This window comes from Mirounga angustirostris, unplaced genomic scaffold, assembly GCF_029215605.1.
Source record: "Mirounga angustirostris isolate CCGP_5_RB_7025 unplaced genomic scaffold, mMirAng1.0.hap1 SCAF_7, whole genome shotgun sequence".
Taxonomy (NCBI): domain Eukaryota; kingdom Metazoa; phylum Chordata; class Mammalia; order Carnivora; family Phocidae; genus Mirounga; species Mirounga angustirostris.
The window spans coordinates 87,795,706-87,867,794 of record NW_026991715.1 but is presented as its reverse complement, the minus strand read 5'-3'; the positions used below and the strand labels follow the sequence as shown (position 1 = coordinate 87,867,794).

The window sequence follows — 72,089 nt, the reverse complement described above, 5'->3', positions numbered from 1 at the left end:
AGAGAAACAAGTAGTTTCTTGACACCTTGGTCTAAAGTAAATTATTTATGTAATAATAACAATTCAGCCTCTCTCTCTCTCTCACACACATACACACACACACACACACACTATTGGGCACTGGAGCGGATATGTATGTGTAGTTTCAGAATGTTTTCTATTAAGATCACTGATGAATACCAGTGTCAGATGAAGAGTGGTTGTGAGGACCTTGAGCAGAGGATACTACTGGTTGGGACTTTGGAAGAAGCACGGTGAGGATGTATCTAGCAGGGCTGAGAATGTAAGACAGAGACATTTCCTAAGCTGACAGATCTAAGGGCTGCTGCTGGCTCCATGTGATCTACTCCAATATGCAAAATTCTGATCATTTCCCCCTGCTAGGGAGATTAACATTGTCAAATCTTAAAAGATCCTAGTTCCCTGAAAGTGCTACCGTTAGATGAAGCAGTATTAGTTATGTTTTGTACATTGATTGTATTTACTTCATATTGAATTTTTAAGAAGGGTGTTGAATATTTGATACGTATCCAGAGGACAGTGACAAGAATGGAGAAGGTTTCTCAAGTCATTGTACCTGAGGAACCTGTGGCAGACTTGGTGATATTTGGAGGACAAGAAAATACTTAGTAAGGTCATGCCAGGGATCTTTAAATATTTAAGACAATCATGTTAAAAAAGTTAAAGACTTTTCTCCATTAGTTAGGAGGCCAGGAGGGGAGCAGAACTAGAACCAATAAATGGAAGTAAGCACAGAGGATGGATGTTTTGACAAATAAGAAAGTACCCTCCAGCGCAATTAAAATTGTTCAAAATCAAAGGAGCTGCTTTGGGAACAGCATAACCACCCTGTCATTAGAAGCAAATGATCAGAAGCTGAATGAACATTAGTGAAAGATAGAGGCTCTAATAGAGGAAATTGGACAAGGTGGCCTCTAAGGCCTTTTCTGGGTCCTAGACAACTCGATGAAAAACAGTGATCTCTCTTCATTTTTCTCTCTAGCTCTTGCCCTCATCTTCTCTCTCTGCATCTCCTTCCCTCTACGTATCCAACTCCTTCTTACAGTTTATATATGAACTATGAGAACTCACGAAGACATAGGAGTGCCTCAGACCTCACTCCTGCCCCAGGGGTGACTCTCTCATCCCCCTAAACTCCCATTCATTGCTATTGATAATTCATGGTTTCCCCTAATAAAATGTGTGAGGCAGACACAGCTTCAAGACCTCTTTCTTCTCCCACCAACTCGCCACCCCAAGCCACTTCTTATGTATAAATTCTGAAGTCACCACGGCATGCGCCTATTTTTATCAACAGTAGCTTCCAAAACTTGGAGTAGTGATTAGTCACTTTGAGAAAGAAATGAGTCGTGTCTGAGATCAGCGTCTCTATGTTTAACAAAGCTATACTTCCTGTTAATAAAGAAAATCATGATGGATATTTTGTAGTCCAAATAATCTATATTAAAGGAAGAAACAGAACAAGATGCCAGTGATGGATTACTGCTGAGAACCCTTCCTCCTCTTTCTTTCCAGGAAGATGGGATATAGATTCTGGTTGTAGTTCATACACATACTTGATGTTCTCTCTAGGCAAGACACTCCATGACTCTGTAACTCCAAACCCGATGATGGCACCAGACAAGCCCTGGGAACACAAGCCTTCTCTTGGCTGGAACAGTTTCTCCCTTTCCCAGACACACCCAGCCTGACTTTGTGGAAAGCTAATTTTGTTCCAGATACCATTGTATTTCCCTTATAAAAATAAGTGGAATGAGTGATGGCTAGGAACACTGAAAAATATAACTTTTTATTTAATTGCTGTCATTGACTATCCATTGCCTTAACAATTCTCAAGCCAAGTCCTGTTGTCTTCATAAATAATTTACAACCAAATAAGGTATGGAAATGCCTTACATTCTACGCGTTTTTGGAGAATCAAAATGTGTATCAATATGTTAAATGTCCTGAGAAGTCTTGCAGGAAAGACACTTGTTTAAATACGTTTAGACTTAACATTCCCTCATTTGACCACATGAAACCTTTTCTTCAGAGACCATCCATGGTGCTGGACTTCCTTGGTCTGCTGGACCTAGCCTGAGAAATGTTACATTATAACAAACCAAAGGTACTGTAGCATACGGTATGTAGCCTGGTACCTGACCTTCAAGGAATGCTTCCTAAGTTCACCTTTATTTTTGGCTTCTCAAGGCAGATATAACTAACAGTTCACCAAAAACTCACGCTCCTCTTCTTTACTGTAATTTTGCAGGGAAACAGCTACAGGGAAACAGACTACCTTCCCAACCTCCCTTGCATCTATGTGGGTTCATGTACCGAGTTCTGGCTAGTGAAATATGAATAAAAATTAAACCTAGCACTTTTAGGCCTAGCCTGTAAAAAAAGATAATATGACATCCTCTACTATTTCCCCCCAGCCCACTGGCTGGCTATATTGCTTAGGATAGCACTGAGAGCCATGTGTTAAAGATGGCAAACCCTCTGTTAGCTTGAGTTCCTGAATTATATGTGGAGCAGAGCCCTCTCTTCTGTCATCCATCCCCCACTGTACATACATATCAACTGGATTTTATAGGAGAAATAAAAATAGTGCCTTATCCCAAATCTATATTTGCCATGCAGATTACTGAGCTCACCACTATTTGTATAGGAAGATTTTATCATTACTAAACAGAAATATAAGCCAACACATACTTGATATGTCTGGTGTCATGAATTCATTTATTCAATCATTCAACAAACATTTATTAGTCATGCACAAGGTGCTATGTTTAAGAATATAAATACATTAGAATCTCCATCTAAACATTCAGATATTTGTATGTCACAAAATTTGGAATGTGACAGTCACAAAATGAAGTCACAAAATTTGGAAATTCCTGAAGTGGTTATATTCATAGAATAAAGGAGAAAAGCCATATATCAATTTAATAGATGTTTGTATACTTGACAAAATTCAATACCCAGTCAATATAAAAAATGTTCAGACTAGGAATAGTAAGGAATTTCCTCAAATGGATAAAGAACATCTCTGAAAAAACAAACAGATTACAGCTAATGTCATACTTGAATGTTGAAAGACTGATGGTTTCCCCCTTAAGATCAGAAAAAATGCAAGGGTGCCCACTTTCATCATTTCTCTAAAGCATAATTCTGGATGACTTATCCAGTGAATGAAGGCAAGAAAAATACATAAAATGCATAAGAGACAGAAGGGAAGATTTAAAACTATCTCAATTTGTAGATATGACAGTTATAGAAAATCCTAGGGAACCTGATAACTGGCTGGAATTAGAACTAATTAATTCATCAAGATCCCAGGATACAAGGCTGTATATACAAAAAATCAATTGTATTCTTATGTACTATCTGCAAACAATTAAGAAAACAAACTTTTCAACAGAAATTTATTTTTAGGAATTGACAAAAAAGTCTTATATTTAAATACTGAAAACTAGAAAACATCACTGAAAGAAATTAAAGACGACCTAAATGTGTGGAAAGGTATACCATCAGAAGACTCAATTTGCAATTCTAACCAAATTGATGTACGGATTTAATGTAGTCAAGTCAAAATTCCAGCAGCTTAATTTTGTAGAAATAGACAAACTGATTCTAAAATTCATATGGAAATGCAAAGGACCAGAATAATGAAAGCAATTTTTTAAAGATAGAGACAGAAGACTTACCGTACCAGATTTAAGGACTTATTATAAAGCTATAGCATTAAAGACATTTTTGTATCAGTGGAAGTATTGACATAGACTTCAATAAAATAGACCTACGCATATATTGTCACTGATATTTGACAAAGAAACCAAGGAAATTTGATGGAGAAACAAATGTCCATTCAACAAATTGTGCTTGTTAACGTTATGGGGGAAGAAAATGAACATTGATCTTTACCTTAGTCTATACACAAAAATTAAATCAAATCTATTGTAGACCTAAATGTAAAACCTCAAACTATAAAACTTCTAGAAGAAAATGTAGGAGAACATCTTTGTGACCTTGGAGTAGGTAAAGTTTTCTTATATTGCATCCAAAATTTATAAACCATAAATAAAAAAATAAATTGGACTTCACCAAAATAAAAACATTTTTGATCTTCATAAGTTGAAAAGGAAATACTGGGAGAAAATGTTTGCAACAGATACATTAGACAAGAGACTTGCTCTACACATATAAAGAATATTAACAAATCCAAAATAAGAAAAACCTAGTAAGAAAATGGATCAAAAGATTTGAATAGACACTTCACAAAAGAAGATATAGGAATAGCCAATTAGCATACAAAAAGATGCTGAACATAATTAGTCATCAGTGAAATGCAAATACAATGGGATACCACTACACACCCATTAGAATGGGTAAAATTTTTAAAAATCTGATAACACAAAATAAATAAATAAATAAAAATCTAATAATACCAAGTGTTGACAAGGATGTGGAGCAACTGGAGCTTTCCAACACTCCATGGCAATTTTTTAAAGAGTTAAACTTACATCTACCATATGACCCAGCATGTCCAATCCCTGGTATCTACCCAAGAAAAACACAATGTATGTCCACACAAAGACTTGTATACAGATATTCATAGCAGCTCTATTTTTAATTGCCCCAAACTGGAAGCAACCCTAGTGTCTATCAACATGTAAATGAATGCTCTAATTGTGTTTTATTTACATAATGGAATATTTATTACTCAGTAATAAAAAGGAAAGAACTATTGATGTATCTAACAATATGATGAATCTCAAAATCATGCTGAGTGAAAGAAGGCAGGTGGAAAAGAGCACCGACTCGAGGATTTTATTTAAGTATAATTCTAAAAAGTGCAAAATAATCCGTAGTGACAGAAAAGAGATCTGTGGTTATCCATGGATAGGGATAGAGGGAGGGAAGCCTTAGAAAGGGTCACAAGTTAACTTATAGGGATGATGTAAATGATTGTTATCCCGATTCTGGTGATGATTTCGTGAGTATATCCATATGTCAAAGTTGTTCGAATTGTACACTTTAAATATGTGCACTTTAATGTTCTTCAGTTATCCCAGGGTGAGGTGAAAAAATTTTAAAAATGAAAAAGATTGGCTTGAAAGTTTTCCACCTTATTCAACATCATGCGTTTCAAAATTGATTTGTTAGCCTTTGTGAAAAATCTGTTGGAATTTGTACATACTGAGACATCTTTTGGGCAAAATTGATTTCACCTCCAACAGACATCTTAACTAATTCTTTTATTTTGTTGTATTGACATGGCTGGTAAAGTTAAGGTGAACAATGACAAACTGGTTTGAATATTTGAGCCAAGTAATCTCCTATTGTATATTTTCCCCAACGTGAAGAATATGTGAGGTAATCTTGGGAAGATTTTTAACCTTTTCAGGAAATTGAAATTTCAAATTACAAAACAATAAAATAGAAATTTACACAGTACACCTGAGTTGCTTCAGGGAGTCAGCATGTTTTCTCTGCTCCATCTCTTAGGGGAACAATAGGGATGAAGATTTCAGGTGGAGAAATTATGACCAATGATGTAGTTGGTGAGTCTATTGAAGTGTCACCTATAGTTTGGGGGTTGTTTCCTGCTGATATTGTAGAACAATGAGGCCTTCCTACTGTGAGTTCATCCAAAGCCTGAAAAAGGTCTCTATTTAAAAAATTCCATGTGGTTCTTTGTTTTCCTACACCCACTTAATTGAGTTTCCCAATTATTGTGTATATTATGGAAAATTTCTGGTTTTTCTCTGCTTTACTCATCAAAATGTTATTTATGGAGTTAATTTAGAACTATCAGATGCCCAGAGAAGCTATTTTCAGCTCTATTTTACAGAAGAGTCAGAAGTTTCATATAGTTAAGTGTAAATGGAATTAACTACTCAAAATGTAAGAGTCTAATTTGAAACACAGATCCTCCAAGTTATGAATATGTTCCAAGGTTGGCACAATGTATGATCACATCTCTAAGGATTGCCATTTATACTCCAACACATGTAGAGATGACTCAATGCCTTTTGGGGCTGGTTGCTAACAAACAAATGGCTTTAGGTTAGGACATTTTGAATGAGTTCGGTTTTATTGTGAGCTTACTCGTCACACTGGGATGATACATTCGATAATACTACAGAACTTTCTGTCCTCTTTGTATGGAAACTCCAGGGACATAGCCATGGAGCTGGGAAGGCAGAATTTAATGATACAGATTAGCAGGTTAGAATAAATATGTGGAGCACTACAATAATTGCAGCTCCCATTTATTTAGCCATTACCTAGTGTTAGGTGCTACACTAAGCATATTATTAATAACTACCTAGTATTTATAGACTGCTTATTCTGGACCAGACACTATGCCAAACACTTTACAGGCATTTTCTCTATTAAGATTTACGATTATAAACATGGATTAGCTGGATTTACAGGTGAAGAAACTGAGACCAAAAAAAATAAAGTAATTTTCCAGTAACATGGTTAGAAAATAGCTGAAACTGGAGGAATTAATTCTTTAGTGTGTCAAGCCACTTGTTTTCTCCTTGACCATCTCTGGAGTGTGTTTTTTATTCCTGAAAGATGAAACAGCTCCCTTCCGGTCTAAGTAAGGTCCGGCCACTGGAACAAAATACCACAGGCACTTATACACAACAAGAATTTCTTTCTCATGGTCCTGGGGGCTGGAAGTCTGAACTCAGGATGCCAGCATGGTTGGGTGAGGGCTCTCTTGTGGCTGTCAGACTTCTTGTTGCCATATGGTGGAAGTGGCCAGGCATCCCTCCGGAGCCTGTTGTGTGAGGCCCTGGGTCATCTGTGATGACCCCACCCTCACGACTTAAGCTCTTCCCAAAGGCCCCACCTCCTCATAACATTAGCTTTAGGGGTTAGGATTGCAACACATGAATTTTGAGGAGAGTCAGACATTCATACCATCCCTTTTATGCCCTGATTGCCTTTATCTTTCAGGCTACAAAACTTTTTTTTTTTTTTAAGATTTTATTTATTTACTTGAGAGAGAGACCCGTATGTGCACAGGCACGAACAGGGGGAGCAGTGGGGAGGGGTGGAAGGGGAGGGAGAAGCAGACTCCCCGCTGAGCAGGGTGCCCAATGTGTGACTTAATCCCAGGACCCTGAGATCAGATGCTTAACTGACTGAGCCACCCAGGCACCCCAGGCTACAAAACTCTTGAAGTGCAAAGACTAGTACTTGAAATCTAGCAAGTGCCATGAAAACAGATATGACCCAATTCTTTAAGCTTCTAGTAGAATTAGTCCAAATTTCATCACAAAGTTCTCAGTTTTTTCTGGGGATTCTGGAAGTGAGGATTTATTATTTATCTAATATAGCATAACAAATTTCCCTAAAACTTTGTGACTTAAAACAATAACAATTATTATTTCTTATAGCTTCTTTAAGTCAGGATAGAGCGGAGATGGCTTGCCTCTGCCACACAATGTATGGGCTTTAAGCTGGAAAACTTGAGGCACAAGAATGGGAATCATCAAAGGCTTGTTTGTCCACATTTTTAGGAGTTGAAGCTGAGGCTGTTGGTTAGCATATATACACATGGCCTTTGCACACTGCGTGGGCTTCCTCACATACGGAGGTGTGGTTTTAAGGGCAGGCATCCTGAGAGAAAGCAAGAGCCAGGTCGAAGCCACATTGCCTTCTTTGACCTAGCCTCCGAAGTCCTGCAGCATGCCTTCCACCCATTTATTGGTTGAGGCACTTATGAGGCACCAGGATCAGGGAGAAGGGTCATAGACTCTATCCTTGATGGAGATGCGTCAGTGTCACATTGTAAAAAAAAAAACCAAAGACACAAGGGTTGGGGGATACACTGGTGTGGCCTTCTTGGCAAAGAAAAGGTTCCTACAGGAAGCGATAGTGAGGAAGTGAAAAGCTTTCCACCACTGATGCCCCTTAGCTCCTGCTTTTCCCGAGTGAGTTCCATGAATGATCTGTCTGTTTTATATGCTGTCTCCCTAGTCTCTACCTTTAGGAAGACTTGAAATCCAGCCTCCTTCCATGATTTACACACACAAAGATGTACACTCCCCACCAAACAAACACTCACAAAGAAAAACACTCATTAAAGTCTTTTCTGTGTAGCTGACTTGACTGAGGTTTGCAGCAATGGATAGGATTTACACGGTGGCCAAACAAATCACTTAAAAATAGAATATTGGAAACCCCTAATTTGAAAAGCTCTATGGACCCTTTCCTGTGTTCCAGGGCTTTCCTCTCTCCCTGTTTCCCTGTGTTCTTGTCTGCCTCTTCTCTCTGTTGGGAGTAAAAACTTCAAATACCTTCCATTTTCTTAAAAAAGTAATTCACCTTGGCTGCACTGAATCTCCATACCCCGCACTCAGCAGATGGACTCTCTTTGTCCGAGCCAAGCCCCACTAATGTATTCTGCTCAATCACACAGGCCGCCTAAATCTCAGCCTCACCCTGTCTCCCTCCTCCACTTCTTGCTGCAAGGGGAAGGATTAGTGAAGAGATGCAGGCTTCCGGCGATATGAATTATCCCCTCTTCCCACCCCTGTCTTCTCCATGGAAAAGGCGGAAGTGGCTACATTCAGTTGTGGTTTTAAATACCATTCCCCGCCCCCCCCTTGCACTAGCATGCACTGAACTTCAGCTAGCACCATCTACTGAAGTTTTCCATCTCTGATTTCCAAAACATTCAGGGAAAGTTTCAGCCTCAGACGTTATAAATATGCCTAAGAACAGAGCTTCCGAGGCAAAATCACCATCCAATCGAGAGAGCCTCCAAGTCTCCATTAAAATCTAAATAAACCAAGTAGGTAAACCCCACTTTTGTCCTCTCTCCTGTAGCCCAATTCCAAAGCCCATCCTTAAATCCTATGAGTTTTCAGAACTAGATTGACTCAGGAGAGGCCTTTATGGAAACATCTAAGTATGATAGAGATGCTCTCTGTATAGTCCTTGAACAGGCAGATTCAGGAAGAATATTGCTTCCCACATGGCAGCTATAATACAAATTGTAACTATTTTCACCACAGTCCTGTCCTCGCGGCTTCCCCAGTCCTCTCAGCAAGTCTGCCCTGGCTCACTCCTCTCCATTCCCATGACCCTACTGAGGGGAGGACACCCTGGGATCCCACACACCTGACCGCAGCTGAATGGATTATGGTGGCCACCATCCAATCTGATGGTTTCTATAGGACAATGGGACAGGACTAAAAGACAGTAGCTAGAGTAGTCTGAGCAAAGCAGAACAAACCTCTCAGCTGAGGCAGAAGCACAAAGTAGGTGCTGAGAGATTCGACATGGATGCAATCTATTTGGCTTCCAGAACTGGAGAAAGAAATCTAGTTCCCCAAAGCCAACTAGTTCCTGCTTCCAGGCCCTTGAGAGGCCCTCTTGCCCCCAGGCTGGCTGAGAGAACCCCAATGATGAAACAAGCTGACTCCATTTCTTCAACCACTTTGCAACCAAGCTAACAGAGATGATTCTACATCGAATGTAAGAAAGAAAATGGAAAGATATTTCTTTTTTCATTAATTTACTTACCTACTATTTTCTGGGCATATATGCTGTAAGCAGTGAAGAATTTTAAATCAAGGAGTTTCTATACAGTGTAATTGATGTTCCTCCCTGATATTCTAGGACCATTAAAAGGATAAAACATACTTTAATACTGAATGAGATATTGCCATTGTGAACTTATCCTAGATAATCAAAGACTTTTCTCAAGAAATAATATGCCATTGAAGTATCTGTGAAGGTATTTTGCATTTATTAACACTTGAATAGTGAGCTTTATTTGAGGGGGCTTCATCACAGGGCTTTGCAAAATGCTAAAGAATATGCTACTTCTCAGGTTTTTTTCAAGAGATCTCTATCTGCTCCTTAGGATGAGCGTCACAGCAAAACAGGCAAACAAATAAAAACATAACTTGTAAGGCATTTCTAAGAAATGTGTGCCCATTTCGAGAAAAGGGTCAAATGCACTAACAAATTAAGAAATGTAATGGATTGTGGAAAAAGCCTAAATCACGATGAAATAAGTAAGGAGTTGGACTCTGCATGCGTAATTCTTTACATAAGGCATTCATAGCACTGACTGATGATGAGCCATGTAATACACAAACAGGATATGGTTCAGAGGAAAGGAAGTACGCTCCACACTCAACTATTAAGCAAGCTACTTAAACTCATTGAGCTTGTTTCCTCATTTGTAGTATGAGGATAACAGCATCATTTACTGCAATAGGATGTTGTGAGGCTTTAACAATATAGTGTACCTGAAGCACTTGGCCTGTGTTTTGACGTGCTCGGTAAATCTCCTCCGACTCGTTCCATAGTACTTACTGTTTTCTTCATTATTACAAACGTATCTGGAAATGCTGGTGCAATTTTCCTGGTATATGAAGAGCCTGATGTGCTGGCTGGAGACTAGAACACAACTTGCTTTTGCTCACCAAGACCACTCTAATTCCGTGTGTGTGTGTGAGTGTGTGTGTGTGTGTGTGAGAGAGTGTGTGTGAGAGAGAGAAAGTGTGTGTGTGAGAGAGAGTGTGTGTGTGTGTGTGTGTGTGAGAGAGAGAGAGAGAGAGAGAGAGAGAGAGAGAGAAATGGGTCTGTACTAAATCCTCTGGTTTCTGTCATCAGGCTTCAGTTTCTTTGGCTTTCTTTGGCTTTACTTACTTTGACTCGCCAGCAAAACAAAAAAGCTATTTTGATATTTTGCTGTTTAACCTGTAAAATTACCAGCCAAACAGTCAGATTCATGGGCCTCCTCTACCTACCCTATTTATCTCAATCATCAACTATTTCACATGAGCCATCACACAGGCAATCAGATGACAATTGGGCTAGATGGGAAAAAGTGACCCAACCTGCTGAAAGAATATTATAGGAACCTTGCCATACTTTAACGATGCTCCTGACAAATTTCTCTTTTTTTTCTCCACACCTACAACTCTGGAACTTTGGCAGTTTTAAATCATATACTTTGCCATCAAAGTTTTTATTTTTTCTTTCTTAGAGAAACTCAAAATAATATAAAGATTTATTTATTTATTTATTTGACAGCTAGCGAGCGAGCGAGAGAGAGAGAACGCAAGCATAAGCAGGGGGAGTGGCAGGCAGAGGGAAAGGGAGAAGCAGGCTCCCTGTGGAGCAAGGATCCTAGGACCCTGAGATCATGACCTGAGCCAAAGGCAGACACTTAACCAACTGAGCCACCCGAACACCCCATTTCTTAGTTAACATATAACCATACTGAAGCATCACTGCATTTATTCCTCAGTGTCCCAGCTCTCTCACGTTCTCACTGTTCCATCTAGAAATTTATGTGTTTCCATGCACATAGTACACAATTCAAGTTGTACAATTGGTCATACAGTTAGAAGTGAGCTACCCAGTTCCCTCTCCAATCATTTTTTTTTTGTGATAAATATATATTTTAAAAAACAACACAAAATGTAGCATATGTAAACATTCTCATCTAGGATTCCTTGAGAAAGTTAAGCTCTTGTACCTGCAGGTATCCATGGCATGTAATAAAGTAATGTTTCTCCTAGGCATCAGGAACAGTATTATGTTCTGTACTCGGGAGAATTGAGGAAATAGTTATAAGTAATTCTCTGTGTGCTGTGGTTCAGGTGAGGAACTCTAGTTGAGAAATGCCTTCACTTAATACTCCAGCCTAGATGTTATACACAGGGATAGTATAGTCCACTCTCCTCCTCTTAGTCATCCTTATCTTTTTCCTTGTTCTTCCTCTTTTACTTTTGTATCAAGGTTAAACATAAATCAAAGTGTGTAGAGTGCATCAATCTTAAGTGTACAGTGGGAAGAATTTTATATATTTGTACAGTCATGTAACCACCACGCAGATCAATGTATAGAACATTTCCATTACTTTAGAAGGCTCCCCCATGCCACCAGAGACGACCTTTAGTCTAACTTCTATCATTACGCTTAGTTTTGCCTGTTTTGAAACTTCATATACATGAAACCATATCTGTATCTCCCTTCTTTCCTTCAACAAGTCGGAAAGATTTTCCATGTTGTTGTATTTCTGTTTATTTTTATCGCTGAATATTATATTAATATATCACTGTTCATTTACTCATTCTGCTGTTGATGGACATCTGAATTGTTTTTAACTTGGGGTTATTTTGATTAAAGCTGCCATAGATAGACTTAGGCACACCTTTTAGTGGATATAGGTATTCATTTCTCTTGGGTATCTATCTGTGTGCCGACTGGGTCATGAGGTCATCTTTTGTTTAGCTTTGGGAAACACTGCCAAACAGTTTTCCCAAATGGTTATTCCAATTTTGCTCATTCTTTTTAACAGCTGCATAGTATTAAGTGGATTTTTCCATGATTTGTTTAACTAGCCCACTAATAATAGACATGTAAGTTGTTTCCAAACATTTGCTATCACAAAATATGTCCCAAATATTATCTTTTACAGAGATCACTTTGTACATATACAAGTTTATCTTTAGGAAAAAGTATAAGAAGTAAAATTGCTGGACCGAGAGATACGTGCATTTTTAACTTTAGTAGATATGAATAAATGGTCTCCAAAGCGTTTCAACTAGCATGTGCACCTCCTGGCAAAATTTAACACTGTTTCACCTCATACCCATGGCCACAGTAAATCAGCATATATTTTGAACTTGTCTGTCCAATAGGTATAAATCATGTTTCCTTGTAGTTTTAATTTGAAAGCCTCTTATTACAAGTGATACTGAGTATCTTCCCCCAAATTTAAAAGCATTCATATTTACTTTTCTGAAATTTCTCTTTTAACATTACCTAATCCATTATTCTATTGAGTTGTTGGTCCTTTATTGATTTAGGGGAGCTCTTTTGATAATAAAAAAGTTAGAACTTCGTCTGTGATATGAGAATATTTTCCCTCAGATTGTTGCTTGTTTTCTATCTCTGTTAATAACTGAGAGAACAATTTGGGATATTTCCTTGATGCATATTTTACAAAGCCCTGGTCTTCTCTTTCTTCCACAACCCACATGATGTGTCTTGATCATTATTAATCAATAAAAATAATTTATGCTGTAAATTTACTCTCTGGTTTATTAAAAATAATCTTGCCCTAAGGCACGCTCCAGAGAATTAAAAGGAACCCTCCATATAAAAAAGTGATTGACAGATACACAGAACGTAAGTATGGTTGCCATCTTAGTTTTTTCAAGAAAGCAAAAGGCAAGTTGCATTCTTAGTAATATTCTGTGTTAGAGTCGTTTGTTCATCTTTGAAAAGTTTTATATGTGATAATCAGATGGCTCACACTACCCTAGGGCAGCCAGCAAGTCACAGAGAGATGGGCAGGCACTTCACACTGCTCCTAACTTAGAGTATCCCATAAAATGCCCTCAAAATGAGGATTGGTATAGAGAGGGACCTAAGGTGATATCACTGAGATGCTTAAAGCTATTGATCTCATTCTTCAGGAAGATTTCTCCTCATCCACTGACCTCTTATAAAAACCATCTTAACAATAGAGAACAAACTGAGGGTTGATGGAAGGAGGTAGGTGGGGAATGGGCTAGTTGGATGATGGGCATTAAGGAGGGCACTTCTTATGATGAGCACTGGGTGTTGTATGTAACTGATGAACCCCTGAATTCTCCTGAAACCAATATTGCACTGTATGTTAACTAAGTAGAATTTAAATAAAACTTTGGAGAAAATTTTTTTTAAAAAGATCATAATGGTATAGCCTGACATTTACTCACTTTCTCCTTTATCAGATTCTTTGCAGCCAGGGACCATTTATTATTTGTATCAGTTTCCATTGGTGCCATAACAAATTATCATAAATTTTGCAGTTAAAATGACACCCTTTTTTTTTTTTATCTCAAAGTTCTGCAGGTCAGAAGTCCAGGTATCACAGCTCAGCTGAATCCTCTGTTTAGAGTCTTGCATGACAGAAATCGAGGTGTCAGCAGCGTGGTTTCCTTTCTGGAAGCTCTGGGAGTGAATCCATCTCTCAGCTGTTCAGGTGGTTGGCAGATTAACTTCTTTGAGATCATAGAGTTGAGGTCCCTGTTTCCTTGCTGGCTGTTAGCCAGGAGCTTCTCTCAGTTCCTTGAGGCTGCCTGCACTCCTGACTTATTGCCCCTCCAGCTTCAAGCCCACCACAGTGCATTGACTTGTCACATTTTGAATCTCTCAGAATGCCCCCTTCTGTGGCTGCTCTTTTGCTGCAGCTGGAAGAGATCCTCTGCTTTTACAGGCCCGTGTGATTAGGTGGGCACAACTGAGAAATCCAGGGTAATCTTCCTCTTTTAGGGTCTATAACTTTAATTACATCTGCCAAGTCCCTTTTACCATGTAAGGTCATATATTCAGAGATGGTGGGGATAGGACAGAGACATCTTTGGAAGACAATCTGTCTATCGGTTTATTCTTTTCCTCCCTCTCTCTCTTCTTCCCTTTCTCTTTCTCTTTCTCTCTCTCTCTCTCATCCACAGCTCTAGCACAGTACTGGACATGGAACATAAGGAAAACTAAAACTAGTCTTTAGTTGAATGATGTTTTTAGAGCTCTTCATCTTGAGGCTTCAATCTAAATTCTGGGAATATATATTGAATCAAGAATTTTTCAAGTGCTTATAAACTCCCGGAAGAACAAAGTAGAAAAAAACGCAAGGGGCTTTTCGTCACCTTTTCCCTAAAACCTGGGGTGAAGGACCTGCCTGGTCCAGGAGTGTGGTTCTGTGTCTTTTGGTCTAAGCTCATCTTCAGGATTGCCCTAAGCACTTGGAAGTTGTGCCATGCAAGGCTCTGTGATGACAGAAGCCAAATTTGGACTCACCAGAGTTTTTAGAAAAACAGAAAAGAATATTAAGCACTCTGTAGAAAGCAACATATTTTTGAACAAAGAAATATCCCATTGTGGTAGAGGAAGAATGTTAGATCATTTGAACCCTTATCTTTGCTTCTGGGTCTTGTTGGTACAGAAGGAAAGAGACATCTTGGCATGAGAACTTTGATCACAACCTACCCAGAGGCAAATTCTTACTGATCTTGGTTGGACAACTGAAAAAGACGGATTCTCACCCTTCCCCAACAAATTTCACTGAAGATCTTCTCAGTGTTAAATATTCTTATTGGAATAAATAGTCATTTCCTAATTTCTTGAGCAAAGAGCTTTTGACTGATACATCAGCTCCCACTTCTTGATTTGAATGAAATAATAATGTATCATTACTATTTTTTTTGCATCGCTCAAGGACTAATGAATAACCTCCAAATACCATTTATTACATTTGTTTTAGAGAATTAGATATTTACTAGAGTCTTAATGTATATTTATCATTCTGTCTCCCCTACTAGGCTGCACCTTCCTTGAACAAAGGATTAATCTTTAATCCAAGAACGTAGTACAGTGCTGGGCATATGGTAACTGTCTAAATTTTTTTAAGTAAATAAAGGCTCAGAGAATCGAGTGAAAGTTATTATGTATACTGTAACTTGCCCACTTTACTGTCTATTGTAACCTGCAACTGAGGACATATAGATGATGTATGAACATAATAGTTAAAGTGTGATTATATATAATAAAATTCTGGAGTTATCAATACCATGTTGACTTTAGTTGAATACAGATGAACATGGAACCTAAAATAGATCATTTGAATATCATCATTCTGATATTTAAGAGAAACTAAGCAGCAGTAACCATTAGTAACAAGGTAACATTACCTAATCTAGACTGTCACGCTATGAAATTCAGCATCATTTATGTTAAATCTCTAGAATAATAATATGTAACAAGGAAAATTCATGAAAAGGGACATTTCAGGAAAATAACATCTTTCAGGTGCTGGATCTAAGGGGATTCCAGTTATGTTCTTTAGGGGAAACGTACCGCCCCCTGGTCAAAGGCTGCCATTACAGTTCCCATAAAGAACCAGAGGCATCCGTGTTCTCGTGTTTGGTGAGAAGCTGGAAGAGATGACTTGATTGCATAATACTGAGGCTTTTCACCTTTTCCTTGATGTGGGGCCAGACTAAGTAGGCTCGCCCTTTATCCATCACCTCTGATTGTTTGTCAGGAGTGCAAAAGAGAGACCCTTGACCAAACAGAGTGTGATCGAGATGATAATTTTCTAAATCATCACAGTTTGAGGGCAACTAAAGAAATGCATTTAAGCAGGAGAGTCAATTTGTCAATTTTCACATAATAATTCCGTTCCAAGCTTTAAAGTCATAGGATTTTTACAACATTAGAACCAGAAAGGATTTGGAGAATGTTCTAGTCCAATCTCCTTGTCTTATAGATCTTGGAATACCTTATAATTCCCCTTCCTCTGAAACTTTTCCTGATGATGGCATTTTACAGTGGCATTCATAACTAAGCTATTGTAACAGCAGATAGACATTTTTATTTATTTTATTTATTTTTTATTTTTTTAAAGATTTTGTTTATTTGACCGAGAGAGACACAGCGAGAGAGGGAATACAAGCAGGGGGAGTGGGAGAGGGAGAAGCAGGCCTCCTGCGGAGCAGGGAGCCCGATGCGGGGCTTGATCCCAGGACCCTGGGATCATGACCTGAGCTGAAGGCAGACGCTTAACGACTGAGCCACCCAGGCGCCCCGCAGATAGACATTTTTAAATCATTCTGTAATCACAGTTCTTTTGCTTCTTTTGCTAATTATTTAAGTAAAACTGAAGTCATACATCATGTTCTTAGGGACTTTGGTGTAATTTTTGGTTTACGTTAGCAGGATAGGGAAATAAATTTCGATGGCACAACAAAACCCTGCCTTTAAATTTTCCATTGGCAGATAGACATATATAAAGAACATATGTATTCAGTTGTGTGTGTGTGTGTGTGTATAAAACATATATGTGTAAGAGTATGAAGCTTCTGATCAGTCAGTCCTGCTTTCAGATCCCGTCTCTGTCATTTAGTAACTGTGTGTGAGCATGTGTGAGCTCAGGCAAATTATTTACTCAGTAATCCCATATCTGTTAAAATGTATTAAAATCTGTTCAAATGAGCTAAAGAATGTCTAACTCAAAGAATTTTGTGAAGTTTAAGGGAGATTATGCAGGCGAATGCACTTAACACGCGCCCCTAAGAACACAGCTTTGTAGCTGCTCCTCTCTTGACTTGCATCCACCCCTCATGTATCTTTACCTACCGCTTAAATGCAGTCTGCATCGTTTCCTTGTTTCTAAATGAAGTATCAGTGCTATCCTCCTAACAGCTAAAGGAAAAGAAAAGGAAAAAAAAAAAAAAAGGACATTAACATGGATGAGAGATTCAAATTTGAAGACTTTTTGTTCTTCAGGTGAAACCAAAATTTTCTCTGTTGAAATTCCTTTCCTAGGACAAAAATGGTTCTGTGCATGAGCTCTGGAAAATACTTTGAAAGAACTCATTCAAGTCAAGCTATAGCACTTGGTTGTCTTGCTTGCCCAGGGAGGGGGATTGGGAATAATTCATTATCTTTTCTTCCTGACATCCAGTCAGGTTAGCATCAACTCTGTTTCAACCCTGACACCAAAGCAAACTTGAGTTTTGGTGTGGTTAAGGATTAAAAAAATCATTTTAATGCCTCAAATAAATTCTAAAGTTAAGAACTGCCGTTATAAACTAAAGAGAGAAACCATAGTTTGCTTATAAAACTCTCCATAGATTCTGTGCGTCTTAGAAATTGATTATTGCCGATTTATTAAACATTTAGTAAAACTTCACTATGTTGAACAGACTAGCCACTTTAAACACTATTTTGAAGAAAAACATGTATTCTTTCATATTTATACATTAAACGGATGTTTTACCCATTTAGTGCCAGGTGCTGTGTCAAACATCAGGGGTCTGAAAATCAAAAGTAATGGACCCCAAAGTCTGGTGATATGACAAACACAATGAAAGGTTTACAATACAATGGGACATGTGCTAAACTGGAATTCCTGCCTTTCTGATCTCATCCTCATTACTCTTTTCTGTTGCTCATTACTCTCCAGCCATATTATCTCAATCACTCTTTTTATGCCTTCTTTTTTAATCTTTATCTTTTGGTTTGTTTGCTCAAGTTTTTATTTAAGTTCTAGTTAGTTAACATAGTGTGATATTGGTTTCAAGAGTAGAATTTAGTGATTCATCACTTCATGTAACACCCAGTGCTCATCACAACAAGCACCCTCCTTAATACCCACCACCCGTTTAGCCCATCCCCTTGCCCACCTCCCCTCCAGCAACCCTCAGTTTGTTCTTTATAGTTAAGAGTCTCTTATGGTTTGCCTCTCCTTTTTTTTTTTTTAATCCCTTCCCCTGTGTTCATCTGTTTTGTTTCTTAATTTCCACATATGAGTGAAATCATATGGTATTTGTCTTTCTCTGACTTATTCCACTTAACATAATACACTCTAGCTCCAACCACATTGTTGCAAATGGCAAGATTTCATTCGTTTTGATGGCTGAGTAATATTCCCGTGTGTGTGTGTGTGTGTGTGTGTGTGTGTGTGTGTGAGACATCTTTATCCATTCATCTGTCAATGGACATCTGGGCTCTTTCCATAATTTGGCTTTTGTAGATAATGCTGCTATAAACATCAGGGTGAATGTGTCCCTTCAAATCAGTATTTTTGTATCCTCTGGGTAAATATCTCGTAATGCAATTGTTGGATCATAGGGTAGTTCTATTTTTGACTTTTTGAGGAACCTCCATACTGTTTTCCAGAGTGGCTGCACCAGTTTACATTCCCACCAACAGTGTAAGAGGGTTCTCCTTCCTCCACATTCTCACTAACATCTGTCATTTCCTGCATTGTTAATTTTAGCCATTCTGACAAGTGTGAGGTGATATCTCATTGTAGTTTGATTTGCATTTCCCTGATGTGATGTTGAGCATCTTTTCATGTGTCTGTTGGCCATCTCTATGTCTTCTTTGGAAAAATGTCTATTCATGTCTTATGCCCATTTCTTAACTGGATTATTTGGTTTTTGGGTGCTAAGTTTGATGAGCTCTTTATAGATTTTGCATAGTAACCCTTTATCAGAACGTCATTTGTAAATATCTTCTATTCCTTTGCTTCTCCTGTGCCTTTAATTTTGTTGATTGTTTCCTTTGCTGTACAGAAGCTTTTTATCTTGATGAAGTCCCAGTAGTTCACCTTTGCTTTTGTTTCTCTTGCATCCAGAGATGTGTCTTCTTATGCCTTCAACACTCCAGAGATTCATGCCACGGTATCTTTGCACTTGCTTTCCTCCCCTCTGATAGAACACTTACCCCCCATATTTTTCAGCTGCTGGCTCCATCTCATTTTGCAGGTCTTACCTCAAGTGTCAGTTCAAAGAGGCTTTCCCTGAATACCCTTTCCCCTATCCCCAAGCCATTCTTTGCCACATCATTTAAAACATTTTTTTCTTTATCTTAAAATGCCTTGCTTGCTAATTTATTTGTATTGTGAATTGTGATTGTAGAATTAAGTTCCATCAGGACAGTGCCAGTGTCTGTCTTGTTCACTGTTCTATTTCCAGTGCTTAGCTTTTTCCTGTGTGCATAATAAGTAGATTCTCAACAAATACTTAGTCAAATGAATGGTGCCACGAGGAGTAACAGGTCATCAGGGAAGCTTCACAAAAGTGGTAACGTTTGACTTGAGGCTTTAAGGATGCTGTTTAAGATATAGGATTAATACCAACCAGAGATGATCAGAAGAGTGAGTTGAGGAGGGTTTCCACCTGATGTGAGTGAGCACATGGAAGTGTGACCATCTGTATAAACAGAGAACAGGAGATATTCCCAGACTTCCAAGAAAATGATAACTTCACTTTGGGGTAACATGAGTTTATCATGCCTGTGGGACACGCAGGCAGGGATGTGCCTGGGACACTTAGTCAAAGGAGATACATCTGGGTTGAAGACAGAGATTTCTGCTCCTTTTTACATTGCAAAGTCACCAGGAGAGTTGCCAGTGAACTACTCATAAGCTTGGGTCCTTCAGGGACTATGTTAATAAATAAGTTCTTTTTTTTTTTTTTTTTTGTAATTTACAGCACATTTTGTGAAAATTACCTAAAATGTGCAGAAGCTAGACTCTAAAACATAAAGCTAGGCTTTTAAAAGCTTAAATCTTGTTTATCTCATTAATTTGTCTCTTAAAATCTTCCTTTCCATATATGTTGCAAAAATACAGTTCCATCTCATCTCAGGTTAGCCTAACTCAGGTTGAAGCATCAAAATTCTTGATTGCTTGGATTCCTAAGGACGTGTTTATATATTGCCAGTTGAGGCTTTGTTCATGTGTATCCTTAAATCCCTAGGGTAGGGGAGATGTTCAAGTAAATTGCAATTTATGAAAAGCGGACAAAACGAATTCAGGACATGTAAGACTGCAAAACTGTAAATTTGTTGGCAGAAGGAATGAAAAAGTTTCTGAACTTAGCAACCAGTGAAGAATTACCACCCAGAGGATTTATGACAGAAAGAAATGTTTTCCCCTTGTCATACTCTTCCAGGAAAAAGCACTTACCCATCCCTTTCCTGGGCCTTTGGTCCCTGTCTACCATCTGAACTGGAAGGACACCCAACTCCATGGGGGAGAAATCAATGGACTGGTAATTTGAACTTGAGGTTGTGAGGAGGAAACAACAGAACTCCGGGGGGGTGGGGGGGGGGTTGAAAGGAGGAAGAGAGGGAGAGGCAGAGGCTCAGAAGGCCTGGTAGATGATGGGGGAGGAAGACCCAAGAAGAGAGGTTCCCAGATGTCTCTCCTGGGTGGATTCAGTATGTGGGAATTACAAGGGAAGATTTCTCTCTCTAGTGAGTAGATGGGGCCTTTTACCCTTTCACTCGTCAGAGCATAGTTGAGGGATTACAGCTGGATGCTTTAAGGCACTGACATTTTGGTGCAAACTGAGGCAAGTCCATGCAAATGAAAACCTGGCCATTTTTCTTGGAACTGTCCCGACTTTAGCTTCTTAAAGTGCACATTCCCAGATTTCTCAAGGAAGTCTCATGGGCCTTCCTAATCACAGAGTCAAGTTCTCACTATTTTATCATGATGCCTTTGAGGATCAACAAAAATAAAACTTTACACTATTTTGAAGAAACTATTAGGACACCTTTTCCAACTCCAGCAAGGTGTTTAATTTAGAATGAAAGGGTTACATACAAGGCCAAAGCCAAGGTGAATCTGAAGTTATGAAATTTGTGTGGTTTCAAAGGGAACTGTAGTGATAGGTATGTGTGTAAGCGAGTATGTGTGTAGCCGGGGAAGAGAATCTGGGTTTTTTGCTGGTGTTTTCTGACAGTATGTCATCATTACCAGTATTTGGTGAGGTAACTGGTACATGGTGTCATTCAAAGCCATTTGCGAAAGAAATCGATCACCTCAGAGGATCACAGGCTATTTTAGGGACAGTTTGGGTGCCGTTTTAACAAACTGTTCTACCTGAAGAACCATCTCATTTCTGTAAACCATCAAAATTGATGGTGTAGAAGGAAGATGAGTCTGTGAGAGAGTCAAAAAAGCCAGAGAGGACAGCCAAGAATCAGGGGAAGTCAGCGAGGGAAGGACTAACCAGTGTCCACTGGATCTGGGTATATTTCTAGGCCTCAGCGCACAGCAGGGGAGCTACTAGAACATGATGGTGAAGAGAATGGATTCTGGAGTCATACTTCTGGGTTCAAGGCCCAGCTCTACTATTGACATTGTGCTCAGTGCCTGGAGGGTGTAATCTCTCTCTGCCTCAGGTTTTCATCTGTGAGGTGAGGATGTCACAGAATTGATGCAAGGACTCTATGAGCTAACTGCCTGCACTTGGGCAATGCTTGTTTCAAATGCTAGTTTCGGGGCAACAGAGGTCTTTTGGCAAAAAGTAGTGAAGTGTAGTCATGATTTAGACAATCTAATCAGTGTTACTAACTGAGCTGTGATCCTAAGTGGCTCCCTTTGTTTTTTCTACTTGTTTCCCCATCATAAGTCAATAAATAAATGTGTGTGTGTGTGTGTGTGTGTGTGTGTGTGTAAAAAGTGCAACAGACATGTGTGATATTATTATTAGTTGAACCCAAACATATTCATTATTCTTTACATCTGTATTTCTATGAATTCCAGGGGAATTCTATGAATTCCAGGGCTTACCTTCTTGAGTATCTCCACAGGAGAAGAGGCACATTACCCCAACTTTTGAAGAAACTCATTCTGAAGGCAAAGAGTCTTTGTCTTCCAGTCTGCTGTTTCTCTCGTTGGTCAGCCCCTCCTTTCATCGCCACTGAGTGGTCAGGTGGGGAAGGTGCCCCAAGCTAGATCCCTGGGTATTTCAGGCTCTCTTGAGTCCTAGAGTCCGAGGACGGCAGATCCTACTGTAATGGGACAGAACTTTGCTCAGCTCTCAAGGTGCTTGAGTTAATTTCAAAATTAGAGTTAGTATGTATAGAATGTTGTAAACACAGCACAGTATCAGGGGATATTTAAATCTAGGGACATTTTTTGTTACACCACCTCTTGAATGACGAGACAAGCACTAACTCCACATCATGTAATAATATATAGTTTTTGAGTTTCTTACAGCATTAATTCTGCATTTCACTAGTGTTATGGAGAATACTTGATTAACCAATTTTTTTTTTAAAGATTTTATTTATTTATTTGACAGAGAGAGGCACAGCGAGAGAGGGAACACAAGCAGGGGGAGTGGGAGAGGGAGAAGCAGGCTTCCCGCCGAGCAGGGAGCCCGATGCGGGGCTCGATCCCAGGACCCTGGGATCATGACCTGAGCCGAAGGCAGACGCTTAATGACTGAGCCACCCAGGTACCCCTTTAACCAATTTTAAAATTCAGAATTTCCCATGGAAAAAAAAACATTCTTTGTTAAGGGTAATTAACTACCACACACATACACACATACATGGGTGCACACACGGGTTTTAAAATAATTTCCTTTTACTTGTTTTGGAACAGCATTAAGCACTAGTATTTATTTTTAAAGTTTTGCATCACCATTCAGATAACTTTTAAGGCGAGCAGAAGGCTAATTTTTAAATGTGTTTCATATGGTCTCTTTTGCGTAGGATAATCTGGATAAATCTTCCTTTGAGGCATTCCTTCCATTTATCTCTTTGTTTCTGCAACAGCTAGCTTGTTCTTCGCCTCTAGGAGGGCTAACTTGACTTTTCCAGGGATTTCCAATTATTTCCAGATGTTGGACAAAACATGAGATTGAGGGCACCATGATTTTCAAAAGTTCCTCACCTCTTACATTTGTCCTTTATCTTTTAAATGCTATGTTCATCATTATGTTTTATAGAGTGACATAGGTTATAAGTCATCCTGAATTCACTTTTACATTCATATTTCACATTTTGCTAAATTTACACCTATTTTTCCTCCTTTCATTGCCAATATCCCCAATGTCAGTGGCTTAGTTCTTGATGTTTTGTGCTCCTTCCTGAGACTGAATTTTCAAATATGAAGGCATTTTCTGAACTTATTCTCAGTGTGGGCTTCTAAGTGGTGAAGTGGAGGATCCTCATCTGTGCTGCCTTCACCAGCTGTGTAAATACAGCTGGAAACTTGTAAGTAGACAGGGTCGAAATTCTAAATAGGTTTCCATATGTGTTTTGGAATGCTGTTCTGAGAACCATGCACCCTGAATTTCAGATGAGCCTCCACAACTGCAAACTTTCATATACATATTTAATGGGACTTTCTAGATTTGGACAAAGCCTTGTCCTTGGAGAACATATTACTTCTTTAGCTTCAAGATCTTTCTTGGACTTTCCATTTCACAGTATCCCAAAACACATAACAAATAGATATATTATAAATCTTCTACCCTTCTGGATGTTGGTGCAAGGAAGGTACATTAGTTTGCTCGGGCTACCATAACAAAGTACTACAGACTGGGTGGCTTAAGCAATGAATTTATTTTGTCACAGTTCTAGAGACCAAGGTGCCAGCAGGATTGGTTTCTTTTGAGAGAAAGAAACCGGTGGATGGCTGTCTTCACCCTATGTCTTCACGGGGGCTTCCCTGTGTGTGACTGTGTCCAAATCTCCCCTTCTTACAGGGACACAGGTCATTGGATTAAGACCCACCCTTATGACTTCATTTTACCTTAATTACCTATTTAAAGACCCTATCTCCACATACAGTCACATTCTGAGGTACTGGGGGTTAGCACTAAAACATATGAATTTTGGAGGGGACACGAGTCAGCCCATCTTAGGAAGGGAGCACAAGGAACAGGGAGATGGTGATAAGAAACTTACTCAGGGCTGCTGTTGGAACATTGACTATGTGGGTTCTATACTCAACAGGTATAAAACTGAACTCATTATCACTCCCTTCTCCTCCCAAATCCACTCTTCTCATATTTTCTGTGTTAGGAAGGAGCATGATCATCTAAGTAGTCACAAGGCCAGAAATCTGGGATCGTCCTAGACTCTATTCTCCAGCTAGTCTCTAGTACTCTATGAAGCCCCCAAGGAACCCTGCAGTTGTACCTCCTTCCCTCTTCTCCTTTCCCATGGGCCATTCATGATTACTCATCTGGATTACTATAATAGTCTCCTAATTGATCTCACTTCCTCAATTCTTCCCCTTCTCCCTACCCAAAAGCATCCTCTGAATTGCTCAAAGAATAATCTTTCTAGGGAAAAAAAAATCTGTTCATGTCACTTTCAGATTAAATATCTTCAGTAGTTGTATATTCCTTTAAGCGTAGAATTTAAATTTCTTCGCTCAAGCATGCAATACAAATCTTTCCTCTCAGTTTGATTGGTTGAACTTAGGTCACATGTTTATCTTTGGCCCATTATCAGCTCCAAACAATTTAATACACTGATGGGCTAAAACCATCAGGATCTATTCTCTGATATCACCTTCCCTGGAACTTAGGGACTGTATGGGGGGAAGGATGAACACTAGGACAAATCAGGGTTTCATTAAGAAAGAGGAGGAGGAAAGAGACAATGGGTGTTAGGCAAGTAACCAAAAGTGTCTACTACAATCTGTTCCTTCATGGAACTTACAGTCTGATGGTAAAGACAGAAAAATAAAGCCAAGGTGTGATAAGGACAGTGGCAACCTCTGAGCACAAAGACTCCTTTCTAAATCGGGCCAGAGTTTCAAAGCAAGTTTCCTAAAAGAAGTGATACATAGCCTAAACTTATGAAGAAGGAGCAAGAAACACACTGAAGAAAGGGAAAGGGGCATTCTGGCAGCAGGAACAGCAAGTGAAAAGGTCTAAGACTCATGCCACAGAGTCACTCACTGGGGGAACTATGCAGCATTGAGACTGAGCAGAAGGGGACAGGAGATGAGGCTCAGGGAAGACACATTGTAGAAGTTTCGTTGTATAAAGCTACCTATAATACCTATTGTTTGCACATGTGTAACCTAACTAAAGGCCAAACGTAGTCTGCAGCTTCACATAACACAGCACTCTGGTCCTCTGGTGTAAACCCCAGCTGAACAGTGTAGAAGGTTAAATAAGTTCTCCAGGGTCACATAGAGCTGGCTCTGACCACTTTTACATACAGCCTTTTGCCCAGAGCTCAACTCATAGAACTTGTTACCCCAAGCCATGAATGACACAGACTGAAAATAAACACAATTGCAAGAATACATATTTGAGATGCATTTGAATATATGAAGATACATTTGAGAATGAAATACCTAAGGGAGGTTGAAGGGAAATCCTGTATCTAAAGTCTAGCCTCATTGTGACCATATCCTGGAATGGACTGTTCTTTGGCATCCCCGTAAGGAGCAGAACACAAGGGTTAGCTTCTGACCCAGGATTCTTGTGTTCTGGTATCCCCTGCCTGTCACCAGTCACTGAGCGAATTCCTTAGCTCATGATTTATCCCTGCCTCTACCCCAAACGTCCCTTTTCCCCTTCTTCAGTTTGCTGGCTTTTCTTCATTCTTGACAAATTCAGCTTAAGCATTACCTCCTTTAGAAAACTTTCTTTGAACCCCGGGCTGATTTAGGAAGGAGCCTGTGTGCTCACAGTGCACCCTGTGCAGAGCTCTGTCCATAATTGTACTTATCACCTCACCGTAGCTTTGGCTTTGGGGGTTTCTCCACCCCCTCACCCCAGACTGTAGACTCCATGAAGATATGGACATTGCCTACTTCTTTTTCATCTCTCCTAAGAAAACCTTGCTTTTGTTCAGGTCTCTGTCCCTCCTCCCACATGACTCAGGTGGGAGGCCCCCTCTCCCATCTCAACAAATGGACCCGATTGTTTAAGACAATGGTTCTCAACTAGGGGCAACTCTGCCCCTTCGAAGAACATGTGGCAATATCTGGACACACATTTGGTTGTCACAACCAGGGTTTGCTACTGCCATCCAGTTGGTAGACGCCAGAGATGCCACACTAAACATCCTACAAGGAACAGGACATCTCCCTTCCTCCACCTCATACCTTGGCCCCATCAAAAAATTATTCAACACCGGAAGTCAATAGCACTGAGGTTGAGACACCCTGTTTTAAGTCAGTGTTTGCGTGACTTTGCTTCCTGAATGGTCTAGAGATAAATATATGCCCTAAGTAATCAATCAGACTGAATCAAAGGACTACTATTCTACGACTGGGAAAGAATTGGATGACAAAGCTAGAAAGTTGGATTGTGGTCACAATGTGGTGAGATCTGAGTGGAAGGCTAAAGTATGGCCTTTATCCTGTAATGGAGCTGGGGGTACTGTGATTAGAAAGGTATTTCAGGAGAGTAGGTCTACCATACAACCTGCAGGACAGATGGGAGGGGTCAGAGTGGGATAGCCAGGAGCACCGTGAGACAGCTCTTGCTACATTTCCTGAGTGAGGCGGCGTGGTGTGAGTTCCTTTATGTCCCTAGTGATTAGCACAGTCGCCTCTACCCAGAAGGACTCAGGAATGTTTCTTCGATAGTCAGATTGTAACCGTTTTCTGGAACACAGTAAATAGACTATGATTCTGACCCAGTGTTCTTATTTCTTAAAAAAAAAAAAAAAACTATGTCACCGGATGTTTGTGGCTTCAGTAGAGAAAAATTAACATATAATAAATCCCAAATTTCCCTGTGTTTTTAAAGGACATCTTAGGGTAAGTTTTGCATAAACACTAAAGTCAGTGTGAGTGTGTGTGTGTGTGTGTGTTTTCTTATAGAAGTAACTTTTGAACATACCTTCCTGGGACAGATTTTTGGTTGATGTGGCAGCGTAGTGCCTTCTTGGATTACTTTTTGAGCTTGACTCTGAGGTCAAAGATCTCACTGTTAAGGTGCCCTTAACCAGCCTGCTGGGGCTTCACAGCTACAGAAGCAGCCCCCAGGTTTCTCCCTCTCCCACCACCCAACTCACTCCCCAGACCATCTCCCTGGCAGGTGAACACTGGCCCTGAAGGCATTTAGGAGGCTTGATGAGTTTTGTGTCTTCCCTTTGTTCCTAGTAATGACTCTAAGGTAAGTTTTTTGCAGGAAAAATGTGACGTTTTAGATTAATTCAGGGAAACTCTTAGCTGCCCCCTTCAACGTCACACCCACTGGCAGTTTAGTTAAGGATTTGCCGCTGCAGTGGCTTTTGTAGTGTGAAAGATCTATGGTCCTAGCAACTAATGTATAGATAATTTATTCTTCAGAATTAAGAGTGTAAAATAATGCTTTTTAAGGTGTGCTATTTCTGTACCCAAAAAACCTTAAATCTAAAAAATAAGACCATCCATAACCATGTTTTTGTAAACTCTCCCTCCTCCACACTCCCTCATCTTTTCTGACTGTTGTGATGGGAAAACACCGCTTTCAGTGATTAGAAGTAAAATGTGCATATGCAGTTAGAAGAGGTTGTGATCTTTTATATCTTTCTTCTTGGCAAAGCAATTTAATTAGGAAAGAATCTTCCCCTCTAACATCTGACATTTACCATAAAATGATATTCTGTTTTGTTGGCAACAAAACCAAGTTGTAGCAAAATTTTGAGCTGTTACATTACTATGAAGATAGTCAGATTTTAAATAAGAATTTTAAAAAAATCAGAAAAGCAGTTTAAAAAAAAAGCCATCTCCGATTTTAAAAAGTAGGGCAAAGAGCAGGGGTAAAAGGCCAAATCCTTCAAGGAAAAGGGAGCAAGAGGGGAGTGTGTCTCGGGCTGATCCCACCGGTCGCAGCTCTTGCCTGTCCGTGCGCGTGTAGCTGCGTGCACGCCTGCGATGCGGGTCTGTGCACAAGCGTGTGCCCGAGTGTGCGCGCGCAGCCGCGGGGCCTCCGGGCTGGGCCTTCGGGGCGCTCGCGACCCCGGCTTCCTGCGGCCCGGGGCGGGCGCGCGGACCCCGCGGGGCTGCGGGCCGACGCGGGCCGTGCGCAAAGCGTGCAGCGCGGCTCTTTGTGTGGCGGTGTGCGGCTCGGCGCCGCCGGCGGGCACCATTTTCTGCGTCGCTCGGGACAGGCACATAAAAGGGAAGGCGGCTGCCGCCCGTCACCGTCCTCTTTCCCTCAGATGCCCTCTGCCGCAGGTTTATTATTACAGTACGGGCCGCGCCGCCTCTCCCCGCGGCCTGGCGGCCTGCCGGGCTGTGCAGCGCCCTGGCCGCCTTCACGCCTGGCGCGCCCCCAAACCGCCTCCTCCGCCTCCTTATTTGTCTGAAAAGCAACCGCACGTCGAGGCGGAGAAGCCCGCCGGGGGCGGGAGAGGCCGGGCCGGGGTGTGTGTGTGCGCGCCGTGCTGCGGGGCGGGGCCAGGGCGGCGCGCCGGTCTGCGGGGGCCCCTTTGTCCCCCGGGGGCCCGGCGGGCGCAGTGGGGGCGGCGCGGGGCGCCCGGGGCGTGGGGTGCCGGGGCGCGCGCGTGCTGGCCGCTCGCCGATGGGGCCCCCGAGTCGCCGATTCCTGCCGAGTAAGCAGTCTGGCTCCACCGCGGCCGCACAGTGGCAGCAAGGCTGGGGCGCTGGCGCCGCGCCAGCCCCATCAGAATTAGCTCATTGTTCACTAGCACACTGGCAGCGGAGAGAGGGGGGGAGAGAGAGGAGAGGGAGAGACTGAGACTCTTAGAGAAAGAGACACACACACTCTTGGAGCGAGCGCGAGGCAGGGAGACCTTCCCCTCCTTCTTTTTCCACGGCGGCACTTCTTGGAAGTGAAGCCGCTTTGGGTTTTGTTTCCCTTCCCCCTCCTCTCTCCTCTTCCTCCACCCCTTTCCCCTCCCCCTCCCCTCCCCTCCCCCCCCCCCCCCCAAGCTGTCTTTCTAGCATGATGCCCTTTTTCATCCACATTTGTGTTTCAGGTGTAGAGAGGAGAGAGTGAACAGGGAGCGGGGCTTTTGTCTGTAAGTATATGCTATTCCCATCCCCGGCCGGGAGCGCTGCTTTCTCTTTTGTGTCGATTTCTTGCCATTGCTCTTAGCTGGACCCTTCAACCCTGCAGAGTTCATGCTTCTTCCCTCTAAATTTGAAAGAGCTGAAGCGTGTATCTTGAAGAAATTCTGGTATTTTGGTCCTGCTGCATTAAGGCTGGAATTTAACTTGGGCTTTTTTTTTTTTTTTTTTTTTAATGCACAAGTTAAGAGGGAGAATTCTTTTGGGAAGGGGTGGGGTTTTTTTGCTTCTTGGTGTGGTTAATTTTTGTTCTTCTTGCTTATAAAGCATTGTTAGGAACTGTTTTGTTTCTTTGCATTAGATGCACTTTGGTGCATGCACCCCCATCCCCTTTATTAAATGAATTTGTGTCCCTCCATCCGTACACTTCCTTACTCTCTCTGCGCTGCTGCCGCCGCCAAGGGTCTTCTCAGGCATTCGATCTTGCAACACTTTTTCTGCATTTTCTTATAAAGCAGTTGAACTTTGGGGGAGGGAGGGCTTAAAAATAAATGCATTCTTTCTGCTCCATGATGATAATAATCTGATTTGCATTTATGTGTATCTATAATAACATTATAGGAAAACTCTAAGAGCTTATGATACCCTCTTGGAGAACTTTTAGTTTCTCCATTCATCTTTATTTTTGTCATAACTTATGTTAACAAAAGAACCGTGTTCTGACATAAAGGCTGAGAGGAAAATCACCGCAGCATATACATTAGTGTTTGTTTGGTATAGAGAGAAGGGCATAATGGTGTATATTCCTGACTTTTTCCCCCCCAGTGTAGTTTTTTTTTTTTTTTTTTTAAACACGGAAGGTTATGTAATGCAGTGCCATTTCCAAAAATATCCACTCTGAGGCATTACACTACACGGTGGAAGGCTGATTCCTATTCTGCTGTCTTGATTGCAAATATACTGCCAGTAGTATGTCTGGGAACAAAGAGCAGCCAGAAAACAATCTATTTTTATCGCTTGGTTCTACTTTTAAGTTGCTAAACCTTTTGAACTCCTTCAATTTAAAGATGAACCAAACACTAAGAATAGCCCAGGACCCTGCAAAGCCGGGAACCAGGGATTCCTTTGTCCCCAATTTAAGCCTACAGACCCTTGGAAAGCTCTCTCCGAGGCCCCAGTGGTTACAATAATTTGCATGTGACTTATCTTAACCACAGAGAATGGTTATTTGTCTGTAACCTCTAAACAGCATTTTTCATTTGCTGACCTGTGGTGAGGCGATTTGTCTACTGTATTTAAACATATTTTGCAGGTTGGTCTGCCTGGACTGAAGAGAGGGAGGGTGCAAGGCCAAGACTGTTAAGGATTCTCAAAATGGTAAGAATGGGTCATCAGAGGAGACTCTCAGTAGATTCTTGTCAGTCTTTATTTCATGTAAATATCAAACACCCGCCTTCCTCCTTCCTCCACCCCTTATTGTTCCTACCCCATTTGACCTTTAAAAGGGTCTCGCTTTTCCGGCATGTGGGAGCTTTGCCGTGCAGCAATTTATATGAACTGGATGTGGTGAATTAGAGCTTTTGATTTGCAATCATTTTGAGTAGAAAACTGAAATTCCTCTTTCAGAAGCGAAGATTTATTTAACTTGAACAACGGAAACCGTTCTGTTCTTTAAGAAGAGTGATGTGTCGTGACATGCACGGAAGAGGGGGCAGCAGTAGGTGTCAGACGACGCAGTGGGTCCTAGTTTAGAGGTAGCCAGAACTTACCCACGGAGTAGGAGTCTGTATCCCGCTAACCAAACAGCCGTAGTCTGCTCTCCTTCAGAGCGATCCATATGAAGAGCACAGACTTTGATATTAATATACTCTGTCTCTTGTATCTCAAATGGTATTAGCATTGATACTTTCTGCAGATTTATGACTTCACTTCTGAGAGGCATCTGCTCAGTTTTAGAAGTCAAGCATGCTACCTCTAAAGGAAAGTGTGACTATTTCAGATAAGTATTATGATCCACAGAGAGGGCAGTTTCATGTCTGATGACTGATTAAAGAGCAGAAGAGATGAAGTATGCATTAGAAGCAGCTGATTAAGTATACTGACCTCCTATGAAAAATGTCCTCCTTGGAAATAAGGTTGGACTGCAAAAAATAATAGAAATGTCCTGCAACTTTGCAGTTAAGTACAGCATGTCCCACTGCAGATGTTTATACTCTCTAAAACACCTCTTTGCCACTTAGAATGTGTGATTTCCAAATTTAGTTTTAGGGTTTTTTTTTTTAAACGAGGGTGGAATTTAATGAATCAAAATTGAATCTGATACACTTGATGTTTTCTTTGAGAACAACCCAAGTATAAGCTTCCCAAAGAGAAGAATGAATCAGAGCAATTAAATGAGTTCAGTTTGAATCCTATTAGCAAGTAAGCTCTTTATTTTTTGTGTATGCCTCACCTGTCAGTTCAACAGGTGGGTGTCAAAGCCTCAAGTAAAATAGCTCTTGCTCGGACTTAGAGCATAGTGGCCAAATTAAGGAACTTAAGGTGGAAGGGCAAAAGGGATGAACAGAAAATTAAACTGGTCAGTGGGTTTTGTGCAAACGGTTCCTAACTTCACATTAAATTCCTGATCAGTCATTGTCATAGAGTGCTAGGATGGTAATAAAATGAACTGCTGCAAAGTATTTTTGTTTATTTTTCTTTTTACTGAGACTCCCCCCATCAGCTTATCTTGTAGCTCTTTATCTAGAACCTTACCCTCTGTGTCACCGTAGGTAGACCATGAAGGTTCATGTATGTTGTAATATGTCAGGTGACCAGTTTGGTTAAACATAAATTTGACCGCTAACCCTGCCAGAACCAGCCCTATAGGTCAGGCTCCGAGAGTAAATATCATGTTTCTGTATTAGTGAGTGGAATGAGCTTCGTGAAAGGCCAGCGTGTGTGCCAAAGCCGAGAATGAAAGTTGGAACGATTTGAATGCAGAAGAGCAAATCTGAATTATTATTACATGTTGTTAATTTCTTACAGTTGTCCTTTATGTATGGTGGCAGAATGAGAAATCACAGTTTGTTGCTCTTGGAAGGATTTTTACTCATGGAAAAATTCTCACAACTTTTTGGTGATCCTTTCATCAAGATGTCAGTCCCTTTTGGCACAAGCCCATTGCCTGAAATGAAACCACCGACAGTTATTGTCTGTGGGTGATTCCAAGTAACTTTCTAGCAATTCGCTTATTCCGGGAGGCCTGAGCTCTTAGAAGTCTTTGCATATATTAATGTTAAAAAGAAGTTTCCATTTTATTCTTTAAAAAACTGTTATTAGTGGCACCTCCTTTTCTCCTTTTTGGCAAAATGAAGTTATTTTCCTTCCTTGATTAAAACTGGAATTACTTTGCTGATCTCTGTAACTGGCTTACTTAAAGACTTAGCCAACATACAGTAGAAACTTGGGCTAGGGAAGCAGTAGATCTAACACCTGGCCACCTCTGGAAAATATATGAACATGCCTTTTCTGTTAAATGTGTATTTCCATTTATATAATTTAAAACACTAAAGAGGATCTAATTTCAGTGTATTTAGCTGATTTAGTTAAGGGCTTATGCCAAAGACAAATTTATAATCTCACTCCACGGTAAGAAATTACTGGTAGACCTCAGAATTCGAAACAGAGCGATTCAGCATCTAGACATTTTACATACCCCAAAATGATTATGTTTCACAACAGTAATTTGAAGAAACTCAAGAATCCTAGAGTGCCTTTGCATTATCAAAAAAAATACAACCACTTTGTTAACTCTCCCAGGCACTAATCACATTGTATTCTGTGTAGGGGACTCTCTGAGCACAATTCCAGGGGGCGGGGGATGGCACAGTTTTTATGGATTACAATGTATTGTGTTGTACAACTCAGTACTGTTAAAAGGTGTAATTTTGAGTATAGTTTGCTATGTCTTAGTTGACCAGAGTGTTCTTTTCAATAATTCATTCCCAAACTTTTTAGGTTATGTAGTAAATGTGCATTTTTCCAGTTGCCCATTATTTATTTATTTATTTTTGCAATTAACAAGATATTGTGAGTTCGTCCATATGTCTTTAATTTAGATTTGGCTTTTTGCGAAATTTGAATTTCTAAGATACATTTTATGTGAGTTTTTGGTGTTTAGGTGTTTTATTTTAAAGGCACTTCAGATATGTCAATGAGAAGAAAATACTTCAGAATGAGCAGATGATCTTATTGAATAGTTTGAAAAAATGAACTATTTAATCCAATGTCAAGGTTAAGTCCTGATTTTCAACATGACTACCCTCTGTGCAGTAACCCTGCCTTTGCGTATGTGTGTGCATGGACTCATGGTGACATACACATGGACTCATTATGTTTTAATAGAGATCTAGGAGTTGGAACAATTTAAGTTCTCTCAAAGGCTGATGCTGAGCTTTTCAAAAAGATGAGTTGACTCTATTGTACCGTTCATAGAGTTCTGCTTTTTGTACAGTCTGTGAAGTGGCATTCATGGGCTTACAAGGAGACTCTTTGAATAATCTCTCCATTAACATAAGGTTTTCTTGTTTAAAGAGAAAGACAAAGATTGGAGGGATGAGGTCCTATGGGTAGCTGTGCCATTGGGCTTTGGAATGTAAATTTACAGGTTGCTCAGTTGATTGGGGAGATGCTGAAGAGTAGCTAAGAGGGTAATTTTATATGGTGCTATCTTACACAGGACCTTCCAGCACAATATGAGGGGGAGATTGGGGATTGTTTGGGGAATTAGGACAGTAGGGATTTTCTATCCAGCTTTAACCCCAGTCCAGCTTCCTCTTGATTATATAGATAATTCAGACAGGAGAAGGCATTTGAGCAGAAATCTTGGAATAAACCGTTACTCAGAATGTCACTCTATTTTAACCTGATAGAATTCTTAAAAAATTGTATGTAAAGGAGATCATCATTAAAGAATCCACTTTATTTTAAATCTTAAAATGAATACTTCTAAAGTAGAAAAATACACTTCTGAAATGTGAATACTTTAAAAAAATAAAATAAAATATGAACACTTCACTAAATTAGATGAGGAGCCTCTAGGTGATGAGTGTTATACATTAAGCATTCATCCACTTTGGACTGACTGGGGAGCCTTGGGGAGAGATACTGGCTTCCTTGGTCTGGCACATATTTTTTCATAGTGGTATTCCTGGCTGAAAAGTCTATTAAGGTCTTATCCTCCCAGCCAGAGTGAAATGGAGCATTGACATAGTTACTGGAATAATTGTGCTTAAAACACAACAAAAAACTTGATTTCCTGATTCATCTTGGTTATTCAAAATGTTGCTGGAGTGATAGAGGAGTGGGAAGGACTTGCCTGAATGATCTGTGTAATTCCTTTGTTATACAGGAAAAGACTAGGGATAAGGAAATCTTATCAGCAAATCCAATTTGAATATATCAGAGGAAAATGTACTGAATGTACTTTGGACTATGTCATCTTGGTTGATCAAGACATATTAAAACAACTTTTAAACTCCTTTGCTTTGAACTGGAAAACAGATTAACCATAAATCTTAGCCCACATCTGTAGAAATTATGGTTGCTAAAAATACCATTTATTGGGTCTAAATTTATCCGAAATGGTATTTCTAGACCTATTTTGCAGGTAGGGACAGCTTCAAGGATTTCTGTCTCAGTGGTTTAAAAAATAGCAGTGACCCTGAAATTGATCTGCTAGTGCATGACAAGTATTAGCAGCTCAAATGGCTTGGGATTTAAGCATTAACATGGCTCTCAACTAAATTCTAAAGATCAATTCAGTTATTAGTAGCAATGACATGGTATTAACCTGGGTGTAACACTAGATTATACTCCCCTGCATTATTTGTTGGTTGGATCAGATTCATTTCTTCTGTTGACCAAAAAATCATAGGCTCCCAGAGGGTTAATTTCATATGCAGTGCTTAATAGAGTTTTAAGTACATGTTAGAAGCTCAATAAATATTGGGTTGGACTTTTAAAAATTCATCCTTAATGACTGGATTATGTTTAGTTTTGGTGATCTGGAAGTAATTTGTATCCTTACCTTCTTCTAGGAGCTAGGAAGTTGAAGTGAATGTAATTTTAGTTTTCATAGTAAATTATTTTCCATTATTTATTAACAAGAGACAGAAGTTGTGGTTAGGCCGTAAAGCCACTTGCCAAAAGAGTGTGGCCTGCAGTTGCTCACACTGACTGGTCTAGAGCCACACTCCCATCAACCTGGTGACACGCTAGGTTTGATCCAGCTGTCGTGCTCAAAGCTCACAGCAACATTTCCTGTAGCCATAAGAATCCCCTCCGGGATCCAGGGGGAGCTCTGACCCCGGGTACTGGATCTTTAAAGCCCTCACTTAACTTCTAGTATAATCTGATTCTGTGATGTTATGAAGATGACCCTGAGGACACAAAGGTGCCATGCCTGCAAGTACTGAAGAGAATGAGAAGAGTTAATGGTAGGATTGTGCCTCTATTCCCATGCCAACTGAACAAGTATTTTTTGAGCATTTTATTTGTGCTTAGTTCTTTTGCATTACCGAAGACGCACACTTGGCCTCTGCCCTCAGTCAACTTACATTTTAGTTGTGGAAGGAAGACTAACGTGTGTGACAAATTTAATGTCATGCGGCATAATCTAGTTCTGAATTGTAAGATGCAGAAGAATGCTATTACTGAACACTGGGGAATGGGGATGATAGGGTAAAATTTTTTTTAAGGAGGTAGAAGTTAAGCTAGACCCAGAGATGGCGAGTATGCGTGCCACCACCACGTCCTGCTGCACCTGTGGCAGACATTGCTAATCAAGCTTGATACTCATTGTTATTCAGCCTGAATATGATTTCAAAGTCCTCAGTGTAGAGTTTAATAATAAAAGTGACTGGAGTTGGCATTACATTTGAAACCTGGAAGCGGACTGTTTGCTCCTTGAGAGCAGGTACCACGCCTTCTTAAACTTTTTATCCCTAGGGCTTCATACTAGTCCTTAATAATTATTAAGTGAATGAAGAATTAAAAATATTTGGATAGATTTCGATGAGAGAGAAGTGAATTCTAGATAAAGGGAATACATTAGAAAGGTATGCTTGCAAGAGTAAGTAAGCATAATGCATTTTTATACACTAGGGACTGTCCTTCCTATTTAGGGCCCCCGTGCTGTCAAGAACAGACCTCACAAACTAGACCTAGCAGTCAGGACTTGATGTGCTAAGCCAGAGGAAGCCACCAAGTTGGCATCTTAGAGATGACCCAAGGCTAGCACTTGGGTCCCAACCTGTCAGGTTCTTCATCTTCTGACTGCCCAACAGAAAACATCACAGACTTACATGTACTCCTGGTTAGATGTGAGCTTATTGTGTTGCTGCCCCTCGTTGTCCTTGGGCTGGGGTGGAGTGGCGGAGAGGAGGCAGGGCCCTAGGTACACGGAATTGGGAAGGATGAAGGGAGCAGGGGCCACGTTCTCTCGAGAAGGTGGCAGCACGTCCCCTGGCAAATTCCAGCAGCTGCGTCATTGGCCGCGCGGCCAGAGAGGGCGTTGCTGCCATGCCAGTTGGCTGGAAGGAGGCACCACGCTTCCCTTCTGTGAGGCGAGCTGGGGGTAGCCATGTGTTCATCAGCTGCAAGCACAGGGACCCAGTTGGTTCTCTCTTTCCACTTCTTCCTGATTCGCCAGACACACTTACTCAAAATTCAAGGCAACACTGACATCATCATCATAAAATTGTTTATAATTTGAGGCCTGTAGGCTGTTACTAAGTTAGTCAGTAGTCTAGTGACCATTTGAAGGGAATCTCATCACATGATACACAAAAGTTGGAGAAAGCCAAGACTGAGACGGATTTTTCTGGAATTTCTTCTGGATATAGCACAGACTCCTGGCTTAGAATACATCAGCTTTGAGATTTTCTTTTTGTCTTTTTTTTTTTTTTTTTAAGATTTTAAAACTTATTTGACAGAGAGCACAAGCAGGGGAAGCGGCAGGCAGAGGGAGAGGGAGAAGCAGGCTCCCCTGCTGAGCAGGGAACCCAATGTGGGACTTGATCACAGGACCCTGGGATCATGATCTGAGCCGAAGGCAGATGCCCAACTGACTGAGCCACCCAGGTGCCCCAGCTTCGAGATTTTCAATGTGAAATGATTTCACTAGCTCTTTTAGTCCTGTCAGATGTGGCTGGACTTACCCGATTCTCTTGGTAAAAGTAACATAGATAAGCATGGTTCCTTGAATTCTTTATGCTTACTCTCACCTCATACTTCTAAGTAATTTTATTCTGTAATTTCTGTTTAGACCTTCCTAAGTTTAATTTCTGTGGCTGGGCAGCCGTGCCAAGAACTATGTAAACGAATCTTTTATTTCTAACAATGCTGGAATATATTTTCCTAGAGGGACCAGCCACTTGTTACTCTAAACATACCCCAGGAGTCCCTCCTATGTCTTTGCTTACTCAGTCCTAGAAAGAATGCTCCTTCTGACAAAAGCCATTCTTCGAGTCTGAGTTTAGATGACAGCTCCTCTACAAAATTCAGCCCTGCACGTCCAGCAGGAATAATCTCATGCTCCTCCATACAAGCATCACACTTACAACATTCTACTCATTGGCTGGCTTATTTCTGCCAATCTGTTTTTCTACCCTCCCAACACTGTAAACTCGAAACAAGAACACTGACCCTTAGTAAAAGAGCATCATCCCTCTTTTTGGTAGCAGCTGAGACTGTGATGCCTTGGTTTTGTTTTGTTTTTTCTTTTCCTCTACAGTCAGGATGGTGAATTCAGATGTGGAAAAGTTTCATCACTGAGAGGGAACTCTAGAACAACTAGTGAATTTGATTGGCATTCTCTTTCCACAAAGTGGAAGGAAGTCCTAACCTTCATTGACATGTTCTAATGGGACCTTGGAACAGATCCCACGACATCTCTGAACCAGTCTGATCGCTGCTTCAGTACCTATCCAGGAACTGGTACATCCTTAGTGATCAGTAAATGTCTGTGGAATAAATGAATGAGTCAGTAGTCATGGATACATGGAGATTGGTTATTTCTGGGCAGAAGCAGGTGACTCACCTTGAGATTTATAGCTAGTAACAGCCCAATGCTTTGCAGAACTGTGACAGCTCAGGTTATAAAACTTATGGCCCAGGAAATGAGATAAGCATGGACAGATTCTGAATTGACTACTGAAAAGCCCCCCTTTCCTGATCATTAAGGAAGACTCAGAGTCCGGGGAGGTAGGGGGATAGCAAAATGAAATGTAAGCCTACTATAGAAACAGCTCCCTTCTCGTACACGTCTTTCAACAGAAGAGGTCGTAAGAGAGTCCAAAAAGTTCACTTGGAGTGGTCTGCTAAAGGAGAAGTCTCATTCTGGGGTAGAGTCACACATGTCCTCCAAAACACAGGCCGTGCGGTGCTGTTCCGTGCGGGGTCGGGGATGCTGCTTTCCCAGCGGTTCCGCGCTTGGTGTGTCAGCAGCCTGACTGAGGCAGTCGTGACGGCAGAGCGTCACCAGCTCCGGTGTCCCAAGGTGACGAAATCTTCATAAATAAAATCATTGCCTGTTACTACCTGAGAGTGGTTTCCATTCTAAGCGTTGTGCCCTAAAAAGTGTTAGGATTATCTAGCTGGAGATGTTCTTAAACCCTCAAATTTAGACCATGCTTGTTCAACATTCATCCTTACTTTCATAGACTAAAATAAAATGTGACTCGTGTCTGAAAAAGGAAAGAGAAGATCCACAAGAGAATGTGGCCAGTGAAAGGCAGGTCTGTTTGCCCCGTTGAAGCTGAAATCGGGAACCACAGCCACTGATTGGAAAGAAAGGGAGAATAGCTGAGTAGTGGTTGCCAGTAATAATATGAGCCACTAAGTGATTAGAACAAGGGGGAGATTCGTAATGTGCACAGAAGTTTGGTGTGGTCGTCCGGCTCTAGCTCCTCTCCCTTCTCCACTCCAATGGTACTCAGATCACCATCACACACCACTGTCCTTTGATTACTGGGGCAGGTAACAGCCTTCCTGTCTGAATTGTGTTTGATACAATTCCAGCAGGGAAAAGTACCGCAGTCCTGTGGCTGAACAGAGAGAAGTCTACAAAAGTTGTATTTAAAGTGGGTCCAGGCATTTTGAGGACTGCTTTTGTTGGACAAAGTCAGTGTCAGATATAGAGCCTGTCCTTGGACAGGAAAGAGGAGAAATTAGGAGAAGACAGTGCATCTTTGGCAGCCAATATTCAGAACTGTCAAGGAAAAGCTAGAGTGAGTAGTTAGATGGATCAAACTTACTAAGATAGTAATAACCATGACCCAAGTAAGGGATTGTTATTAAGTACTTTTCCAAGAAGTACTGTTTCATGCCCTTCATTAAGTGATCATAGTGAAAGTTACCCAGAAGGCTTATTGGGACCACAATCTGGAAGTCTGTTCTTGTTTTGCCAGGCAGTTGCTGAATCTTAGCGTATCAGTGTGTTGTGTGGGTTTGGCAGCACATGGTTGAATACTTAGCCTAGTGCCTCCTGCACTATGGGGACTCAGTGAATACTGGCTGAAAGGATGAAGAGTGTGCAGGGAATGGACCCACTCTTTGAAACATGCGCTGTCAGGGACTTCCAGTTGTTGTATGGTTCAAAGAATTCAAGTTTGAAAAGATGACCTAATTATAAGCCCACTTCTTTCCTGGATAGACATCCCAGGATTTGGTGACTTCGTTCTAAAAAAAACTTTTTTGAAAAAAATGTGTTTGTTAATTTGGCACTTCCAGCCCGAATTAATGGGATGTACTCTTGATAAGATGTTCATTCTATAGGATTGAAAGCTACCTACCAAATATTCAAGACCTCACAGAAAGTGGGTATGTAGTACATACTGTTTGATTAATTGGCTGGATAATTGAGATTATATGCCCAACCAGTTCAGTTACTCCAGCATCGGAAATTCTGCCCACATCTTCTTTGAGTCCTTCTCCTGTGCATAATTGTGATCCTTAATTACCTGGGTTTGCCTGTTTCTTAGGCCTAGATGCTGTGGACTGTAACTGAGTCTCCATTTCATGCTGCCCTGTGGAGACTTGGGTCTAATTATACATCATGAAATGCCCCTGGCCCTTGGATGTTTTGCTCACTTCTTGATAATAGAATCTTAAATTGTTCTGATCTTGTATCAAGGTCTGGGAGCCAAGTCTCCACATCTTTTCATCTTTATTAAGCATATTTTTTTCCTTTTTCTTTTTTTTTTATGAGGACTGCTTTTTAAAGTTTAATTTTATTATATGAAGCTTAACTGTCTACCCTGTCACAATCAATTCAATCAGAAATTCAATTAAACTTGTTCTTTGGCATCATAGAAACAATTCATCTGATTATTAATGTGGATTTTTACTAAATTGATCAGCTAATCTTACATTGCTTAGGGAAAGCCAGAGAAACGTCCTGTCTTTCACTATGATTGAATACAGTACTCCACATGCAATCTGATGATCAAATGCTATGTACCTTGTTGTTTATTGTTTAGTACCTTCATGATGGTAATAACTAATAATTGGCGTGTTAGCCCATCTCTGTTTTTACATTTCTCTGTCTTAGAACTATCTGCATTTCTACATTAATTAAAAGTTTCCAAATGGAGTCAGGTTAAATTTGTTTTTCTTTCTAAATTACCATTCTTGGTAGTTTATACACTGTCTCTCTGGGCTAATATGTGTTTATTTTCTTCCTCAGTTAGAATCACTTTATATTTTTATGTAGTAGAATTGACTCTTGAACAACACAGATTTGAACTGCACTGGTACACTTATATGCAGATTTTTTTTTATAAATACAATACAGTACTGTCAGTGTATTTTTTTTATGATTTTCTTAGTAACATTTCCTTTTCTCTAGCTTACTTTATTGTGAGAATACAGTAAATAATATATATGACATATGGTATATGTGTTAACTGACTCTGTTACTGGGAAGGCTTCCGGTCAGCACTAGGCTATTAATAGTTAGGTTTGGGGGGAGTCATACACAGATTTTTGACTGTGCGGGGCCTCAGGGCTCCTAACCCCGATGTTGTTAAAGAGTCAACTATATACGGTTTGTGTATTTGAAGATCATTGATAAGCTTTTAATTCTCCTTTAAGCAGTTTGTTTTTAAATGGGAATGTTGAAGTTACAGTGAACATGATTCCAAATACACTTGATGAAGGAAAGCTATTCTGATTTTGTGCATTGCTAGGCCATCTGAGAAGTTGTTTGAGAGTTCATTTGGGGGTCGTATTCAAACAATTTGGTTTCTCAGCAAATGCCCTTTGTAATTAGCTGCAGTGATTACTAGATACTTGTTTTGTTCTAAATATTTCCTTCCAGGCAAAATGGAAAAAAAGACAAAACTGTGATGACCAGTGTAGCTTGGGTTTAATCAGATCCAAAATATTAACATAACCAAGCCAGAGTTGCTGCTCTAACAGCAGGCTTCCCACAAGGACTGTAGCGACACATGGCTACTGAGAGCAAACCCTCTCTGCCCTCAAACAGAGCTAACTGGCACATTCATCCTAATCTTACTCTGTTCCTTTTAGTTTTTTGCCAGTTTTCATACGGAAGCCTCTCAGCGGCCTCTGTGTGACCTGAGCACTTAAAGCCTGTGGGTACAGATCTGGCTATATTTGTCTTTTTTTTTTTTTTTTTTTACAGCCAAACTTCTTATAAGATAATCAGCTAGCATCTGATTTAAACCAATTTTAATCACATCCTCTCGCAATAGAAATGACTTTCCCTCCAAATCTGGTGATCTGTTATGCTTTGTTGTTGAAGAGATAGCAGTCTTTAAACGACCAAGGCAGGGTGCGACATGGTGAGCGGTGAAATGACTTTTGCTCAGTGCTGGGGGGTTTGCAGTGCCAGCAGGAGAGGGCACACGTCTGGAGAGAGTGACCAGTTTCTTTGGGAATGAGCACTTTGCGACAAAATGCACACTTTCTGGAAAGCTCAGTCTTGAACATGTCAGCCAGAGGAATGCTTTGATATGTCCACAAACTCCTCAAAAGCAACTGGCTATCTCATCCTCCACCCAGCCCAAGAAAAATACAAAATCCTTATGTCTAGATTAAAAAGCAAAAAAAAAACCCTTACTGCCCTTTGATTGACAGCTTTAACAAAAGAAACGGATATTTGAGGACTTTTTCTTCTATATTGTTGGTGAAAATTTTCCTAAGATTTTAATGAGTAGCACATAGTTTAGGACAAGAGGAAAGAAAAAAAAAGGCATCCTTGGTGAGTAGAAATCAGACTTACATCTTACAGTTATTTGAAGGTGAAGCCTAGCATACCTAAAATTATTTAAACCAGCTAATAAAAGCAAGTCTAGATGTTTCCTATTAACCTTGGAATGTGCTTGGAAGAAGCACGGCTAACTCCTGATGTCTGGTATTGGAAAGCAAGATGGCAGCATTACCCTCGTTTGTGGCACAGATTTTGTTCAGAAATTCACAAGTGCAGTCTTGTACGGGGCACAATAGAGTTTTCTTCTTTCTCAGTCTCCTTCTTCCCTCCCCCCTTCCTACTTCCCTGCTCTTCTTTCACCTTAAAAGTAGAAGAAACATTGCTCGATGTAGTGTTTCTAATTTCTTAATTACAAGTGAAAACCAATTTCTATAAGGGAGTAAGGTGGTCCAGACTTAGAAACTCAATGTGTTAAGTAAATATTTACTCTGGTTCCACTCCAGGGAGGTAAAAGATTTTATTAACATATTTGTTGAGGTCATGGGGGCAAGGAAAAGCTTATGCTGTGCTTAAATGCCTGAGGGGCCTTTTGTGTGTGTGTGTTGCTAGTTAACAAAGGCCAGCATTTCTTTTTTCCTGCTGAAAAGAGCAAATATCTTGTTTTGTGGCCTTTACTTTCTTATTGTTCATTCACAAACTGCTTAATCTCAAACCAGAGCTTTAAAAAGCTGCTTTATTTTTTCCCTTTGTTTGGAAAATCTCTTCTTAGATATCCCTTCTGAGATTTGTTTCCAAGCTTTGTTCTTGTACTTTTCCTTCTGGTTTACTTTGGTCTGTTATCAGCTGTTTGTACTTTGTTTTGTCTTTATCGCCGAAAAGAAAAATCATCCACTAAAAGTCAAGATTTGAAGTGTTCAACTTCATTCCTTGAGTCCAGTCCGCAATTTGGCTCTGATTACTGTACCAGGCTGACCTCCAGCCCAGGGGAGGGTGCCTTGGCAGAAATCTGAGAATTCCTCGATCAGTAACTCCCTTTTTTGGATTTATGGAGTCTTTAGGTGGATTGCTTTGTGCTGAGCATGTTCCTGTTGGAAAGAAACAAGGCTGGGGTGGGGGGAGGAGTCTGTGCCGCACGTGTTCGCAGCCGACCGTGTTCACCAGCTGCCGCTGCACCCTGCCTTGAACCAGGCACCACCAAAGCCCTGACACATCACCCAGCAGTCTGAGAGAGTGGTGAAAAAGCAAGGCTGGATAATGATGTTAACCTTTTGTGGCTTGCTCCTGACTTGATTCGTTGCTCCTCTTGAAAGACTTTGCTGTTATTCTTAGAAATCAAATTTTTAAAGACTCAGCAGCCAAACAAGCAGCATATTATACTGTGGAACAGAGTGACTGGGAAAGCTCTTTGTGCTGACGATTGATTTCACATGTAAACACTTTCGTTTTGTTGCCAGCGAGATTTCCTTTTCCTTTCTCTGCCTCCTTGAAATCTAGAAATAAAATTCCACAGCTGTCAGGTTCCCACATATTCATCAGCGGCCTCTCAAGATGGCTTCACCACGAGCAGAGTGAATTTAAAGGATTCTACTATTAAAGTCGACACAGCTTGTTTCAGACATCCCAACTCACAAAGAATTACACATCTTTTGCCCGCCTGACAGGTAATGTTGGCAGTAACCTGTTGTGCTGCATGTTAATAAAAGGTGGACAGTGGACCTGTGCACCCGAAGCAAAGCAAATGCCAGTGGGCTTAAGCAGTTTGTGAGATCAGCCATCATCTTCCCCCTTGAACCACGGTTGTCTCCCCTACCCCCATTTCTGCAGGTTAAGAACTTGTCAGGCCATGGAAAAGCTGAGTGTCAGCAGGTGTTGTAATGCAGCAGCGCCCTGAAAGGGCATTTACGGCTGAGTGCGATGGTCAGGGCTTGGTAATGGGTTTTCTGTAATTACCCACTGTTACCGCAGCCGGCTTCCGCGTGCGTGCGTGCATATGGATGTATTTAGGGGGCTGCATGTTTCAGTTAGTTCCCAAACCAGAATGTTTGCCAACTTAGGCACCAACTGACACTTACTCTGCTTTCCAGAATGGGCAGAGGTTACTTACATACATTATCTGAATGGCCCAGTGTTCTGTATTTTTATTTTATTTTTTATCTTCTGGTTGCAGTGCATTTCCTCAGCGGTGCCCCAACTCCAAACAGCACTCGCAGGGTTGGGCAGATTGCTAAGACTAGGTCTCGAGAGAGAGAGCTCAGTGCATCATCTTTTGGCACCATCTAATCTTTGATGTAATGCCGTTCAGAGAAAATGATCCTTGTAACTCATTTATGGTTTCAGTTTACATTCTGCCCTCTCACATGGCCAGCAACACCTGGGAGCAGAGTAGATTTAAAGGGAGATTCTTATTAGCACCACTTCAAAGGGTATTTGCAGAAATGAAGTACATGTGTATGCATATAAATTCTCCTTGTAATACAGTACCAGCTTTCATGACCTCCCAGCCAATTAGGCAGAATAGAACATGTACACATGCCAACACACACACGGACACACACACACTGTTTAATTGGCAGAGAGATTATGAAAATATGCTCCTTTGCTGTTCGAAGAATTAATTATGCAGGTTGGACACCTGCTGCCCTGCTGTTTTCCTAATTGCAGGGGGTGGGTACCTGTCCTTGTTAAGTCATAAAAGGGCCATGTGTGTGCATTCCTTAAGCACACACAACTCCACCAAGGATAGAAAATAATCTTATAATTATGGTCGTTAACAACCAAGCCATGCAGCATCTTCATGGCAGGTTTCTAAGAAAGTATGTTAGCCAATTAAGCAAGCAGCATATACATATGTGATGTGTTTAGGCTCTGAAGACAGCCATGGCCCTGCCTTTGGGGATCATTCTCCTTTAACAGTCCCTTCAAAGAGCTCTTGATAAAAACAGTAAATGAACAGAGAAACATACAAATTCATTTCATTTCATTTAGTTCCCAAACCAGAGTGTTTGCCAACTTAGGTACCAACTGACACTTACTCTGCTGTCCAGAGAAAAATACAGGTAGAAACGGGTAATAAACAGGTACAATTCGAATTTTACGTGCAGCATAAAAGTGACTGGAAATGTCAATTCGTTTGATTCTGTGTGTGGACCATACTATTGGAAAACATTCTGCAAGTTTTTAAATGAAAAGCTTAGGGGACTGTTAAAAAAAATTTAAGTGATAATCTAGTTTGCATGGTTTTAGGACCTTCCAGGAGTGGCCTCTGACTTCCCCCACATTTTATTTTTCTAATTTGGATACCAAGTAATAATTATTGGCAAGCTAATTATCTTACAGACTTAAAAAATGAAGTTATTTTTCATAGTGCATTATCCAGAGAGTAAAACAAGCCAAGAAAGAAACGAAGAAAGAGATTTAAAAAAGGGGAAACCATGAGCATTTCATTCTCAACTTGGATGACAGACCATTGAAATTTGAATACCCAACCATCACATACATGGAAAAGAATCAGTAAGAAATAGCATATTTTTACCATAAAATTTTACTCAGATATGTAGTAGGTTTAAAATATTTAGTAAAATAAATTTTTACTTTTACCTAAGAGCTGCTCATGGATATCTAAATACCTATCTATCATGATTAGTGTGCTTAAGCCAGTGTGGTTCGTTTCATCAGTTCTGTTGTTTTTAAACTTAGCTGTTGGTGAGATAATGCAGCACTGGAAAAAAAAAAAATGCATTAACTAATATATTCAGTGACAAGCATCAACCCTTAGCCTTTCCCAGAATTCAAGCAAAACCTTTGCATCTTCTCCAATTTAAAACACGATCAGTTTCCTTCCCTCTGTATTTTCTCAAACACTCATGTTTTCTTCATTGTTGAGGATATAGCTTGTTTCTGTGATTTCTAACTTCTGGAAGAACAGTATTCCAGGGGGTTCTGAGGATTTTACTTGAGCAAGAGCAAAACAATTATTTTATATATGGAACTCTGAAGTCAAGGTGTCAGCAGGCTGGTTTCCTCTGAGGCTCTCTCCTTGGCTTGTCGATGGTCCTCTTCTCCCCGTGTCCTCACGTGGGCTTCCTCTGTGTGTGTCTGGGTCTTCCTTTCCTCCTTATAAAGACACCAGTCATACTGGGTTAGGGCCTCCCTAAATACTTCATTTTAACTTAATTACCTCTTTAAAGAGCCTATCTCCAAATGTATGCACATTCTAACTGGGGATTAAGATTCTGACACATGAATTTTGTATGTGGGGAATGTACAATTTAGCCCATAGAACACACTTTTATAAAATGATCTTTTGTGCTCCTAGAAGGCAGGGACTGTATTTCTCGTAATCCCTAGAACCTAGCATTGTCCAGCACACTGCAGGTGCCTCCCAAACTTGCAGCGAATGCATGCATGGACAAAGGTATTCTGAGGTACTGGAGAGCAAGGGTAATGGTTGTCACAGATCTTTTCTCTTAAGTCCTTCATTTTAGAGTTTCAAAACACCACAGGTAAAAGAAAGAACAAAGCTGTAATGGAGGTAGTATATATTTCCAATAATCTACCAACTTTTCTCAAATCCAAAAAAACCCAAAAAAAGTTTAAATATCCCCTTTAGATGCTATATCCAGGGATATTTTAGTTCTTAGAGACCAACCAAGCCAAGTTTTAAGAATGTAGCTGAGATGCCTCTATCCCTGCCATTTTTGGCTTCAAGTTCTGATTCTGAAGGAGACTGGAAGAATTTACCACAAGGCCAAAATGACATTTATTTTTCCTAAAGTAGACAATGATTACTTGATGATTCAAACACTAAAAAATGCCTAATTAGAAGTGCCCTTGGTCAATTTATAGATAAATTATTATGTTTCAAAAGAAAAATTTGGGTTAGGGGAAGAAATTTCTTTAGTTGTGGGTTTTGCTATCAGATACCCATGTTCCTGAGTTCTTGGCAAAAAAAAATCATTGACTGTATTTCTTAAAAAAAAAAAAAGTTCTTGGAAAAACAAATTGTAAGAATAATAAGTATAATGATTTCTGAGGCTAGGTATTTTCCCCTGCAGATTGGACTTGGGTGGCTTTTGTAGTGATGCTTTGAACCTGGAAGCTAAACGCTAAAGCAGTGTCATTTTGTTAAAATAGACTCACAGAAAAGCTCAAGAACACAGACATACGTTTACTTGATGTAACTTTTCATTGCGTCCATGTGCTTAAGTTTTTACATGTATTTTTATCATTTCTGTTTACAATAAAACTTTATTTCTTGCTAATATGTATAATATTTAAAATTTGCACTTAAAACCTACTCATAAAGGTAGTAATGTAGAAATGTATTTATATTAGGTGAATTTTATATCTATTTATATTAAGTGAATCGATAGTTGATCCCAATTGGGATCTCCTTAAAATTAACCACAAAGTAGGATTTGGTATGCTGTGACTTTGTTTTAAGCCTTAAAAAAAGCTTGTATATTTTAGATGGCAATTTTGTTTTCTTCACCCATTCCCAGTTAAAGGGAATGTCAGGGGTGACTTGCTTGTCCCAAACAAGGCAGATGGTGGAATTCTCCCAGAAGGATCTGGGCAGAGGAGGGGAAAGCTGAAGGAGGTTCAGGTTGGGGGAACCACATGGCCCCGAAAGCAGACCCAGTGTGAAGTCGGACTTCCATTCTTGCAGGATGAGCTCTCAAATATGTAAGATAGAAATGTGTGTGGTGTGTGTGGACTAGTGTAATTTTGAGAGAGGTGGTAGGCAATTTGCATTCTGGGGTGATTTGAGGGCATCAGGATAGTGGGAAGTTGAGAATCTGGAAATCTGGTTTGAGTTCAAGTCCTATCCTATACTCACTGTGTGGCTTTGGACAAGTGGGTGACCTTTCTGAGTTTCTGTTTTCTTATCTCTGAAATGATAAGTTTATTGTCAGGATATATTAGGGTAATATATGCAAAACTGCTTTGTAACCTGGGATGTGTCTTAATGTCACTGGAGTAAAGCAAAGATAGTTACTGTTAGACTATCCCAAAGAATCAACACAGCCATCCACATTTCCTAGCTCAGGCCCCCTGACCAAGTGGATTGACCAGGACAGTGAAGACATTGCAGTTAGCCCAGGGACTAGGCTACCACATCTATGGCTTCCAAAAACAAGAACGTTAAGTCTGTTTGTTAACCTATTAATGAGATGTGATTCTCCATATTATGTATTGAATGTGAGGCTTATTTAGAGCATTTAGTGAATCAGATCTGGAGGGAATCTTATCTAATTTCCTCCCCTCCCTTCAAGCAGGGCTGTATCAGATGTGAATTAACTCTGGCAGATGGTTGTTAGATTCTGTTTCTAAATTTCTTAAAGGAGATTTCACAGTTTTCCTCTCTAAATTCCTTCAGTAATTTTACAGTTCTTATGCCAAGTCCTTCCTTATAGCTGACCTAAATCCATGCTGTAATTTAATTCCTAACCCCCTACTCCTGTCTTTCCTGGAGATGGAGAACAGCTGGTCAGTGAACTTCTTATGCTAATAACCCTTTGTATATTTAAAGAAGAATTATTCAATTCCACTCAGGCTCTCTACCTTGTCCCACATGCCCCCATCCCCAGATTCATCAGCTGGTATTCTCTGAATTATTCATGGCAATGCTGCCCATCTCCCTGCCTCTCTCTGACACTTTGCTTCTTTCAGGCACTGGGCAGAGTGTTGCCAGTGGCCCCATGGACCTGGGGAGAATGCAGGCTGCTTGTTCCTGTCCTCCTTATGCTTTGTGCATAATGTTGAGCCATTTAATCAATTATTGGGATAACCCCCTAACGGTTTTATGGGTGTGTGGCACATTTATCTCATAAACATATAGTTTTAAGTATACTTACTATAGGTTGCTTTGAAAGTCAGGCCTCCCCAGTGCCCTAGTTTGCTCAGCCAGTCATGTCAGGAGGCTGCCACTTAGCGTGCTGACGAGAACACTGATTGACATCTTTGCTCTACTGGACTTAGAAGACACTGGTAGCCAGAACTCTCCTGGGTGCGGTATACATTTGGATGCACTCTAACAGTCTGAAAGAGGTGCTTTCCCAGCGCTCTAAATTGTAATCAGGAAAGAAGTGACATTGAGGATTGAACTCATGAAGTTGATCCCATGTGGTTTCAGAATGGATGCTGTTTTTAATCTGAATGTGTGTGCTTTTATGTCTCTATAGGTTTATTACCCAGAGCTCTCTGTCTGGGTCAGTCAAGAACCATTTCCAAATAAGGAAATGGAGGGAAGGCTTCCTAAGGTAAGATCCTTAGCTACCATTTTGTTAAAAATGTTTTTCAATTTAGAGGCAACTAAAAAAAAAGTTATTTCTTTTTTATTTTAATATCCATTTAGTCTACAGTAAGAACCTATTAACATGGTACTGTTATGACCTTGGAAATAAGATATACTAGAAATATATATGTATATATCCTAAAGTGCTGTGACTCTTAAAGTTCACATTATCTTCCTTTCTTGACAAGTCCAAAGCAGATTTTCATTGAGAATCTATCAAATGTACATTTTACAGGTTTTTACTTTGTTCCATTCTTGGGTAGATAAACTCAAGAATGATGATTAAAGTAAATGACACTTTTGTCTGGTAATCATGCCTGAATGATCAAATTACCCAAGAAACAACATAAACTATTATTTTTATTTCTTCTAATTTTTAGGCCTAAAAGTATTTTCTACAAACATGCTTTCTTTGTTCTGACATCTTAGGTGTGATAGTTCTCTGCATTAAAAAAATTTGTCAAATTTACATTTTGGATTTAACACCATTTCCAACAACACCAACACTTACCAGTTTTTAGGGTAGATACCTTTGGACTTGCCTGTTAAGGTAAATACCAATTTGACCTTAAGGAGAGAGGACTGTACTTTTTACCAGTGACCTGTTGATTTTGCAATTAAGAAAGAAAAATAAAGTGCACTGAAAATAAAATATCCATTCAGAAGTTTCATAAGCGTGATTGACACATGGTGAGGCTTTCCCAGCTCTTATTGACATTTTAATGTTTGAGAAACTCTTACTTACACTAAATGGTTTCAGCAGTTCCCTATCTTTTACTGACAGGCAGAATTTGAAGAGATTGTGTCAACTGGCAGTTTGCACTAAGAGAAAACAATTCCAAATCACTTTTAATCTTCCAGAGAATTTCTGAAGGTCCAGGTTGAAACCACTGTTAGGAAAGTAGGTGAACAAAAGGATTCTGGCCCTGCCATGTGCTGTCTTGGTGGGGTGGAAGTGAGCTAGTGTACTGGAACTTTACTTAAAACACACACACACCCCCATCACCCCGATACCAATCCACCACCCCACCCCAATCCTCCTCCACCCCACCACTACCCTACCATACCAGCACCCGACTGCCGCCCTAGGACACACCCCCTGCCCCTTCACTACCCACCCCCCACCACCTCACCTTACCACCACACCTCCACACCATCACTCCAGCAGCACCCCCACCAGCACCCCACCAGCAGCAATAGCATAACTCTAGACATTCTTTACTGGGAAGCTCGGGGCATAATTCATCTGAGCAGCTGAGGGTAAGACATGATAATGGAAGAAGTAAGGGAGAGTATAGTGTTTTCATTATTTCTGCCCCATTCAGCCATCCAGAAGTCCTTTCTTTGATACTGGTGACATCAGCCAGAGTGGCAAGACTAGGCAAGTTCTTCAATGAGGTCAACAGTGCCTCCCTTTTTCTTAGAAGGCCAACCCAGGACCTAGGCCTTGCCTCCACTGAGGCATGCTCCACAGGGATGGCACAGTGGATCCTGAGATTCAGGTCTTCTGTTAATTTCTTTCCTCTCTCCATATGTGAATAATCCTCTAAGCATAATATATTTGTCCTTCCCAGCAGTTTCCTTATGGAAAAGCATATCTTTGCATAATCAAGAAAAATAATCTTGACTTACGTTGTCCGAGGCATACTACTGAGAAGCTGAGGGATTCATACACGAACAGTTCTCAGGAGAGAGGGCCATCCAACCTGAGGTAGATTAATTATAGAAGCATCCAGGAGAACCGGTCTGTGGGAACCACTTGACACATCTGTTCCTGCTCCTCCAGCCTTCTAGAATGCTCAAGATCCTCAGTCCTCTGGGAGCCATTAGGTGCTGGATGATGGAGGAAGATGGGATTATTTTTGCCTGATTGTTTTCTCTTACAAGGCCCAACTTCTGGAGAAATAAGACTACATTGTGTCCTCTCTTCAAAAACCTCCTCCCCTTGCTATAGAAGCCTACAGTTCTTTCAGTGAGGGGCAGACTTTATTCTTTTTTCAAAAAATGAGGGATAGGAAGTAAAGACTGGAATCTAGTAAATTCCGGCCTCCAAAGGGAGGATGTGCAGAACTTTCTCCGGCTTGTCGGGTTGTGGCCCCTCAGGACGCTTTAGTAGCACACCAGCCCGCATGACTTACCACCATTGCCTTGCCGTTGTCCAGTTACTCGGGCATCTCGCATACAGAAAATAAAGGGCAGGATGGACAGGGACTATTTTTGTCTCTGTTTTAACCCCTGTAGCTTTAAAATCTGAGTATTCAAACCACAGTAGGCACTCAGAACATGAATAATAAATGAAGACATGAACGTTTTGGGAGGGGGGGTGGTCTCAAAACAGAAAAAAATAGTAAAAATGGTAAATTCAAATCTGAAATAATCTCCTTCACATTTTTTTTTTCCTGGAAATACCGCTCCCCAAATTACCCAGAATCCCACCCAATCTTCGTTTGTTTTTGTTGTGTATTTTCCATGGAGGTAATGGGTTAGTAAGATGGAGACTTATACAGAGACTGACTATATACTCACTTCTGAACAGAGTATGAACTGAAGTGAGCAGCTTTAAAGGCACAGTATAGTTGTAGTTGAGTGAAATCATACTTAGGAAGCTTTGATTTTCCTTCCTGGCCTGTGATAATTAGCAGCCACTGAGTTCTTCATTTGTCCCAAACCTCAGTTTGTCATATCTTGAACCAGGGTGACTGGCTGAGAGGAGAGGAGGGACAGACAGTTTAAAAGCACCAGGATTACAGTGCATTTTTTTTTAAATCTTGGGATTGTATGCCAAAATTTCAAGATTAAAATTATTTGCACAACTGAAAAACACTGCCCAATATGATGGGCAGATTCTAGAAATTTATTTAGATCCTTAAGTATGTGTGAGTACATTTTAATTCAGTTTTCTGATTTGGTCCTATTGCTATTTAGGGGTACCAAAACAACTTCTAAATCACAATCTGAGACTGGAACATGAAAGTACACACAGAGTGGACTTTCTGTACATCCTGAAAATGTATGCTCTCAAAGTCTGAGATTTTTAAACACAAAATTTAGGCATACCAGGTGTTTAACATTAAAAAATATATATACAGGAAATAAGACTTATTAAAGCTGAATTATCTGTTACATTTAGTTCATCCTGGGGCTGCTGAAAACATTGTTTCAAGTTGTTTGAAAGTTGAATTCTTAAAAAGAAATTCAAATACAGTAATTTACAGATCTCAAAGCAAGATTATTATTTTAACCCAAGTATTCAACCAGTCAAAACAGCTTATTGTACATGTCCTATTGAAACATGTGATCTGAGCAAAAAGGAAAAAAAATCTTTTAAAACCATATTGGATAATGTGTCTGAGAAAACTCCAGCAATTAATGGTTTGGCTGAAAGACAGACTATTGTCAAATCACTATTTTCATATCTGATTGGGATATACAGGGTGTTTGTGGTAAAGTTAAAAGTTAAGACTTATCATCCCTTGAGCAAATGGGCTACTCCTCCTGTCCTCTTGCTCTTTGGTTATGATGGAGAGCTTCTCCCCATGGGTGCCTGATGGAGCACCAGTCACACTGCGGTTGGATTATTCTAGACAGAAACACAAACACCTCACTCACAACCAGGCTTGTGAGGATAGACTTAGAATAGCCCCAGGCCAAACGAGGTGGATCTCACTATCTCCTGGCCTGAGTGTCACACTATCCTCCTCTTTCTTGCAAGCACTCCCACCTTTGGTGCCCACTTGTGGTTCTGATTATCAGGCCCACATGGACTGGGCCAGTTGTTCAGAGAATAAACCATACATAAGTGACTTGTACAAGCTGTGACCTCCTTTTAAATATTTTTATTATATATTGGAAAACTGGCAATTACCCACCTCCACCAATGAATGCATTAAAGAAAATGTATTAACACTCTTATGAGCACCTCTTACCCAGCCTCATGTTGGGCCCTGTCTCCTACTAGAAACTGTTCTCAGAAACCTGACTCTGGTGAATGCCGCCTCCCACATGGCTGGGCATAGCCATTAAAGAAGCACTTGATTCTCCTGAAGCCAAGGCAGCGAGTGTTTAATTACTTCATGCCCCCACAGACCTAATATTTACATTCGGGTGAACTGTGTTTAATATGTAAACTCTGTCTGCAAAACATCTGGAGTTCAGGGATAAAAGGCGGGAGGGAGAAGCAAAAGATTTCAAATGGTTTCAGAAGCATGACTAACTGTCTTTGTGTGTGTGTGTGTGTGCATCCACCTGCTTTTCAGGGAAGACTTCCTGTCCCAAAGGAAGTGAACCGCAAGAAGGATGAGCAGATTGGGGCCGCCTCCCTGACTCCACCTGGCAGCATTGAACTCCACTCCCCAGGCATCGGTTACCTCCACCCTTTTTAATCATCACACCTCCATTTGTATTGCATATGGTGTATGGGTATTGATGAGGTCATGGTATCATATATGGGATTTTTTTCTGTGTAAATCATCAAGTATAAGAAGAAACTATGGGACTCTGAGCCTTGCTTTAGAGAATTTACAGTGGACAAATAGGTATCATCAAACCAGTTTTTAATCATTCTGACTCAAGTGAAACCGCTCAGAATTTCACACTGTGAATCCACGTTTACAACCCTTACAGGTGGGCCTTCAGGCCTGGTTCTCGACAACGATGTCTTCCACAACTCAAACTCCCTCTGCTCTCACACAACCGGTTCACTCCTGCCTTTTCACTCACACAGCTCCCGACTGCTTCTCGCAGAGGCTGAGAGTCCCCATTTTTTTTTTTCATTTAGATGTAACAAGCCTAGTAGTTTATGTTCATCGATTGTCTGTATATCTATATTTTATCCATGTACTCTTTTGATGTATAGAAGTAGTTTGAAACTCATTGTTTCCTTGTGGTAAGTGACCGAGATGCTGCCACAGGACCTGAGACACTGATGAATGGTGCTATTTTGGACTTTCAACATGCTCCTTGGCGAGGTAGCTCTGATGGAGTTATATTTTATTTCCATGTTCTAAGAAGGTGTTGGTACTCTGTTTCCCTGAATGTTGTTCTCTAGACTGGATTGACTTGTTTTCCTCGTGTCTTCAGTGTGGCTTTCTTCTTCAGCGTTGTAGGCTGAGTGAACGCTACCAGAGTGAGAGACTCACGTCTCGCCGGCTGGCGCTCACGGACGTGCAGTCCCTGGAGCGGGAGCAATCACAAAACTGTAATTTACTTACCAAATCTCTTCTTTCCGGTAGCCTCGCCTGCCTAGCTTAGAGAAAGAAAAGCAATACTTTGACAGGCGTTTTTAGGTGTCTCTTTTGGTTCTTTTTGTTTGAAAGGATATTTGGGGGGAAAAAGGGCAAACATTTCAAATAAAGGCCCTCTGGGGAAAAAAAAAAAACCCCAAAAACTGGCATCTGAGTCGAATCTGAAAATTACACCTTTCCCAAAAATTAAGTTGGAAAAAAATGTCTTTATAAAATTAAAAAAAAGGCAGAGCACTCTTCTTTGGCAGTTTTGATAAGCAAGGTGTAGATTTTACATTTTTGTCCTTGCTCCCAATGAAATGGATAAACAAAAATAAAACCAGACAATACCATCTACTCACGGATTGTTGTTGTGTTAGCCAGTCTGAAAGCCCACCTTAATTTTTATATAACTGTCTTTTAGCTCTTCCTTTGACAGGGCAGGCTGTGTTCTGCCCTGTTCCGCTTCTGACTGTTAACACGGATGATGCATGCACTGCACTTCTTCGTTATCTTCTTGCTCCCGCATTGGCCTGAGTTTCTTGTGCATTTTCCTGCTCCCTCCTTTGTTAGAGTAGGTGTATCAGCTGTGTAAATAGAGCAAGAAAACAGTATTCTGCATCTGTGGCATTTATGTAGAGTTGCAGTTGTGCACTGCTGAAAATGCAGGCTTTTGTAACAATGTGATCTTTACTGATGCACTCACAATAAGTACCCAGTGTATTTTAGCTATTTTAGTAGTATTTGTTCAATAAATATGCAAGCTGTAAGGTAACTGGCTTGGCTCATCATTGGAGAGGGCTACTTTTGAATGCTTTCGCTGGTTCATGGTAATTCGTGTGTTCTCAGAGACCCCAGAGTAGGCTGAAGGGCATCTATCAGCTCTGCCTTTCACGCATGTTCCCTTCTGAAGGTTCTACGTGATTAGGGGCTAGGCTGTGGCATTCTTTATCCAAAATATACCAGACCTCACTTCTTCACGGAATATTTGCACTTATACACAGATAAAAGGCTTCCACTTGGAGGAAGATAAACATTTGAGACAGGATTTTAAGTCATTAATGCTTAATCCCAAATGCTACCTGGGATCTAGCGCATGATGAGATGGCATCATCAGAATCTTCTGGAGGTCTCCTGTGACCCCGCAACCCAGAAATTCAGGGGGGTGCATCCTCTCCCTGTGCATAAGAAATGCAGCTGCTCCCTCCTCCTCCACAATGACGTGAAACTTCACCTGGCTTACCACAAGTTGCTGAAGTGGCTGGCTGGGTCCAGATACTTCAGGTTCACGTGAACAGAGGCTAAGGCACAGGCCTCTGAGATAAAGGCCAGAGAGAAGGGAGAGGAGCAAAAGAGGGCGCAGCTCCAACTGGGCACTCAGCTTCTGGAAAGTGGGGGTCAGATGCTTTCTGAGAAATCTTGAGTCTTGGCACACGTGTGTCAGGAGGGACATTTATGCTGGGGAGTTACTTTTGAAATTCATGCACATCTCAGATTTTGGTTAAGTTTCCTACTTACCCTCAACTTTTATTAAGAGAAAGGAGCCTTAGAGCAGAGCTAAATCCCAGCTGCCTACCACATACTCAGAATTTGTTCAATCTGAAAGAAAATTCTTAAAATGGAGTTACCACTACCTTTTTCGGTAATCCCATCCAGAGGTTAATATTTCCGGATGTAAGAAAAGTCCTCCTTAAACTTGATTACCTTTTACCTCACAAACAATTGCCATTTTCCTCACCCAACAGCCTCCCATCCCCTGTATGTTTTCACAACTGGGAGGGGATGCATCTTGTCTTCCTGCCATTGCTAAATGGGAAACCGAGAAGTGATGAGGCCAGGCCATGGAGGTGGTATGGTCTAGGTTGCTTTATGCCCATCTGTGTTAGTTATCTGTTGCCACAGAACACATTACAGCCACACCATGCATCCTGAAACAATACACTTTTCTTATCTCACAGATTCTATTCTATTCAGGAGCAGGTTAGCTGGTGCTTCTGGCTCAGTTCTCCTGAGCTTGCTCTCAAGAAGTCAGCAAGCTGCGATCATCTGAAGGCTTGACCAGGGCAGAAGAATCTGCTGTTGGCAGGAGAACTCCGTTCCTCCACTCATGGGCCTCTCCAAAAGGCTACTTAAGTGTCCTCATGACCTCTGGCTTCCCTCAGAGCAAGTAATTTGAGAGCTGGGAGCGAGCCACAATGCCTGTGACCTATTCTCAGAAGTCACTATCATCCATCATATTCTATTCATTAGAAGCAAGTCACTAAATATAGCCCACACTCACGGGGAGGGAATTAATAAGCTCTACCTCCTAAAGGAAAGAATATTGAAGAATTTATGGCCACATTTTAAAACCAGCACACCATCTGAAGTTAAAGCACTCAGGGTAATTGTAAGCCAGGGGCTGAAAGTGAGAAGGGCTGAAATAGAATCATAGCTTACTTCTTTCACTGAAGAGGTTTTTACAGTCTTTAGAGTTCCAGAGTGAAGGTCCAGCTTTCCAGATTGAAGGTGTGTACAGAGAGTATCCAGGAACTGTAATATTGGGGTTGCACACCCTCCATTTATTAAGACAAGTGCTGTCAGCCCCGAAAGGAAAATTTAAGAGAATGTATCAGGAACTGTAAAAACAGGAAAGCTAGAATGAATATGGTCTAAAGTTCTATTCAACTCAGTGGACTTTGGTTTGCTGATGACAATTCCCTCAGCTTCCAGGAAGCTTGAAATAGTCACTGCATTTTAAACTTGCAGGACCCAGCTATGACTTGCTAAGCTATGGACTTAAGGGGTTAATAACCGCTGAGGCAGAGGTAAGAACTTGGGAGTGCTCGCTGGAGTCCAGGGGGGAGACGCAAACTCTGATTAGGAGCTGCTTTGTTCTCTTGTGAGGCAAAAATAACACCCTGTGGCCTTTGGGCAGAGATTGCTAACCAGCAACCATGGATCAGATAGGCCTTGTGGGCTTGTTTTGCCTGCTAAGTGTTTTATAAAAATCTTGATTTAATTGCCAACATTTACAGATGGGAAGATTTCATGTGAAAATGCGGGTTTTTGTCTTCCCTGGAAAAGTGGAAGGTCTGGCAATAGAGGGGTTGGAGCTGAGTGGGGCCTGCACCTTTGGTGAGGAACCACCCCTACCCCTCCATGATCCAGTGCTCATAACCTCTTATTTTCTTGTACCCTGCCTGCCTCCGTTGCCTTGTGGATTTGCAGCACTCATCCTCCGGGTTCAGGCAATGGTAATGTGCTTATTCACCCACAAAGGGCCAGGGGACCTTCTGAGATCTTTCTGTTCAGCAGCTGGAGTACATGCAGGTCTGTGAGCACCAGACTGGGAACAGGCTTCTCATCACTGCTCCCCAAACAGGGGCTGCTGCAGTCCCATCTGCATTCCCAGACCCTCTTTTAAACTCTTCGGTGGCCCTCCCTCAGGGACTGAGACCCCTATGGTAAAAAATCTTGCACTGGGTCAGGTTAGGCTAGATAGGGGTCTGATAAACTCCTGATTTTCAAACTAGGGTATGTGTGCCTCAGGACACGTGAAGTCTTTCCAAGGAGTACATGCTCATGGGTAGTTTTAAGTGAACTAATTTCCAGATTCCCTATACATATCCTACTCTTTCCCCAAATGGATCTACTGAGAATGAATCTGTATTCATATTAGTCCCTGCCCCACATTATAACAACAAAGTATATGCCCTTAATATGATCCCAAACTCCCAGATGTGGCAAACAAAAGGAAAATTTCCTTTAATGGAACCTTTATGGTCCTTTGAAGTTTCCTTTAATCAGAAAGCCACAGAACTTTTGGCTTTCCCTTCTTAAACACATGTTAAAAGTGCTATGTTAGAAAACACAGAAATAAAGTGTTTGGACTCATATATGGCTTTTTAGAATTCAGATATATATGGTAAAGTAGAATGACAGAAATAATGACAAATTTTTTAATACCTTTTCCTCTTCTACCTCCTTACGCTTGTCAAAGAACGCCTTGCTCTTGAGGGGGAGAGTCCTGAGAGAATGAAGCACAGAGAAAATCAGAGACAATGAATACCAAAAATGGCCTCTTCGTGCACTTGTACACAATCATTTTACACAATTCTCCATACTCATCCCTAGAATATAGCTTAACTGGGAAGAACACAGGTTTGCAATGGTGATTATTGTAAATGAAATTAGAATGCCTTCAAGGAATACCAATTTTTACAAGATAAGATGGAGAAAACCCAAGGATAAACTTCCCTGTGCATTTTCAGATTTGGTGTGCATTAGTTAATACAGTTGTCAAAACCTGTTGTATCAAACCAGAGCATGAAATAATTGTTTCAGTTATAGTCAATTCTCTTTATTCTTATTTAATGCTTAATATCTTTTTCATAATAATAAAAAAATTATGTGCTGCCAAACTGATTAGCAGCCTAGGACCTTTCCATATTATTAGTAGTATTTCTAAATTTTATACTAGTTCTTATTCTCCAAAGCCAGTCAGCAGTATTTAATAAACCATTTTTACCAGAGATATACCATGCCTTTTATCATTCTTGTTTTATATGAAAAAGAATCTACTGATTACCTTGTTTTTATAACTTAAACATGGAATTAATTATATTACATCTATATCGTTTTAATTTTTTGTTTTAGTGATCAGTTTCACAAGATATGCTTTTAATCTTCATTGATTTTTATAATCTTCGAAACAGCTAAGTGAATTGAAAAATGAAGCCAAAGTTTTTTTCTGACAGAAAGTGTATCTGATTTGGCTACTTGGTTTGGCAATGAAGACTGGCTCTGCCAATGAGGTTTGTGATAGACATTTTCTACAAATGAGCTGAATCTTCAGCTCCAAAGTAATAGCAATGCATTTAAAGCAAAAATAAGGTCAAAGTATTTTATCACAAGGCACTGTTTTGGCAAAACTGTAATGAAATTAATGTATCTGTTTCTCCTATGATTTCTGAAGAACAGAATTTTAAAAGGTGAGTCTATGTGAAAGTGTTACAGCATAAAAACAATGATAAATCTTAGTAGAGCTCTTTTGGTATACTTCCCATAAATTGAGAAAGTGAATTATGCTAACGACGAGAACAAAGCTCTTTGCAAGTCACGTGCTTTCTGATTCACTGCTTGTAAGAAAAATGAAGAAGAACCTGATCAAGTTGTCAGGTGACAGAAGATTAAAAATATTTTTTGATAATAGCTCATTATATGAATTCTGGCATATAACATAGAAGAAGTTCAAATAATCGAATTACATTGCTATAATAAAACACTCTCAATTCCTGCAGCTTACATCTATAAAAACCAAAAAATAGAAATAGAATTGAAGCCGACCATCTCATTCTAGCAATAAGTAATATTCCTCCACAGGTACATGAACTGAAAAAAGTTCTTCATCTCACTAAGAGATGCACTTAGAATATAATTTCACTTTTTGCATTTAATAATTAGTATAATATATTTGTGTTGTTTTAATCAGTGTATTGCTAATAATTCAATCACACAGATTTTTTAATGCTTAGTTTTATGGTCACAGAAAATAAAAGTTAAAATTTTTAATTTACATTTTTATTAAAGATAAATGTAATAGGGTAATTAATAAAGTCTTTTTTTTTTTAAGATTTTATTTATTTATTTGACAGAGACAGAGACAGCGAGAGCAGGAACACAAGCAGGGGGAGTGGGAGAGGGAGAAGCAGGCTTCCTGCTGAGCCGGGAGCCCGATGTGGGACTCGATCCCAGGACCCTGGGATCATGACCTGAGCCAAAGGCAGTTGCTTAACCAACTGAGCCACCCAGGCGCCCAATAAAGTCTTTTTAAACAAACACTCTATCAGAGTAAGATTTGAGGGAGGGGAATGGAATGAAAATTTGAGTTGAAGGAGAAAAAGAAAAAGAGTCAAATTTCTGCAAGTTCATAAGTGGTGTTTTTTAAAAAATGGGTAATGGATAGGGCACCTGGGTGGCTCAGTCAGTTAAGCATCTGACTTTAGCTCATGTCATGGTCCCAGGGTCCTGGGATCGAGCCCCACATTGGGCTCCCTGCTCAGCAGGGAGTCTGCTTGTCCCCTCCCTCTGCCCCTTCCCCCCGACTCATGCTCTCTCTCTCAAATCTCTTTTTAAAAGAAAATGGAATGATGGATTATCAATTGCCATAGTGTTTAGATTTAATTTACAAAAGAAATTCAACTTTCATTTTAAAATGTTAACATTTATAATATGCTCCAAATTACATTCTTTGAAAGTATTTAAACTTATGATGAAAAACTTTATTAACTTAAAAATTGCATGATGATACATACTTTATTAGGATTCTTTTAGAGAGTGTAAGAACCAAAAAGTCTGGAAACCTCTGAGCTAGACAACCACCTATACACTTTGTTTTAAGGAACTCACTCTTGGCCAGAAATACTTGCCAACCAGCCACAATGCTGAAGTCTTCCCATTCTTCTGATGGAAGCCTTTTAAAGTTGCTGGCCATGAACTTATGGCACTGCAGGGCATAAGACCCTGAGAAAACATAGCACCAATAAATTTTGATGGGGAAATGAAGGAAAGATTCGGACTGCCTGGCAGTAGATGGTCTACTAAGGCACCAACCAATCACACGGGGGCGGGGGGCACATCTTAGACATCAACCCTCCTGAGCTGCAAATTTGATGAATCTGTAGAAGACTGGCAATTCTTCTTAGAGCCTTTACTTCATTCCCTTACAAGGTCAAATCTCTTTAGCAATAAAATCCTTTTCCTCCAGATTCTTCAAAAACATGTCATTATATCCCTATCCAACATCTCCAAAAAGGCTGGGTTAATGGTCACAGAAGAAGGGGGCTGGGTGCTGAGAGAAGTGGGATTGTACAGCAGGCCCCCAACTCCATAGTCCTTGAGACCCCAGCACTCTGGGGAAAAGCCCATTGAGCAGCAGGCGGCTCGAGAATGAGGGCAGGAAAAGGGGGTCACCTTTTCTTTTATTGCATGTGTCCATTAGGCTTACCCTCGAGCATAACTACTGGAAGCAATACAGAATTAATCTCTTTGCTCACACAATACACAGTGCCATTAATGCACAGCTTAGCTATTTCACTGAGAGACCCATGTGGCTAAGTGAAAGCCTCATAGAATAGAGAATTTTAAGAATGCATTAATTTGCTGATTCTTCCAAGTTGGGCAGCTTTAATTATTAGTTGGAATCTTTCTGAGCCCAACGCCTTCTCTTACTTTCCACCCAGCCCTGGGTCCTAGCTGAGTTCCCAGAGCTGCACAGACTAAGCGGGCTCCTTCTTCCACACAGCAGCATTTGGCATCCTGCTCCCCTTGCCTTTTTCTCCTCCAGGCCAAACTACCTCAGTTCCTTTAGCCAGTGTCCCTGTGACCCCTTTTCTGGAACTCTCGCCACCCCTATTGCCCTCTTGCAAGGACCCTTGTTCGCAGCTGACCCAGCTTCTTTTTAGAAATGACAGGCTCGATGGCAGAGGTTTCCACAAAAAACACATACCAAGTGAGGCCCTGGCCATCAGGGTGCCCTATGATGCAGCTAAGCTGAGAACGTGGAGTCCCGGTTACTGACTAATAGCTGCTCTGCTCCCCCCGACACGTGGGGCAGCCCCAGTCCTGAGCCAAGTGTCCATTATGCTCTTCCCTGCGGTGCTGCCCTCACGGGCCCCGAGAAGGAGATGGACAGTGGCTTCTTTTTCAAAGGCCCTAGACCACCTCCTGTTCTTTCCTTGAGCAGCCCTTGCCAAAGGGGCTGGCTATCTGGGAGAGGGGAGCGAGCAGCAGTGCTCCTCAGGCCTCTGCAGGGGTGAGCGCCCTGCTGGCTCACGCCTTCAAATCTCAAACCTAGTTTCTGAAAAGCAGATGTTCCCTGCAGAGCTGAGGGACACTGCTTTCTAGGAGAGAGGGGTAACTGGAACTTTCTGATTTGTCATTAACAGCTAGGATCTCCGTTGTCAGATGTGATAACGAGGGAGTATTTGATGTGAGTTCTTGAGGAGGATTAGCTCGGAGGGGACACTGAAAAAGTGTGGTCGCAGCCCCTGGGAAGGCTGTGAAAGACAGCCCTTGCTCACTGCCTGCGTAGGGAACTCGAGGGGCAGTCACTTGTGTCTCTGAGTGTGAGGGCAGAATCAGCAGGTCAGCGGAAGGGTAATTCACTGCCCAGAAGGAACTACCTTGTCTAAGATGGCAGAGTCTTTGCCTTAAATCTTTACCTTTCCCACACACTCATACACTGCTGGTGGGAATGTAAAGTGGGGCAGCAGCTTTGGCGAACAGTTTGGCAGTTTCTTAAAAAAATTAAACATAGATTTAGCATATGACTCAGCAATTCCACTCCTGGGTATATAACCAAAGAATTGAAAACAGGTGTACATAAAAACTCGTATACAAACATGCACAGCGGCATTATTCATACTAGCCAAAAAGTGAGGACAACTTAAATGTTTGTCAGCTGATAAAGAGCTAAACAAAATGTGGTTTATCCATACAATGCCATATTATGCAGCCATAAAAAGGAATGATACGGGCTACACTAAGGTTGCACCTTGAAAACATTGAATAGAGAGAAGCCAGTCACAAAAGGCCACATATTGTAGGATTTCATTTGTATTAAATGTCCAGAATAGGTAAGTCTACAGAAGTAGAAAGTAGATTAGAAGCTGTCAGGGGCTGGGGAAGGAGAGGATGGAGATTGACTGCTAACAGACATGGGCTTTCTTTTTGGGATGATTAACATGTTCTGGAATTATAAAAACTGTGAGGGTTACACAATCTTCTGCTGAATTTTATACCTTAAAAGGATGAGTTTCATATGTTAATTATATCTCAGTGTTTAAAAATTCAATAATAAACAATCCAATTAGAAAATGGCACAAGGCATAAAGGGACATTTCAATGTAGAAAATACACAGACAGCAGCTGAGTACACAGATACCCAACATCATTAGCCACTAGGGAAATGTACATGAAAACCACAGTGAGGTATCACTAGACACCTATCAGATTAAGTAAAATAAAAAACAGAGAGACAACTGCCGATGAAGATGAGGAAAAGCTGGATCACTCACACTTTGTTGGTGAGAATGTGAAAAGATACATACAGCCCCTCCAGAAAATGGTTTGGAGTTTCTTAAAAAACTAAACATGCAACTGACATATGACCCAACAATTACATTCCTGGGTATTTATCCCAGAGAAGCAAAAAGTTATGTTCGTGGAAAAGCCTATGTGTGAATGTTTATAGCAGCTTGATTCATGACAGCCCCAAACTACAAACAACCCAGATGTCTTTCTTTTTCTTTTTTTTTTTTTTTAAAGATTTTATTTATTTATTTGAGAGAGAGAATGAGAGACAGAGAGCATGAGAGGGAGGAAGGTCAGAGGGAGAAGCAGACTCCCTGCCGAGCAGGGAGCCCGATGCGGGACTCGATCCCGGGACTCCAGGATCATGACCTGAGCCGAAGGCAGTCGCTTAACCAGCTGAGCCACCCACGCGCCCAACCCAGATGTCTTTCAATGGGTTGTCTAGACAGACTGTGTACACCATGTCATGGAATACTACTCAGCAATAAAAAGACATGAATTGATGTGTGCAACAAACTGGAAGAATTTCCAGAGAATTATGCTCAGTGAAAACATGTCAATTCCAAAAGCTTACATATGATTTCATTTCTAGAACTTTTTTGAAATGACAAACGTATACAAAAAGAGAACAGATTAGTGGTTGCTGGGGGCTACAGAGGGGGTGTGGGCGGGAGGGAGGGTATAAAAGTTCAACATAAAGGATCCTTGCAGTGATGGAGATGTTCTGCATCTTGACCGTGTCTCTGCCAATATCTTGACTGTGGTATTGTGACACAGCCTTACAAGATAGCACTGGGAAAACCGGGGAAAGCATAAATGGGATCCCGCTGTGTTATTTCTTATGATGGCATGTGAATCTACAATTCTCTCGAAATGGGAAGTTTAATTTTAAAAAGAGGAAGAGAAAAACATCCAATGTCTGGAAATATTCCATTATAGCAAACCTTACCTATTACCTACACTGGACATTTGTGTTGTTTCTTATTTTTCACACTCTAAATAATGCCGTGGTGGACGTTTATGCTCCAAAAGCTCTTTATGTATCTGTTGTGTTTCCTTTTATATTTTGCCGAAGTGCTTTTCCAAGAGTTTGCACCAAATTACACTTTTATCAATAGGGGAGTATGTCTGCCCTAGGACCCCCATCAGCCTTGCAGTGCATACCTGGTTTCCAATCTCTGCTAATTCCGCAGGTGAAAAATAGTACCTCATTGCCTCTACTTTCTCTCTGGTATTAGTGAGGGTGAACATTTTTAATGTTTATAAATCATTTATATCATTTTATGATTAGACTAATCATCAAGACCAAGGGATTCCTCTGACCCTTCATGCATGAAGCAATGGGCACTGGAAACATTATGAGCTGGTTAAAAATTGATTGTAATTTTTTAAAAGTTACAGCAAAAACGACAGACAGGTTGTTAGGGGAATCCTGAGCTGAAATAGTGGGGAGGATGAGCAGACATAGCCAGAGCGAGGTCAGAAGTAGGACCCAGACAAGATATGATTTAAGTCCAGGTGAAGTCAGCAAATAATTTGCAAAGATAGCAATAGCACGGGGCGGGGGTGGGGGGAGGGGGTCAAGAGTAAAGAGCTGCGTAGAGCCTTTCCTTGGAAAAAAAGGAGCAGGGAGGCTGGTAAATATACAAAAATTATGTAAGAATCAAATGGCATAAAAGTACAAATGACAGAAAGCTAGAGAGATAGCCAGGGCACAGATTTAATCCCAGAAACAAGGTCCTACCGTTTCAGTAGAGACTTATTTTTTAAAACAAATATGGGGCTAGGGTTGTTTGAAGATGTGTACGACTGTGGGTGTAATCGAGGAATGGGAAAGGTCAGGCTGGTGAATGTGTACGTACCCGCAGAAATGTGGGAAAATTATTTACACTGCTTGTAAGGGGGCTAGAGATGAAGCGGAAGAGCTCCTGACTGGTTTTCAGGAAAAGGGCACAGAGTTAGAAAGACAGAGAGCTGGCACTTCAGACTCTATGAACCATTGGTGGTGACTTTGTGGGGAGGTAACTAATCTCATCCACTTCTAAATATTGCCTACCAAAAACATCTACCATTATCCACAAAGCAAACAAAATACTAAGAAAAACTTCAGATTCGGTGAATGATCAAACTGGTGTAGGACGGTTAGCAAATTCAGTAACAAAAAGGCATTTTTTCTCCCTCCTCACCCTGGGAATTCTGGAAGATCTCCTTAAGCTTATGGTCAAGCTGCAGAAGTACTGAAAAGGGTCAGATGTAGAGAGTAGTGGAATCTTGACATCCTAATACCACTGAGAAACATTTTTACGTGATTGCCGTCACAATGTGGAAAAGAAAGTAAATGTAAAGCAGTTGATTTCAATAAGTTTAAAGGAGGTGTCACCTCCTTCTCGGCTTTTAGTTTCCTCTGAAAAAATGCCTTGTGTTTTGGTCTCTAACCAAATGCCCATTACTGACCTCTCTCATTTCCAGAATTCACATGGCATCTGTTGCTGTATTTTTCAGAAATAGGTTTCTTTCACTCTTTCCAACTATAAAAGCAAACCATAACTGTAAAATCAAGTTCAAATATTCAAAGAAGGTGAAAATGTTCCAAAATCACAGACCCAAGAGAAAATCTCTTTATCTTCCAGATCTTTCTGTTGTATATATATTATTATACATATGATTTTGTTTGCAAAAGCCAAATTGTGTTAGATGTACTGTATACAACTTGCTTTTTTTTAAACAACGTATCATGAACATTTTCCATGCTAGTTTGTGCATCTCTCTCTTGTTTTGAATATCTGCTTACTATTCTGTTTTTTTTACTATACCATAACTCAATAACTAGTACCATACTGATAGACTTTCACATTGTTTCCAATTATCCATTACAATAGATACTTTTACAATGAACGTAATGTGTAAATTATCTTTGTGTCCATGTGTGGGCATCACAGTGGGAGAGAAAGGTTGGAGTGTTCCTAGAAATGAAATCATAAGGAAAAAGGCTACGCACAATTAAAATTTTCAAATCTGTTACCAAACTATTCCCTAGAAAAACTGCACTAATTTATACAACTACCAAGAGAAAATATGAGGGCTCAGGTATATTTTATTAGGTTTGCTATGTGTAGATACATTGTGCTAAACCACGGTATATGCTAATATGCTGTAACATGAGTATACCACACCATGTGAAGCTGGAAGCCTCGCCCCACCTAGTTTCCAGGGCCTCGTGTGTAGCCCAACTGTTCTGGAACACAAGTCAGTCAGCCGCAAAGAAGGCACATCTCTCTATGGCCTGGCTTTCAAGCCAACAAGGCACTTGTCAGTAGTAGAGCTTCACTGGCTGAGCTTGGGGCTCTAAGAATATAAAGACAAGACACAGTCTTCGCTCTCAAAGAATGTGTCCTGTTTGTAGGCTCAAGACAATCTCTGAGGAACCCTGAATTATAGATACTCGAACACAATGTTATGAGGTAAAAGAAATACAAAATATCAAATGTCTATGAGGGGAATCTGCAGAACCTGTGAATGTGTCACTTTACATGGTAAAAGGGACTCTGCAGATGTGATTAAGTAAAGGATACTGGGGTGGGGAGGGTTCTTGGAATATCCAGGTGGGTCTAATGTAATCACAAGGGTATTTATAACAGGGAAACAGGAAGTTCAGACAGAGAATGCAATGTGATGACAGAAACAGAGAGATATTTCAAGATGCTAACCTGTTGGCTTTGAAGATGGAAAGGGGACCACAAGCCAAGGAATGCCAGTGGCTTCTAGATGTTGGAAAAGACAAAGGAATGGATTCTCCTCTAGGGCCTCCGGCAAAGATACAAACCTGTTACTTTGATTGTGCAAGCCATTTCAGACTTCTGACTTCCAGAATTATAAAAAAATAAATTTGTGTTGCCACTAAGTTTGTGGTAATTTGTTACAGCAGCATTAGAATACAGAAGATGAGAGAAAGTTTAATGGAGGGAATATTTCAGCTGAACTTTGATACACAGGTAGGATTCTAGTAGGCAGAAATGAGAAATAGAGGTCCAAGCAAGAACAGTGTGGGCAAAGGCACAGAGGTGAGGAGTACGAGGTGTGCTCTGGAGTTATGGAAAAGCCTGGGAGCCTTAGGAAAGAAGAAGCCTGGCTGACATGCCTACCGAAGACAGTATCAGACCTCATATACTCAAGGTTTAGGGGGTGCTTAGATGACTTTGGAGAGGATGTGGAAGGGATCCCTCTTGAACAAAACCTGGGATAAAGAATCTGGGTCTAGAGGTTCAGCTAGAATTAGGTGAAGAACAGTGTAGGAGGGGCACTTTGGCCAAGGGGAATGGGATAGCAGGGGGGCAAGAAGAGAGCAATGACAAGGACAAACAGGGGGAGGAGCAGCTGGGGAGAAAGGAAGCAGGGAGGCTTAGGGCAGGCTAAGGGGTACCTCTAACACTGAGGCAAGGGCTTTGAACCTCTGTTGGGAAACACTCAAAGTCTGAAGGAATTTGAGAAGACCATGATATGACATGGTTTTTGTTCTCTGTAGAATGTTCTCTGTAGAATGAGTGTGCAAAACCACCACTGCTGGCTGGTGAGGAAGCGGATGATTCCTGGGCTGTGGAGAGGAGATTACACTCAGGACTTTTGTCTGCACAGCTCATGTACTCAGACTTGTTATTTTGTTTGGCATCCAGCGAACTGACTTGGATAGTTCTGAGGTTGGGGTGGCTCTGTGAGATGGGGAGGATGGTGAGGAAGACCTTGAGAGCCACAGAGTATGATGTCATAAATGCTGAGCTGGAAGTCAGGGGACCCAAGTTATAGACAAAACTTCGCAGCAGTGAACTACATGAACTGGGGCAAATGACCATACATGTCTCTGGGACTCAGTTTCCTCACCCACGCGGTCAGTGTCTGCACTGGGCTAGGTGTGGCAGTGGTGAGGGATGCAGCTCAACTCTGCCAATGGCTCCCCAAGTATTCCCACTTTGGTACTATGCCCAGAAATCCAGGATTTTAACATTCAGTATTGTACAGCCCAAGTCCTTCCTTGGCCACATGTCACTAAGTCTTGGTTTCTTTTTTGCAAACAACAGATCACTGAGCAAATCCCCCTTCCTATTTGTCTAATAGCACAAGCTGGGATCTAGAGCCAGAACCGACTGACACCGTTGCTGAGTTGCCACCTGGGCAGGTAGTATTCCTAAAAATGCTGCTCTTGGCCGAAGACGTAAAGAAAGCAGAATGGGAGACCACAGAAAGAAGGGAACCCAATAAAGTAGGCTTTGATCATCAATGCAAAGGCACAGCAAAGCGATAAGCAAATAGCCGAAAATAAGCAAAGAGCCAAATTTCTAACATAAAAACAACTGGGTTTCAACAGCATTATGGAGGGTTTCCCTGGAAATTCATATTTATGACCAGATTTCAAGGGATTGACCACATGAGTCATTGATTAAGCAAGAATTTTTAGATCAGCCATAGGCTGAGTGCCTTCTGGCTTGGCCACGACTAATACCGTGAATCAAGATTTCAAGGGTAACCCAGGGTCACTGCTCAGAGTTCAGTTTGTATATTTTCTTGCAAAATGTTGGAATACCAGGCCTTTTCCTGAGACTGGGTATCAGTCAGGAGATATGGTAAGATGCAGAGTTAATTCAAGTTCAGACACTGGCAGGGTGGTGACTTTGACCAAGGAAGCCTTTCTGACAGCGAAATACAGAGGAAACACTGCCTTTCTGCCCTGGAAAACTTTAACGGTTTGGTTGCGTTGAAACTTTCCTGGAAGATTTAACTGAACAATTTCTTGTGCTCCTGTCTAACTTTATGGTTTGATTAATCCAATAGGTCTCCTTTGATGCCATCTTCAGTCAAGGCAACTAGAGGAGAACCTGGGCAATGCCACGTAGTGCGACAGTGTGAGGATAAGAGCTAAAGGAGAGAACTCAACGGGAACGTGCTCATCTTTACACTCTGCGGCTGCTGTTGTCATTGTTGACTCCGTGAGCTGGAGACATGAGCCTGCGCCAACTGAACTTATTACGACATGGCCATGAATTGCTAATTGCTAAAAGGCAGACTGCTTCTGACCTGAAAATCCAGAGCTCGCTTACCACAACCATTAAGAATAATTGCACAGGCGTACTTGATGTTTATAGCAGTAATATTTGTTCTAGAAAGTAAAATGCAGAAAACTCTGAGGGGACTTTGAAGTAAGCTGCGAGGCAAGTAGCAAATCAACATCCTGGATACCTTGTGTAATTTTCTCTGCTACCATTAACAAGAAGAATGAAGCAGGGGAAACCTGCCAGAGAAATGTCCGGGGAGCGCTGGAGCGCTCTGCCTCGAGTGTGTGTGAATGGAGGCCTGGATGGCCCAGGGGGAGCTGGGAAGTCAAGCGCAGAAAGCAGATTTGCGCAGCACAGCTTGTGTCCTAGCCAAGCCCTTACTGCTGGGCCCAGGACAGGGTGGGGGCGGGACACTCGTTTGTTTACTGAGTTTAACCCTGCAGTCCTGTCCATCACACCGTTTCACTCACCCCTGGATGGAGAACTACCGAAACCTCTAGAAAGTGAGCATTTAGGACACAGCCTACGGTTTCCAGAAAGACAATCAGTGAAAAATGATGCCGTGCTTTGCAGACAAGAGAGAAGATCAGAATGAAGAGAAGGAAGACTCACCCTGACGCTGACGTCACCTGCATCTCCCTGTTTCATTTTTAAGGGCCTGGATGATATTGCATTTTGACAGCTGTATTACCCTCTGACTCGTGTCCCTCCCCAGCTCATACGTGGAGGCCTCAGCACGCTGGCACTCCAGCAGAATACGACTGTGTTTGGAGATGAGGTCTTCAGGAGGGATCATGAGGCCATGAGGGTGGGCCCGCATTCAACAGGACTGGAGTACTTAAAAGAAGAGCAGGAGACACCAGACGCCGATGCACAGAAAAGAAGTCCACATGAGAACACAGGGGGAAGGCAGACATCTGCAAGCCAAGGAGAGAGGCCTCACGAGAAACCAGTCCTGCCCACACCTTGATCCCAGAATTCCAGCCCCCAGAAACTGTGAGAAAATAAGTTTCTGTTCTTTAAGCCAACCAGCCTGTAGTGTTTTGTTATGGCAGCCCGAGCAAACTAATAAACCCCCAGTATTGGCAAACTCTCCAGTTTTTTGGGTAATTCTTCCTTTCAATTCAGAAAACAATGACCATAAACAAACAAACAAGCACACCAATAGTCTGGAATCCCATTCCGAGTGATGGAGGTCTGGTGGTACCAGATTCTTATCTACTCTACTACCCTTACTAAATGTTTGAGAATTCACTTAGGCATGTTTTCATGTTCCATTAAATGACTTGGTGATCCCTGTACCCCTCAGCCAGCTTTCTTGCTCTGAATGACATTCCTCGCTAACTAGCCATGCATCTTTTACCATCCTATAACTTGCCTCCTCCCTAAGGAGGAACATAGGATTCTCCCACACGGACATGGGTAATTCCTCTGAGTACCAGCTGAGACTATGTAGTAACGTTTAACAAAAGGTTATCAAAGTATAGGCTGTTAGGCAATAATCTTGCAAAAAAACCAAGATTAAAAACTAGTTTGTAGATAGGAGTCGACTAGAATATCCTCCTAGGGGCTTCCACCGGGCTCTTCCATAGGCTATCTTGGTCCTGAGCTACTTAGAGCCTTCCATGAAAGAACCATCTTTTCTCCATGCATAAAAGTACTGACCTTGCTCTCCTTTAGCCAGAACTGAGGCTTCCAACATCATCTCATTCCTAAGGAAAGGGAACTGCCTTGAAGATAGGATCAAGCCATGATTTATAATCTGCCCTGGATGGTTGGCAGAGGGACATCTCCACCCTTCAGAGGACATCCCTGCATCCACCGACAGGGTATGAGCTCATATGCAATAAGGCAGTCCCACAGTCCGGTGTTTCATTTTTCAAAATCTGGCACACTGTTGTGTAACTGAAGAGAGTAAGTTACACAGGAAATAGTTCACTAAATTAATTAA

General features: G+C 40.9%; 1 protein-coding gene across 2 annotated transcripts; it reads left to right on the top strand.

Annotated features, from left to right (window-relative positions):
• The first annotated feature begins 28,741 nt into the window (after positions 1-28,741).
• On the top strand, positions 28,742-55,794 carry NREP (neuronal regeneration related protein). 2 transcript variants are annotated; one of them, XM_045899866.3, is made up of 5 exons: positions 28,742-28,866; positions 29,254-29,295; positions 30,597-30,661; positions 49,685-49,762; positions 54,054-55,794. In XM_045899866.3, the coding sequence occupies exons 3-5, from the start codon at positions 30,659-30,661 to the stop codon at positions 54,177-54,179; spliced, it is 207 nt and encodes a 68-aa protein (XP_045755822.1). In that variant the 5' UTR covers positions 28,742-28,866; positions 29,254-29,295; positions 30,597-30,658; the 3' UTR covers positions 54,180-55,794. The 2 variants fall into 2 exon arrangements, with proteins under 2 accessions (XP_045755822.1, XP_064452531.1); XM_064596461.1 differs by lacking the exon at positions 28,742-28,866 and adding an exon at positions 28,966-29,057.
• The last annotated feature ends 16,295 nt before the right edge of the window (positions 55,795-72,089 follow it).

Coding starts and splice junctions, on each gene's coding strand:
- NREP (XM_045899866.3), top strand. Junction 49,763..54,053: donor TGGAGGGAAGGCTTCCTAAG/GTAAGATCCTTA, acceptor CCTGCTTTTCAG/GGAAGACTTCCTGTCCCAAA.